General features: G+C 38.4%; 1 protein-coding gene and 1 long non-coding RNA gene across 2 annotated transcripts; both read left to right on the top strand.

Annotated features, from left to right (window-relative positions):
• The first annotated feature begins 732 nt into the window (after positions 1-732).
• On the top strand, positions 733-34,062 carry LOC140236047 (GRIP and coiled-coil domain-containing protein 1-like). The gene is made up of 17 exons (XM_072316022.1): positions 733-845; positions 1,388-1,527; positions 2,474-2,617; positions 7,842-7,931; positions 16,124-16,252; positions 16,675-16,724; positions 17,950-18,091; positions 19,449-19,630; positions 20,621-20,823; positions 21,518-21,660; positions 22,200-22,397; positions 23,253-23,413; positions 24,196-24,219; positions 27,403-27,514; positions 29,105-29,304; positions 31,746-31,875; positions 34,009-34,062. The coding sequence occupies exons 1-17, from the start codon at positions 761-763 to the stop codon at positions 34,054-34,056; spliced, it is 2,181 nt and encodes a 726-aa protein (XP_072172123.1). The 5' UTR covers positions 733-760; the 3' UTR covers positions 34,057-34,062.
• Positions 34,063-54,877: 20,815 nt separating this feature from the next.
• On the top strand, positions 54,878-57,557 carry LOC140236088 (uncharacterized). The gene is made up of 3 exons (XR_011901752.1): positions 54,878-54,930; positions 56,236-56,359; positions 57,427-57,557. It is a non-coding gene; the product is annotated as an uncharacterized lncRNA (long non-coding RNA).
• Positions 57,558-60,948: the final 3,391 nt, after the last annotated feature.

The following is a 60,948-nucleotide window of genomic DNA, read 5'->3' as shown; positions in this document are numbered from 1 at the left end:
CTTTAGTCCCTACCCTAGAGTCTTGACTCTAGATTCTATTATAAGTCTAGAGTCTAACATTAGGCCCCTAAAGATTTTCCACAAATACATATATTCAACCAGAGGTCAAAAGAAAAAAGTTGTTTGTTTGCCCTTATTAGATTGTCAAAACCCAAGAGGGTCAGTAGGTCGTTTTTTATTCTGTTTTGTTTTGTTTTGTTTTTGCACTCGGTCCGCATTTTTTCTTTGGGGTAGTGTCTGCTATTGGGCGGACTGCATTAGCATTTCTAGTCCATTTGCGGCATGATTCGTTTCTGGCAATTCTTTGATTTTGAGTTCAACTTTGAATAGAATATAGCGCAAATAAATTATGTTCAACACTCCAAGCGATTCATTCAAACTATCGTCTTGCCAGGGCCCGGTGGGCGAGGCAGAAACACTAACTGACAAACACCTGTATGTTAAACGGTCTTCTTTGTTGAATTTAGCAAACAGCTCCAAAAAAGTACCTTCCAGTGAGATGCTGGCAACCATGCTGCCATGACAGCTGGTTATGGATAGTCCAAATGATAATGATAATATTGTAAGAGACCCAATATCATGAATGATACAATCCCAGCGTCTGTTGTTACTGTTAGAAAAACAAACAAACAAACATACAAACAAGCAAACGAACAAAACCAAATTTTTATTCTCTTACAGGCGGTACATTTCATTCCTATTAAAAGAAGTAATTTTACTTTTTAGTATGCATTGACCTTGACTGGTCACCAAGGCAACGATGGACAGATCCAGTCGAAAGGAGCTCCTCGAGACAGTGGAGAAACAGAAGGAGGATTTGGATCGTTATAAGGGAAGACTGCGGGGTAAGTTCCTTGGGTACCATTTGTGAGATGTAGACTTTTAGAATCTTCAATTACACATCAGCAATGTATTGATTTAAGATTTGCTCACACAAATCATCATACAATGTAGGCATATGTTTGGGTAAACACATTGTTGAAATTCAAATCCTGTGCACTGTTTATATAGTGTCTTGGTATTTATGTACATGTAAACATACAAATTGTACATGTCTGTTGGCTTTAATATTTTTCATGCATTTCTGTGTGATCTGTACTGACATTGAATAAAAAAAGGAGCCAGCAAATGAAAAGACATTTTAAGAAAAAATATAAAGAAAAACCTCAATGTAGAAAATGTAAATCCAGATGATTTCGCCAAGAATATGTATAATACACTGGCACAAATTTTGTTTTCCGCATCATGACAAATGTATCAAATGCCAAGCATTGAGTCAAATGTGTGAGAAAATTTGAGATGCAAGTGTCAGATAATAAATGGTTGTGTGGTGGAAGCCAGTGATAACAAGTGTCATTGAGTTTCTGTTTCTCTGCAACTGCTGCAGATCTCGCTGTCGCGTATCGGAGTTTGGTGAAGGAGAAGGAGGCGTTAGAGGCAAGCGTGAAGGCACTAAGCACCGTCAGCCATCGGGCGCCGGACGCCGAGAGGACGGAAGAGGCTGGAGAGGGCGATGCAGAGACTAAGGTGAGAGAAAGCATGGATGCCCTTTTAGCAAACAGGATTACTGTAAAAGTGGATATTTTCGCGCGACTAATTTTTTGCGCACGGCGGGGTAAGAAGAGTTTCGCGTGCTTTTAATTCCATGGAGTCAAGACATCAACTACTGGAACATATGGCAAGCAAATATATTCGCACTAGTTTCAGGTTACACAAAATTCACGAAAATTTCAACACCGCGAAAATTTCCACTTTTACAGTACACAAGCATTGGGTTACTTTAGGCAGGGTCAGACATTAGCGGTATCCTGGGGACCTTTTCATGAAAGTTGTCAGCCCTGACAAGTTGTCAGTCTCTGACAATCACCATGGTAACAGTGACCACAGCTTCTCAGCCAATCAAATCCAAAGATTTTGCTGAGATTGTCAGAGACTGACAACTTGTCAGCGCTTACTAAATTGATGAAACACCCCCCAGATGGCTTGGGGCAACTTAAAAATACATGACGGGCCACCAAGTTGTCAAAAAAGCTATCTTATGGTGGCCCAATCGGGCAGCTGAAATTCAAAATAGATATTTCCAAGACCATTTTCGGGCCACTTCATTTCTTTTTCAGGCAACCAAAATTTTACATTCAAAGATTTTAGCGGCCCAAATGGGCCACCCGAGAAAAAAGTGTTGATCCCTGACGTATTCATTAGAAAATGAAACACTTCCTCTGATTGTGATTTGAATTAGTACTTTGGTTTGTTGGAGAAATCTGCTGGTATAGCTATTAAACTTACTTGCAATTAAGCAGAAAGTACAGTATTGATTTATGTGAAGGAGTGAGAGTTGTGGGTAAATAATAATATGAAGAAAAAGAATACCCAGGCTGTGTGAAGCTTACAAGGTTTTGACAAAAGAGTAATTCAGGTACCAGCTATTCACATTGCTTTTTGTTTGTTTATTCGTTTTCAGGGTAACGAAGAGCGGGAGGCGAAAGGAGATGTGACGTCAGGAGAAGCGGCCCAGTTGAGGCAGCAGATAGCCACACTGACATTGTCACTGGCGACCGTCACCGAGCAGAAATCCAAGATGGAGGCAAACTTTCAAGACGACAAGAAGAAGATGCGGGTAAGTTGAAGACCCGCCTCAAAGTTTGCTATAGACGAAATAGGGAGCGTGTAATGCCATGTCAAACGCTCAATGGAACATGTTTGGCATACATGATAGTTTGCTAATGATGATTTTATTTCAAAGTCTTGTTTCAAGACTAAGACCTTATATCTAGTACCCCCAATGTGCATACTATGTGCTGTAATACGTTGACACGCTGTGCCTTTTTTTTGACACAATCCTTCAGTGTATTTGAATAGAATCTCAAATTTACTGATGTGCAGTTACTCATAATGAACAAAATTGAGGATTTCTGTTTTCAGGGGATTTGAGAAACAAATAGAGACTCATCAAGGTTTGTCAGCAATGGAAAAAAAGAAATCAAATAAAAAGATGGCACCACCAACACTACTACCACCAAGAACAACAACAGAACAATGATTCATTTAGGCCCTGGACAAAACTGTTTCAATATGATAGGCTGGTAACCATGAGAGTTACAAATTCTGTACAGGCCCAAACTTGCCGGCCATCCTGCATTAAAGAGTGATACCGCAAATAGATGTATGTCTGAGAACTAGAGGTATAATTAGGTGATCCGAGTATCCTCTCGGATCACCTTCTGTATCTGTACTGATTCTTTCTTCTTCTTTTTCTTCTTTCTCCTCAAAAGTTGTGTATGGATTAGCTCAGAAAGTCCTCTTCTTATCAATGTCAAAATCATACCATATATGTATCATGTCCCAAAGACGGCAATCGAACTAAAATCAAAGTGATCAGTCGACCGTGACGTCACTATGACGTCATTATATGAAAACACATTCTCAATCATATGTCATTAATGGAATGGAATTTTTCAATGAAATTTACGTCACATATATTTCAAATTATGCGCATTCTACTCATATTTTCAGAATCCATATTTTCCCTTAAAAAATGCGCGTACGCGCGCGTTGAAATATTTGTATGCTCAAATCGAGCTCAAATTTTTTTTGCACACGTTTCAGACCATTTGGAGCATTTTTTGAAAAATTGAAAAAATCGGACGGACGCGTACGCGCGCGCACATATACGCACGCACAGCTCATATGCAATAGAAATTTCCCGTTTTTTTACACTGATCGGATGCCTGAATTGTCAAGGAATATTTCTACCAAGTTTCAAGTCAATCCGACTCATTATGACGTCACACGGGAACGTCAAAGTTGAAATTCCGCGCGCGCGGCAATGGCGATATACAGTGCAACTATGCCAAAAAACCGCCAATTTTGAATCCGATTTTACTCGCCAGGATGGACGGTGACCCCCCATTTTCTTTACATATTCTGAAAGCTGATGAGTTGTAAATGTCATTTCATGGGTTGGCGATGCTGGAAAAATGATTAAAAGATATCAAATTTCTTAATAAAGTAAAAAAAGTAAATTTTCAAAATGACGTCATCAAATTTTAAGTTCATTCAAGCGTATCTCACTTATTCTTTTGTTGATTTTCGTCCAAAATTCAATATGTTGTAGCTTATTGCATGGTCTTTCAGTCATATAATAACAACATTTTGATTGGATGACGGCATCACCTCGTAAAAATGGATTGAAAGTAACATTATCAAATTTGACCAGTTTACGTGTTATCTCTATGGGAGTGCAGTTTTTCTGGAAATGAAAACTGACATGACTACTTTATCGACCACTAGCTCACTTATGCTTCGGTGAATTTCTCCCATATTTTAGTATGTTGTAGCTGAGACTTCGGGCTATCGTAAGTGTGCCCTTCGTTTTTTCATAAGGAGTCGGCATCATGCCCAAAAACTTGGTTGAAATTAAAGCTTATCTTCCATGTATTTTCATATTCCTTTCTTTCTGCAACTTTCTTTGCAATAACTCAAGAAAAGTAAGACCTATCACCACAATATTTTGCACATGTTTAGTTCATGTCACGTACATTATTTCATAAAATAACAACTACTTGATCGGGCACCATCTTGGGTATGTAAATTAGGGTCAAAGGTCAAAAATGTTTCATCCTGTATCTTGGTGAATACATGTCCTATCTTTCTCATATTTTGCACACGTAAAGACCATATTACAAGAATCATTTCACAAAATAACCACTTTTTGCTCACACGCCATCTTGTCTGAGCAAAGTAGGGTCAAAGGTCATATGTACTTCTTTCTTTATCTTCATTATGACGTGTTATCTCTATGGGAGGGAATTTTTCTAGATGTGAAAATTGACATGATTGTCTTTATCGACGACTAGCTCACTTACCCTTCAGTGAATTTCTTCCAGATTTTAGTATGTTGTAGCCAATGTAATACTCTTTAAGTTTTGTTCAATCAAAGTTTCAATCGGATGATGTCTTCACCTCGTGAAAAATGGATATAATGTAACCTTGTCAAATTTAACCAGGTTACGTGTTATCTCTATGGGAGGGAATTTTTCTGGAAATGAAAATTGTCGTGACTATCTTTATCGAGCACTAGCTCACTTATGCTTCGGTGAATTTCTCCAAGATTTTAGTATGTTGTAGCTGAGACTTTGGGCTATCGTAATTGTGCCCATAGTTTTTTCATAAGGAGTCGGCATCACGTCCAAAAACTTGGTTGAAATTCAAGCTTATCTTCGATGTATTGAAAATGACGTCATCAAATTTTAAGTTCATTCAAGCGTATCTCACTTATTCTTTTGTTGATTTTCATCCAAAATTCAATATGTTGTAGCTTATTGCATGGTCTTTCAGTCATATAATAACAACATTTTGATTGGATGACGGCATCACCTCGTAAAAATGGATTGAAAGTAACATTATCAAATTTGACCAGTTTACGTGTTATCTCTATGGGAGTGCAGTTTTTCTGGAAATGAAAACTGACATGACTACTTTATCGACCACTAGCTCACTTATGCTTCGGTGAATTTCTCCCATATTTTAGTATGTTGTAGCTGAGACTTCGGGCTATCGTAAGTGTGCCCTTCGTTTTTTCATACGGAGTCGGCATCATGCCCAAAAACTTGGTTGAAATTAAAGCTTATCTTCCATGTATTTTCATATTCCTTTCTTTCTGCAACTTTCTTTGCAATAACTCAAGAAAAGTAAGACCTATCACCACAATATTTTGCACATGTTTAGTTCATGTCACGTACATTATTTCATAAAATAACAACTACTTGATCGGGCACCATCTTGGGTATGTAAATTAGGGTCAAAGGTCAAAAATGTTTCATCCTGTATCTTGGTGAATACATGTCCTATCTTTCTCATATTTTGCACACGTAAAGACCATATTACAAGAATCATTTCACAAAATAACCACTTTTTGCTCACACGCCATCTTGTCTGTGCAAAGTAGGGTCAAAGGTCATATGTACTTCTTTCTTTATCTTCATTATGACGTGTTATCTCTATGGGAGGGAATTTTTCTAGATGTGAAAATTGACATGATTGTCTTTATCGACGACTAGCTCACTTACCCTTCGGTGAATTTCTTCCAGATTTTAGTATGTTGTAGCCAATGTAATACTCTTTAAGTTTTGTTCAATCAAAGTTTTAATCGGATGATGTCTTCACCTCGTGAAAATAGATATAATGTAACCTTGTCAAATTTAACCAGTTTACGTGTTATCTCTATGGGAGGGAATTTTTCTGGAAATGAAAATTGACATGACGGTCTTTATCGGACACTAGCTCACTTACTCTTCTGTGAATTTCTCCCAGATTTTAATATGTTGTAGCTGAGACTTTGCGCTATTGTTAATGTGCCCTTTGTTTCTTCATACGGTTTCGGGATTACGTCAAAAAACTTGGTTGAAATTATCATGCCCAAAAACTTGGTTGAAATTAAAGCTTATCTTCCATGTATTTTCATATTCCTTTCTTTCTGCAACTTTCTTTGCAATAACTCAAGAAAAACAAGCTCTATCAGCCCAATATTTTGCACATGTTTAGTTTATGTCACGTACATTATTTCATAAAATAACAACTACTTGATCGGGCACCTTCTTGGGTATGTAAATTAGGGTCAAAGGTCAAAAATGTTTCATCCTGTATCTTGGTGAATACATGTCTTATCTTTCCCATATTTTGCATACGTAAAGACCATGTTACAAGAATCATTTCACAAAATAACCACTTTTTGCTCAGACGCCATCTTGTCTGTGCAAAGTAGGGTCAAAGGTCATATGCACTTCTTTCTTTATCTTCATTTTGACGTGTTATCTCTATGGGAGGGAATTTTTCTAGATGTAAAAATTGACATGATTGTCTTTATCGACGACTAGCTCAATTACCCTTCGGTGAATTTCTTCCAGATTTTAGTATGTTGTAGCCAATGTAATACTCTTTAAGTTTTGTTGATCAAAGTTTTAATCGGATGATGTCTTCACCTCGTGAAAATGGATATAATGTAACCTTGTCAAATTTAACCAGTTTACGTGTTATCTCTATGGGAGGGAATTTTTCTGGAAATGAAAATTGACATGACGGTCTTTATCGAGCACTAGCTCACTTACTCTTATGTGAATTTCTCCCAGATTTTAGTATGTTGTAGCTCAGACTTTGAGCTGTCGTCAAGGTTCCCTCTATTTTTTCATACGACGCCGAGATCACGTCAAAAAACTTGGTTGAAATCAAACTTATCTTCGATGTATTGAGATATTTCTTTCTTTCTGCAACTTTCTCTGCAATAACTCAAGAAAAACACCCTCTATCATCCCCATATTTTGCACATGTTTAGTTCATGTCACGTACATTATTTCATAAAATAACAACTACTTGATCAGACACCATCTTGGGTATGTAAATTAGGGTCAAAGGTCATAAATGTTTCAACCTGTATCTTGGTGAATACATGTCCTATCTTTCCCATATTTTGCACACGTAAAGAGCATGTTACAAGGATCATTTCACAAAATAACAATTTTTTGCTCAGATGCCATCTTGTCTGTGCAAATTGGGGTCAAAGGTCAAATATACTTCATTCTGTATCTTCGTTAGTGTATACGGAATTGTGTACCATAGATGTCAGGTCTGACTCCCTTTTCTAAATGAGAATCCAAACATCACACGGCCAATGTCCACTAAACACAGATGAAACCGGTATGGTCATGCCTATTGGGATCAGGAGACTCAAATCGTTGATTTACGAACAGATCGGATCACCTAATTTGTCAGTGTTGACAAATTCCAAGTCTAGTTGATGATTTGTTGTTATTTTTCTTTTCATCTTTGTGGTTGCCACGTTGCAGCAAGACCAGCAGGAGGCGCAGCAGAAGTTGAAAGACGAAAGGGACAACCTGCAGCAGAACGCAGAGACACTCACGCAACATCTAGCTGAGGTAAGGGATGCCTACCCGTTATCTATTCACTTCCTTGAGGTCCAAGGAAGACAAGAAGGGGATATCATCCAGACAAGATAATACCCAATATTATAAACAACAATAACAACAACAATAACAACAACAACACCAACAACAATAGCAACAACAACAGCATGTCTTATTGATTCAAGACACTGTCAATCCAAATGTGCAAATAAGTGAATGTGTGTCTGTGTTTTCGAAATGAGTAGAAACAAAATCTAAACCTACTTGGTCATTGTTCAAAAGCAGAAAATAGACAATATGTAATTAGCAAAATTTGGGGTTCAGTTCAGGGGTACATCCAGGAATTCTGTAAAGGGGAGGCGCCTTTGCAAAATTAAAGGGGGAGGGGGAAGCAGAAGCACCCTCCCGTTTTTATGCCTCCGAGACGAAGTGGTGCCGGAGGCATTATGTTTTCGGGTTGTCCGTCCGTCCGTACGTACGTCTGTACGTACATCCGTACGTCTGTACGTACATCCGTACGTCTGTACGTCCGTCCGTCCGCATTCGTTTACGCGATAACTTGAGAAATATTGACTGGAATTTTACCAAACTTGGTCCAAGTATAAAGTATGATGGGGCAATTACTTGATTAGATTTTGGGTGAAATCGGCCAAAGGTCAAAGGTCAAGGTCAAATCATGAAATTGTATCCGTTTACGCGATAACTCAAGACTGGATTGAGCAAATTTCACCAAACTTTGTCTGAGGATGATGTATGATGGGACAATTACATGTTCGTTTTTTTAGTGAAATCGGACAGAGGTCAAAGGTCAAAGATCAAGGTCAAATCCTAAAATTTATCTGTTTACGTGATAACTCAAAACTGGATGAAGTAGCTTTCACCAAACTTGGTCCAAGGATGATGTATGATGGGGCAATTAGTTGAGGAGATTTTAGTGACATTGGCAAGAGGTCAAAGGTCAAAAGGTCAAGGTCAAATGCTAAAAATGTTGCTATTTCCCCCATATCTATGCAATGCCCGAAGGTATTTTATTGAAACTTAGTGTACACATGTACTACTGCGTAAAGATTCTCCAGAGAGAGTTTCATGTCGTAAGGTCAAAGGTCAAAAGGTCAAAGGTTAGGTGAAAATGTTGCAATTTCACTTTTCTCGCAAATGGTTTAATGTATCTTCATAGAACTTGGTACATATGCATGTACTGACTGGCAGGGATTATCTAGGGAATTTAGGGGTCATGGGTCAGTATGTAATCAGGGGTCAAAGGTCAAGGTCAACTCCTCAAAATTTTACTGTTTCCCTCATATACTAGTGTATATTCAATGCTTGCATTATTAGTTTTAAAACTTAATATATACATGTTGTATTACCTAATGGAGATTCTCCGGGAGATTTCCAGAGGTCAAAGGTTAAGGGTCAAAGGTCAGGTTTAAATGAAAAAAAAATATATATTTTGTACTGTAATTACACTCTTTCTTCATACCTTGAAAAGTACTCAATGCATAAACTTATAACAGGGTCGGTCAGAAGTCAAGTAAAAATCCTCAATCCCCCAAATATGTGTACCTGCACTCTATAGCAAACTCAGTTTGACGAAAGTGAACATTCAATACATTTCTGACAAACCTGTCATATCAGTATTTTGCCATTTATGTGAAACTGTCATCACACATTGTGAAGACATTGTACTATACACCTATTGGGAGAATCATGCATTATGGTGGAGGTATCAGTCGCCATAGTGACATTTCTAGTTTAAAATGTGATTTTCAGGGTATCGGTACACTTTAACATAAATGCACAGGAAGGATAGTACACTGTTAGCACAATTCCCGCCATGGTGTCAATCTTATGGTGCTCTGATCCAGCACCTTACAATGCAGCACATCTATATGAAGGTCTTGGTTTCACTTTATTCAGACTTCGGGAATTTGTGATGATGCATGCAAAGGAAACAAGCCAAATAGCTCTAACACACACACACACACACACACAAATCCAACTCAATAAATTGTTGATGGTTTTGCAAGCTCTGTAGCTTGCAAACTGCATGTTTTCCATCTGAAGAGGGCTGCATACCTCTACAGAGTTCATAATAACAAGCAATGAGTCAATGAACTGTACATGTCTTTCAAGTATTGTTCAATGGTGTGATCTTTCTCCATTGGCTGATTCAATCAAGTAGCATACTGTACACATGAATGTATGCCATTTATACATATATGCATAAAATTTGCTATATATGAATGACCGCAGATCTGACACCGTAACAGAATGCCTGATCACATTTATATATTCATATATAATAATATATAATTATATTCACATACATTGTATATATTCATATATTCATCTAATCATATATTCATATATTCATATATTCATATAGTCCTATATGTAGTATGGACCTGTTGATCATTTGTGATTATTTGTAATTATTTGTAATTATGCAGTTACAGACAAGCCTGATTTCACATAGACCATGTACAAAGTACAGCCGGGCCAAAGGCGGGGCCTAAGGCCGGACCCAAGGCCACGGGCCTTAGCCTGGAACCAGGGGCCCAGAGCCCAAGTGGGCCCAGGCCCAGGGGCCCATAGCCCAAGTGGGCCCAGGCCCAGTGGCCCAGGGGCCCAAGGCCGGGCCGAGGCCAGGAGCCTAAGTGCTGGCCCAAGGCAGGGGGCCCAGCCAGGGGCCACCAGACTGAGACCACTAAGAGTACCAGTCATGACTTGCTGTGATAATGATGTGACAGGCCTGTGCATACACATATTATGTAAATACACTGTACAGGGCTGTGCATATTATGTAAATACACTGTACACTAACTATACACAGTCATGACTTGCTGTGATAATGATGTGACAGGCCTGTGCATACACATATTATGTAAATACACTGTACAGGGCTGTGCATATTATGTAAATACACTCTACACTAACTATACACAGCCCAGTCGCTGTATAAATCGCGACAGGGCTGCACCTGAGCAGCCCACAACACAGAGCAAACACAAAGCAAATTTTATGATTGCATTTAGTTTTGATACTTGACATCATTTTTTGTCACCTCAAATGCATCAAAGACAATCTGTATTAATGAGACTTCATACCATACCTGTTTTCCTGGGGTTATTTGTGGGAATTCTCCGATCTGGGTACTATTCGTAAATCTAACAACATGTGAAAATATCAACTCCTGATCATGTAACATGCATGTGTACATTTCTGTGTTCACTGCTATATGCCATGAACATGAATTCAACAACTACTGTATCCTGTAATATGAGCTGCCAGGACAAAACTCACATACGCTCTGATTCTGTATAGCAATCACTTTCAAAGCAATGTATTGATACATTTCTGCCAGCTAAAAATTCTTAAATGTCGGTTCACCCATGTGAACGGGTACAGAAACTGAAGCCTAGGTGGTGGGTTAAGCAGAATTGCTGCTGTCCTTACAGTCCCACTCATATGTTTTCATGTTAGTCTAATGCTAGTTTGTGGCAATAAGAGAGTGTGCCAAGCAGTTTGCCAAGCAGGGGTTCAGCTGGATGTCGAAAGTGATTAGCCATTCTGATACTTGAATTTAACAATACCATTTAACAATTCCATTGTTGGTCCACCTAAAACCCCAACCCTATCAAATTCTTTAGAATTTCTGCTATCAAAACAATGATAGGATAATCTGCAGATAAAGTAGATTTTTTCTGTCACAAATCTGCTGTTACTATTTTAGTGAGAATAGATGATGTGTGTGTGTGAGTTGTATTGTTCGTATTGCAGATGCAATTATACACAGGTCCACAGTCACACTTACTCACTAATTAAAGTTGTAGAGAAATCAGACTCGGGGTACGCAGGAAGTACATGAGGTATTGCAGCTTTTATTTAAAGAGGTAGCACATGGACGAGTCGTGGTGCGAGTAACTGTTTTACAATATTCAGCAATCACTATTTATACACAATCTAAGCCGGGAGATGACTCAAATCTCCGGTAGGCGGTGAAACAATGGGGTTAAAGAAAGTTACAGATCACTTGTCACTTTTGACAGGGGTCTACTGTGTTCGGATATTATCAATCGGCGGCCTTATCTTTACCCATTATACGGCGGCCGCCTCTGAAGTCGTATGCTTATCAAGCGGTGTCTGGGATCGGCCACGAGAGAGAAATATTATGCCGAGTGGCTTTCAATACTAGGAATTGTATCCGTCATCCATAACATTGAGGATAAACACACCAGCCATCGGAGGCTCTCGAGTAATCATGCGAGAGTTTGTCTACATAATTACCTGATAAAGGAAACTTGTCGAGGGGAAACAAAACAGCGGAGAGGGTCACACCCACAGAGAGAGAGAGAGAGAGAGAGAGAGTGTGTGTGCATGTGTGGAAGACGGAGATCAGAAGTCGGAGCGGAGAGAAGGAGATTGTGGAGGAGAAAGAAGCAGAGAAAAGTTGAGCTGCTACACTATGTTATTACCTCCGCCCAGGGGGAAGGTTATGTTTTCGTTGTACCGTTGGTTTGTTTGTTTGTTTGTTTGTTAGTTAGTTAGTTAGTTTGTCTGTGTGCAAAATAACTCAAAAAGTAGGTAACGAATTAGGATGAAACTTGCAGGAAAGGTTTAGATTGATACAAGTAACAGATGATCAAATTTTGGTAGTGATCTGAGAATTTTGGAGGAATTTATGAAGGATTTTTGATATTTTGGCAGGTAGGGTCAATGAACTTGGGAGTTCAGGCTGCGCGTATTTGAGGTTTGCATGCGCGCACTAGTGCGTGCTCTAGTTTCTGCTAGGGCGAGGCGCGCCGTGCAGCTGAGGGTTTATGACGTAACAAAGGCTTCTGTATTCGGAAATTTGGCGACTTTCAGCACACAATGCTATAAGTATGTATGGGTGGAAATCACTTCTATGGAAGAACAAGATCAGTGGTGGAAATGAGCTGCATGCTTGGCGGAGGTCTGCGCTCTCAGAGTGCTTCTGTAGTTTTGAATGTCTTCCTCTGTGAAAAATGTGAAATCAATGAAAGGAAAAAATATGGTACCTTGTAAATATTAATAGCTGTGCACATTATTCACACATGTACTATACAATGTATGACAGTAGCATATATTCACTCACAAAAAAACACTGATACATGTAAAGGAGTTAAAGAATCAGCAGACATAGTTTTAAAAGATGTATTGCAGAGTTCAATTATTATTATTATTATTAGTAGTAGTAGTAGTAGTAGTAGTAGTAGTAGTAATAGTAGTAGAAGTAGCAATGATAATAATAATGATAATATTGGCTACTTGTATAGCGCACAGGTCCGCTTTTTATTGCTCATGGCGCTTCATAAATGAAAAGATAGATGTAACACATGTTCTAGCATGACAACAGAGAAGAAAATGGCAAACAACAACAAACACATACCAGATAAAGAATACAATTGTTCCGAACATTATAGACTGCAGTTATAGTCCTCAGTGTGAGAGGAATAGGTAACGTTTTGAAGTTTGGATTTGAATGTTTCTGTAGATGACAATTATAGCTGTACACACAGAGAAAATATTCCAGTTAAAGAGGAACGTAGTCATACAAAGTGTATGTATTTCACATTTTTCAGTATTTTCAATCTTTCATATCCATATAAAGTATGCAATGGGCATAATGGACTCATTTGCATAGTATGCTATCATGGGGTGTGAAAGTATGCTGAGTGTTGACATATAGGTCATCCACTCATTGTATCCCCTGAACAAAGTTCGGAGGATACTATGGATTTGGCCTCGTTGCGCCGCGTCCGCCGCAGAGATTTTCTTGTGAGCACTCTACTGGCTGCAGTTCTTCTTAGATCATCTTCAAATTTGGCATGAAGGTGTGTTAAATGGTAAAACGAAGACGCCTATTGTTTTTGGTGATGGTGCCCTCGCTTGTTCCGTCTTTATACATGAAAAAGTAAATTTAACAGGGTCTGTTTGTGTGTGCGACGCTGGCCTTGCTTCGTGACCAATTTTTTTTATGCCTCCGCCAACGAAGTGGCCGGAGGCATTATGTTTTCGGGTCGTCCGTACGTACGTCCGTCCCATTTTGTTTTTGTCGATATCTCAAGAACCGTGTGGTGGTTTTACATCAAACTTGGTATGAGGGTATATCCTGGGGGGATAATACTTTGTTTGAATTTTAGTGTCACGGGGGCGAAGGTCAAAGGTGACAGGTTATTTTGTGAAAAAAAAGGTTGAAAATTCATGTTTTTCTCCATATCTCGCAAATGGTTCAAGGTATCTTCATGGAACTTAGTATATATGCTTGTTCCAATGGGCAGTGATTATCTAGGGAAGTTGGGAGTCATGGTTCAAAGGTCAGGGGGTCAAAGGTCAAGGTCAACTCCTCAAAATATCACTACTTTCCTTATGGTTATGCAATGCCTGAAGGTTTTTTTTTTTTTTTTTTAACTTGATGTATGCATGTATTACCCGATATATATTCTGTGGGAAGTTTCTTGCCAAAAGGTCAAAGGTCAAGTGAAAGTGTTGAATTGCACTTTTTCCTCCATATCTCAAAAGTAACTCAAGGTATCATCATGAAACTTACATATTTATGCATGTTCAACCTAACAGTGATTCTCTTTGGAACTGTGAGGTCAAAGGTCAAAGGCCAGGTTTAGATAATGCTATTTTGCCCATTTGATACTGAAATTATACTTTTTCTCAATACCTTGAAAATTACTCAATGCATAAACTTATAAAAGGGTCAAAAGTCAAGTAAAAATCATCAGTTCCCCAAATACCTGCACTCTGACATTTTTAATCATTCATCCAATTGAACCTAGTTCTAGGAAAGTGAACATTCAGCACATTTGTGGCAAACCTGTCATTTTAATATTTTGCCAATTGTGTGAAACTGTCATCACACATTGTCAAGACATTGTACTATAGACCTATTAGGAGAACCATGCATTATGGCGGAGGCATATCAGTCGCTGTAGCGATATATCTAGTTTTCTTTTTATTCTGTTTTAACAAAAATAAAGAGGGGGGGGGGCGCACACAGTGCGTCCCCCTCTGGATCCGCCACTGCAGCTCATATCACATATTTCATAAAGTTTCTCCAGATGACATGTGAAATAGCTATGGTTGAAATGAATTTGAAGAAAAAGAAAATATTTGAATGATACATTGATGGGAAGAAAATAGAGGTAGGGAAAACCTCAAGTGTGTTGCAACGCTCCCTTCCCTTTTGAGCGTAAAGAATCATGGGGGGGGGGGAATGAAATATAATGCAGGACCAAACACCATCGCTGAGAGGGACTGATCTTAATTTTGAAATTCCTCCCTCCCTAGCTGTGTTTTTCCCCCACCTAAGATGTATAAATTTCTAACTTTCTCCTGCCCAACCTTATTTTTTGTCATATGTTTCAAGATGAGGTAAAATAGCACCAGTGAGCATCTGTAACCCAATAGACTTCAGGCTTCTTGCTAGTGATTTGTGCTACATCCACCCAATTTTGTGGGCATGTTTTCAAGATCAGAGTCTCCAGATGCCTGGGTCCTGAGTCTCTGAGATCTTGGGTCATCTGGAGTGAAGTTGTTGGTGTTGTTGTTGTTGTTCGAGTTTTTGGCATATGATTTGAGTGTCAAATATTGATGGCACCTACAGTTGTATGTGTGGGTTTCTGTAACTTTTAACTGTTTTTGTATTTTGGGTTTTACTTTTCATGAGGGATCCTCAGGTCTGTCATCAGTTAACTGTCCTCCCACTTTTTTTCTAGGGTTGCATCTTTTGGACTGTTCGGCTCTGTATATCAAGCAGATTTCTTAGTCTCAAGAGACCTCATCCACTCTGATGTGTGAGAGGGGTTACTGTTAATTGCACCAGAACCTGTTATTAACTCCTCTAATCTGACATATTGATAACTTTAGAAGACAAATAAAAAAAGGAAAAAGATGAGAACAGAAAAAAAAAAACAAGACAAAACAAAGTAAGATAAACTAAATAAAATGTAACGGGTTGACTACAGACATGGGAATAGAGCTGCTGGCAAACAAATAATACCATTTAGGAAATAGAATTTTTAAGATTCATGAAATTCTTCCATTGATGTAGGGCAATTTGTCAATCAGTTGCAATGAATTAGAATTTGTTGTGCAGTTAGTATATTTGAAATTACATCAAGTACTGTTTAAAAATATCTTTTGTCTCTGCTGTTTGTCTGGGCGTGGCACAGGCCAGGGCCAAACTGCGAGCCCAGCAGCAGGAGTTGGAGGCAGAGCAGCTGAACCATGCTGCCATGATGAGGGAGCTCCAAGCCCTCGTCTCCAGGGAAAGGGCGGAGAAGGAACGGCAGGAGAACAAGGTTGGTGTGTTTTTGCCCCCCCCCCTCCTTTTTCCCCTTCCCCCCCCCCCCAAGAAAAAATCCCACAGAGTTAATTTATGACCGCTCTTTTACCCTAATCAGCCTGGTCAGTTTGGGCGATGGATTTTTAATTTTATTTATTTATTTTTTTTTTGCAATTTATGAAAATGCTTTGTAAAAGTATGTGTGGATGTCACAAATTTGGTCTCAAAAGTTGCGCGAGACTTACATAGAAAGTCAAGAAGCCTCATAACGAGGCCTTCTCATGGTGGGGCGAATTCCACCCCCCCGCCATTTAGGGTTAAAAGCCTATTCAAGTCACCTCCAGTCCATAAAACTATCTTGAGGAGGGGAAAACGTTCCTTCATAGGGTTTCCACGCATATTTTCATGGCTGTTGTATTTGATGTTCTTTCCCTACAGGTCTTTGATTTGGAAGACGTAATCATGAGACTGAGGGCCGCCCCAGACAAGTGAGTAGACATACCAAAAGTCTTGCTGGATTCAGGACTTCTAGCAAGCATCAAAAGTGCCATCACATTACTTTCCTTCACAATCATTAATTAATGAAAACTAATTATCAATCACTAATCACTATTTTGTGGTTAACTCATTGTGTCTTCTAGCACAATGTGTTTGTCTGGGAAAGATGAAAGATGTTATTTTTCCAAGTATGTCATCCAGCAAGCTTCAAGTGGCATAGGGTTGGCCTGATATACTGACTTAATTTCCTCAGGGTCTCTCTTGTGCCAGCAAGTTTACAACAACAAATTCAAACCACAAAATATTTTATCGAATAGTGTGTGAAGGTTGAGACTGTGGGGAAACAAAAAAGGTGTTCAAAAAACAACTGAAAATTTCATATCAAATCAGTGCAATATTAACTCTTTGAAATGGAAGACTATATCTTTATGAATTGCATTTTGTACATCCATGTAGTGTATGTTTTGGGGGTGTTTTTGTTTTTGTTTTTTGCTATTTTCGTGTTGATTTCTGCAATTTTTTTTATACATGTGAAATTGACAACCCATGAAAATTTTGCAACCCATAACAGAAATGCAATATATACCTTTGCTAAGGTAGGAAATATTTTTAATTTTCCTCTTGAAAAAGGACAGTACTTCTTTCTTATTCTGTTAGTGTGGTTCTTGATCATGAATGCAATCATGTGACTAGCAAAAGTCAGCAAACTGCATCAACCAGGCATCACTCATGAGTACTATATGAAGAAGACAACAAAGGTAATAGTCTAGTACTTAAACTTGACAAATTCATGGGAGTTGACTCTTCTTCTCCTCAAAGAATTTTTACTACCTACCTAAATCTTGCTGGTGAAAACTACTGTAAAAGTGAAAATGTTAGTGCGAGTACTCTTTCACGCTGGGCTGGGTATTAAAGATAGATTGCACATTTCTGACTCCGCAGTATCAAAACATAGCCCCCCCCCCCAAAAAAAAAAAAAAAAAGAAAAAAAAAATTGTGTGTTTTTAATTTTCATACTAGTTTCATTTCAAGCAAAATTTGCGAAAATATCCATACCGCTTATTTTCCATGTTTACCTCATACTTATTATAAGCCATTTCAGCAACCATTCACAACATAATTATTTTGTTGAGTTTTTCTCTGATTATACATTTTCATCACCAAAGCATGGATAATGTACATAACTTGAACTGATCTCATATCGACACTCCCCAGATCCAGTGAATACGAGGGCCACATAGAGAGACTCTCCAAGGAACTGGGCGTGGTCAGAAACCAGCTGCTGGCAGCTGAGGAGGTGGCTAGGAAGCCTCCGCCCCTCCTCCTCCGGCTCCAAGAGGAGATGGCCGAGATGAAGGTTAGAGTCCATGCTTACCTCTTCTAGGAAGAGCTTTTACTTTCATCTTCAGTGCTGGATCCAGATCTTAATTTTTTATTAAAACAAAAGATATAAAAAGAAGTGCATGCGCCCCCTTTAATTTTTTAAAGAAACCATCTTTGTTAACCGATTGTAGTGGCACCAGAAAATCTGCGCAGAAACCTTTTTTTTTTTTTTTGCTTGTCAGCTGATGAAACCCAGAAGTGGCACCAGAAATATTTTTGCCCCCCCCCCCCCCTTACAGAATTCCTGTATCCGCCCCCAATTTTGGCATGTCATATTTCATTTTTTTTTCCACTCAACTACAATTGAAGATTTTGATAACAAAACGGGTAAATGGCACTTAATAAAAGGTTAGAGTAAATCTGTTGTCCGGCAGAGCAAAATCAATTATTATCCTTTCCAGTGACACCTCATTTGTTTCACAACAAGAATATTCTTGTAGTTATGGTTAAGAATATACCATATCCTATCATCATTATTTTCTCTGTCGTTTAGCAGTTTTGATCACAAATTCTCAAATTAAGAGGAATTTTGCAATAAAACTCTTCATTTACATACCACTTCATCTCATCAAGTGGTAGAAATCACATCAGAATTGTTGCTATTCATTGTCAGGGTGCAACAGGATAAAGGCATGAAAACATCTTTCATCCAAACCCTTTCTTGTTTGTGCATATTTTTGTTGCTTTGCAGAATTTTTACAAAAGCCTGCAAAATGCAAAATTTTTAACTAGTTCATTAATTGGCCATGCATGTCAGGAAACTAAACAAACCTGTTTTTTTTTTCTCATATGTGCAGAATTTTTCTCATAATTTCCACATGATCTGTTGCAGATTTATTGAATTCGACCAGTTTTATATAATCTTTCTTTGAAATATAAGCACGTTAAGATTTGGAGTTGCCAATTTGAGGAGTGACCATTTTCTGTGGCAAAGTTACCTCACACTCGATGGACTGAGATGGATGTCTTTCCTCGGGAGCATTGTGTGCTCTTTACATCACACCATGAAACATTCAACATCACATGTGGCCCATTGGCATTCTTGCACCCTCTAGCCTGAACCCTTAACCTTTGACTTTTAATCTGTAAGTAGTTGAATTTTAACCTCTGACACTTCAACACTGGCATTCACCCGGCAGTTGGTAACATGTAGCGTTGGACGTCTGTAACCTTTAACCTTTTTACATTTGGGCTCCCTAAAAATCTAACATTTGACCTTTAATCTGTAAGTGGTAAACTTTAACCTCTGACATTTCAGCCTATACCATTCACCCTGCAGTTGGTAACATACAACCTGTAACTGTGGAACTCTCATATCATCTTTGCCCCAGGCTCAGCACAGGATGCAGATTGAGCTGGAGCAGCAGAAGGCGCGGGAGACAGAGGAGAGGTTGAAGAAGACACGGGCGGTGGAGGAGCAACGCGTGGCCGACCTGGAGTCCAAGCTGTCTGAGCTGTCAGAGACGGTGGGCAGCTACGACCGTGGCCGCCAACAGGACCAGACCGCCATTCAGTGAGTTGCAAATTCTCTCTCAAAATGTTGAGATTTGTGATACTCTGTATGAAATGAAATTTTTTGTGGTGGTTTGGCGAATCGTCTTTGAAACACAAAAATAACACCACATGAATATAAAAGTGCACAAAAACAACAATACACAAATATATAATTTCGAACATGGAATTAAGCCATACCAGCGCATGATGTATGATATCTGGGGCATAACAACAAGCTTATGCAGCACTTTAAATGCAGAACACACTCCTTGCTTATGGACAAGAGAAACATTTAGTAGTAGTGTAGTGGCTTGTCACTCATTCTTATTTATTTCATGAAAGGTGAAGTAATGAACAGACCCTCGCAACCACAAAATAAAACTGTGTGAAAATTCCAGACATGCAGCAATTTGCAAAAATATATGTACGCCAAAAATTTAAGGTTGTACAATATATGTATTTTCATTCTTGTTAGACCACTCATGTGCTCCTTTAATAGGTGCAGTCATCATCGGAAATACATGACTTTTAACATGATATGTTCTTATTTCAATATAAGAAAGTAAAGCTAAACTAAGTGGGGATGGGGCAGGGGGAGATGGGAGTATCTATCAAACACATGTTGTGTGGACATTTAGGGTTATCCTCCATGAGCCTTCCACCTTGTTTTAATATCTCACACAGAAGTTCTCCTAAGAGTCAAACTTGTTTGGTCCTAATGCTGTATGAAGCTGTTGTTAAAATTGATGGCATGAAAGGTCATTTGATGACATTTGATACATCAGCAATTTTAATTATAATGCAACAGTGTAAGTCTTGAAAATTGAAATAATCAAAGGTACTGTAGTACATTGATGTCAGAAACTTTTGGTTTGTGATGCTTGTTATGGCTCATTATTGTTAACTGAGTCACTGAAGTAACTATGACCCTCAAAGTAAAGATACCTTGGAAAGTGGTTGTATCCTTCAGAATCAACCACCTATGACCATCTCTCTCTCTCTCTCAAAGACGACTCAAGGAGAGAATCATGCAGCTAGACCTGGAGAACACGGCCCTCGCGAGGGCAGCAAACAAGTCATCGGCCATGATAGAGGAGGAGGAGACGACGTACAGCGATCTGTCCGTGGCAGAGATTAAAGAGAGAATCACGAAACTCAAGGGACTCCTCAAGTTGGCCAGTCAGAAGGCAGAAAAACCGGTAGACATTGATGGTGAGTTGGACATGCCCACACACCTTGTCACTCTATTAGGATTTGGCACGTTTCATTGAGTAACTGCAGCTCAACTGTTAATTCCCCCCAGAGGATTATTGCAGCTCCTATTTTGTCGAATGTTCTCTGATGACTGTCACATTTTACTTGTTCTTACATGCTTTCACTTAATCTGATACTGGACCCAGTCAATTGTGTTAATTCATGAGATTCAAATACGGAAACTGACCATGAAAATAAAATGTGAATGAATATCAGCAAAGAAAATGTGCTTCTGTCGACAGAATCCCATTTTCCCTGTTTATTTTCATTCAGCTTTTGAGGTTAATGGTTTGACCTTGCTCTGGACAGAACAGCCAAAGCAAATATTGCTTGTAATATCTTCACAGCAAAAGGAATGGCTTGCATATTTTACAAGAAGTACATCGCAAATATATCAGTACTAGGTTGTGTCTTCTTTTTGTAGCAGCTTGTTGTCCATTTTTCCTCCTCAAACAACCATTTTTTTCTCCTTTTTGCAACTGGATTGCCTGATTATGCAATTAGTAAAAAGGACATTTGCAAGGGCCTTCGTAAACTCCTTTGGGTCCTTTCTGTAGCATCTTATTCAAGAAGTTGACGTGGACGACTTCTTGTGAAGTTAGTGTCCAGCAGAGAGTTCAAATGGTGTCTTCTTTTGTTTGTTTTTTGGTAGATGTCTGCAGCGTGGACGATGAGACGAGCCGTGACGGTGACCCGAACCACAGCCCCTGCCAGCAGGAGCTGAGGCAATTGAAGGAGGAGTTTGAGGCCTACAAGACACGGGCACAGAACGTCCTCAAGAACAGGACAGTCAGGGTAAGGACTCTGTGTGTTAAAAAGAGATTTTTTTTTTTTTTTTTTTTTTTCTCTTTTGGATTCATGTATTTTTTCACAGGACAGAGACATTGGTTGCAACTGCATTTTTTGCTGATTAGAAAAGGTGATTATGCCATTAATTCACAACTCTGCAGTTTGTTTTTATCCGAAGATAGAAAGATTCTGGTCGATGAAAGCTCCTTCCAATTGAGGATTGTCATTCGTAAGCTTTAGATCTGTGTGATGTGGACGCTATGATGATGCTATAGGCAAATGTGGTGTTTGGCATACAGGGGTGGATCCAGGAATTTCAGAAATGGGGGACACACACACCCCCTCGCATTTTTTTTCCTTTTGTTTCAACAAAAATAAAAAAATAACTGAATTAAGATAGATTCACTGTGCCCACCCATGGATCGCTTTGTGCTACCCGGGCTTTAAAAGGTAACAGAATGGTGGAACAAAATTACACTTACAAGACTTTTAGGAGCAGTCAGAGAACAATGTGAATCAAGCTGATTTTTCTCTGTCATCCGTAGGACTCGTCCAACAACAAGGAGATAGAGCAGCTGCAGACCCAGCTTGCCGAGATGCGGGAACGCGTCTCAGTCCTCCGCCAGCAGCTTGATGAGGAGGAGGCGGCCCACCAACGCTCCGTGGAAGACTTCCAGGAGAGAGTGGCCAAGATGAAGGAGAAACACAAGGGCTCCCTCGCCCAGGCCGAGAATGACTATAAGGTACTGTATAAGCTGTTACTTTTGCGAGGGTTTAATTTCGTTTCAACAGGTGTTTGAAAAAAGACATTGGATATGTACAGTAGTCCACTTTGATTGTTAGAATGATACAGAAATGAAAACTTTAGCAGAAGTTTTTTTTTTGTTTTTTTTGCCATTGTGTTTGCGGTTGCTTGAAGGAGACTGTTACTGTATAAGCTGTTATTTTTGCAAGGATTTAATTTTCGTGAATTTCGCGAATCACTGTTTGACTGTGAATATTACCAACATGTGAAAATGTCCCCATGCACTGGCATAATAGTGCGCTTTTGAACACTTACGATAGTTTCGATGTCAGTTCGCGAAAAATAACATCACGTGAAAATGCCTATGACCACCTCATTCGCGAAAGTATCTGCACGCAAAGATAACAGCTCATGATTTTCATAAGATATTTCTATTTGTAAATCAAGGAGTAAGTAGAAATAATTTGTATCATGAAGACAGGGAACCATACTTAACAAGCTGGTGCAATACTGATAGGAAAAAGAAAAATGGTTCTATAGCCCCAAAATGCTTTCTATTTTTTAAGATTTTTATTGCAAAATGGACTAAGTGCCATTTTCAGATATTTTGAAGTAAGTCCGTCATCAGGTAGTGCAAAATATAACCTTGTCAGTGATACCTTACTTCTAGCATAACAATGAATATTCTTGAAGTTATGATTAAAGTACTAGTATGTCATACTTTGTTATTATTTTCTTTGTGTGTCTATTGCAAATATTTCAACATAGCAACAGTGGAGGTAGCTCGTTTTGGGATAAAACTCTTCATTTTTCCTTTCTAATTCACGAACTTGGGAATGTTCCTTCACTTCAGTTGAAAGCTTCCGACCTCGACCAGCAGATCCAGAAGCTGAGGGAGAGGACGGTGGCCTTGCTCGCCGACAAGGACCTGGTGATCGACGACCTCAAGAGACAGCTGGGCGCCAAACAGCCCGGGGCTACCCCAGCACCAACTCACCAGTCTACTAGCCAAAGGTGAGCCCCAGTCAATGAGAGGGAGACAGACAGACAGACAGACAGAGAAGGTGGTGGTGGGGGGGGGGGGGGGGGGGGGGGGAAAGAACCTTTTTTTCACAAATTTTTCCAGACAGCTTTAAAACTTGCCTGAGGCTTGCCATACAAATCAACAAATAATTTATGCAAACCTGGCTCCAGGCATTGATTCGTTTATTTTTTTGTCTGATTCATAGCAATTAGTGGCCATTTATTGTTACCCCTGCCTCTAAGAAATATATTATTTGTATACAGACTTGACTGCACTAGTGAACAGGCATATCGTAAACTGGTCTAATTTGATTACTTGCTTATCAGAGAGGCCGAAGCAAAAAGAAAAAAAGAAAGAAATAGATTTAGACATTTTTAAAATAAAACAAACAAAAAACTGTGATGTGGTTTTCATGACTCCATCGCTTTGTACACATGGCACCCATAGAGTCCTATGTGATTATAAAAGAAAAGGGGCATTCTTTTCAATATTTCTTCAATAATTTCAAGGACTCTGCATAGGGTTAAAAGAGGTAACTGTTTATCACAAGAGCATCGTAAGTGCAAGGAACTTAATAGAAGTAATATGTAGATTTAAAGGTGCAATACCTTTGCTTCACCTTTATGATAAGCTCAGGGAGGAATGTGTTTGTAATTCACTCATCAAACCAAATATTGCATAATGTATCTGACCAAACAAAGAAAATATTTGCTGATATTTTTCATTAATGTTCTGACATTTCTTTGCATGCCTGAATTTGTTCTAACACTAGACACCTCAGAAAATCTAAGAGCCAGTAAGTATACCGAGATCTCAACACTGAGCTGCCTTCCTCTCATAAGTGTTTATCAATAAAGTTCTACTTTAGATTTCTGACTTCATGTTGAATCAGCATACTTAAATGATTCTTGGTGGATTCATTCAGTAACTATGGTATCATTGACAACATATTTCAGGGAAGCTGCTAGTCTTTAAGAATAGTAAATCCTCAACAGAGATAAAATCCGAATATTTTTCTTGTCTCTCATAAAGCAGTCTTGTGCTCTCATGTCTGCAATTTTGCAATGCTAAACTGTAATCTGAATATTTTGCGCTCTTTTTTTAAATTATTTTCCGTAGGGAGGTGATTTTATCCTATACTTTTTCGTTGTGACTGAAATCTCTTCTGTGTGCTAATTTGTGTACTTTGTGGAGTGGCAATACAGTGTTCAGTTTCAATATTGCTCTTTATCCCTTCATTAGGCTATTGCTTTCCATCTTTATATCAATTCAAGCAATCATTCATCCTGCAGCCCTGTTAATCATTCAGACAATAATTTGTCCTTATAATATTCATGTACAGAACATAATTTGTGATGATAGTGTTGGACGAATTTGATCACATTGAACATTACGGCAGTAATTCACAAAATCTTTCCTTGGAGTATTTTTTTTTTAACAGTTCCTGACAAATTTGGTATTTGCAAAACATTTGGGTTTGAATTCGGAAAGGAAGTTTCAATCTGCTCCATGCATTTATGCAAAGTTTGATCGTGGAAATGCGTGTGACAGGTCCTATTAGTATGGCGGCAGACATTCACTAGTGAATGCACAATAACACAGGCATATATGCAAGTTGCTTTATGTTTTAGTCCCGAGATTAAATTCTACCCTATTGTGAATTCTAGCCCGAGGTCTGAACCTTGGCAACACACGCTCATTAATATTGCAGCATTTAAGAAATTCCCCATGCATGCATTTTCTTCTGTTTTATGTCTTTATGGCCCTGATTAATCTGTAATTTTCTTCATTTCATGCTCAAAGAAGTCATTAATGTGTATCATGTACATCTTATGTCCCTGCTAATTGAAGCCTAATTTCTCTTCATGGAATTTGGAGAAATACTACCGGGTACTCCACTACCTTAATAACATACGGAAATATTTACACTGGAAATTCAACATGAAGAAGTTGGCCTTAGTATAAATTCTTATCACCATATTTTTATCCATGGATGAAAGAAAATATTAGTTATTTCTGGTGCAGTTCATCATCATCTTTCATCATCAGCAGCACCATGATTATCACCATCATTAGAATCAATTTCATCATTATCTCATGGCGAGTTCAGGGTGGTATACCTATTTATCAGTTGACATTGGTTATGACTCTGTAATCATTGAGATTCATAGGTCATTACATTTACACAATGCATTATCAGTGAATATTAGATTTATTACCATCAATTGGTATTTAGTAAAAATTGTATTGGTCATTAATTTCTGCAAGCTATCCTGTATATATTGCCATTTGTAACTGGCATCTTTCCTATACATATTTAGAATCAGTCTCAATAATACTGTTACTATAATGTAACTTGTACTCTATGCTATTGATATAATAGAAACAGCTCTACAGTGATAATGTATTACAGGTGTTATTATGTACACAGTACTTGTAGTCTTCAAGTATATTAATAATGCTGATGCATGGTGTTGGGGTACAAGTGGCCAGTCCATGTCATTATTCTTGTGCTTCGTTTGCCTGCGAATCTTGTGGCAATGTTATCAGCCTTTTGACAGTTAAAAATACATGCAAGTGTTCCAGTCATTCCCAGCGATCATTGTGGACCATCCCAGCAAACAGTGATGAATGTTTACACCTTGAATTCCATCTGAAACTTGTTTTCAAGAGAATACCACACTCTTTCTGTGCCATGGTGTAAGCCTCCTGTGTGCCACATCATTTTGAGACAGCAATATGTGAGCACTTTTGCAAAACATGTAATTCAAAGCTGTGTATCTTTTTGTAGAAGCATTAATGCTAGAAATGCAGTAAGCAAGAATGTAGGGAAAATTTCAAGCTTTTCTATGATGTATAAAAAGATTGAATGAAAAAGTTTTGGTTATGATGCTTTCAATGTACTGTGGCATGTAGCGATTAAGTCTATCAATCAGTTGGTGGACGGTTGTGTGTTTGAACAAAATATCGTCGGTTGAGAATGATAAGGGCGTTAAGTTGCCTCTAAACCCATAGTGTTCGGGACAACTTAACGCCCTTCTCATTCTCAACAGACGATATGTGCAGTTGACAGGTCATAATGAGTCATTTAATGTGCAAATGTGGCACAAAAAATTTAATTTTGATGAGGGTAGGCTTCTTCTTGCAATGCAACATGTGTTCTTCTTTCTCCCACCATTCATTGAAACAACCAATTCCGCTTTGATGCTGCCACCGTTGATATACTGTAAAACAAGGAATGTTCGCATGCATTTTAATTTCGCGAATTTCGCAAGCGCCAAGATTTGCAAAATTAAAATGCACGTGAAAGTTCTTGTCTACACTTTATGCATTGAACACCAGTGGCGATACGAAAAAATTTTTTGCCACGAAAAATGCCATCGGCTCCAATTTGCAAAAATTTCATGCCGTTAATATATCATGTTTTACTGTATCTACATCTTTCCTTTTTTATACCTTTGTCATTCATTTTGCAAGAATTCATTCTCATTCCTTGGGCTGTGGTCTCTCTCTCTCTCTCTCTCTCTCTTATGTCTCTCAAAATCAGCAGTCTGTCTACCAGTCAATATTTCTTGTTGGAAAGCTGCATAATATGAGGGGTTTGCTCCTTTTTTGGCGTGATTGCCTTTTTAGGTGTGAACAGGGAGGAATCTATCATCTAATTTCTGTGATCAAGGATTCTTTTTTTTCTTGCCAGCAGTTCCAACTGTGAATGCAGATTTTTTTTGTTGCATGCATATGATCTGTAAGCAGTATGTATAGTATGTGGTCAAGCTTGCCAGTTGGTCAAACCGTGTGAATCGTGCTGAGTATTATGAGATGTCCTTAAATTCTAAAACAGGAAACATACTTTCAGATTTCATTCAGGCAATGTAATATTTCCTCAGTATACAATCATGTAAACTAGTGTTTTTAGCATCACTCACGTGAGGGTTTGTCAGCTTTAACGGGCAACTGATTTTGTGGTGTTTCCTTGCAGTGACCTTGGTGCGACGTCGGCTGATGACGTCCAGTCTGTGACCAGCGAGGATTACTTGTCGTCCGAAGCGGACGAGACTGTCTCACAACTCGTTGCCACTCCTGCAACACCAGTAAGCCAACGTGGTCCATTGTTTACTCTGTGCAAATGACTGACATCGTTTCTTTGAAGATAGGTCTTTCTGATTCTACAGGAGGCTTCTTAGAAATTCGAGTATCTGTTTATTTCTTCACAAAGGAAAGAAAAAAGTCTCCTTGATGTAGATATTACCCTTGCCTGTACAAATGCCCATAACAGATGCTCCTAAGTGAGGGCCATAACAGAGGCCCCTTGCCTGTCCAAATGCCTGTGCTCAGTCATGCATGACATTTGTCAACATAATTAGGTACCAATCGAAAGAGGAAGAGTTCTTCTTTCCTCACAACCAACATTGTGCTCTCCATAGCTGACAATTATGAAATATTAAATGGGTTAGACAAATACCGGTTAGTGATTGGCTAAAACACAGTCACGTGATGGATGCACATTGGTTATGTTCGCCCATGGGCAGAACATTTTTGTAATGTTCTTCCATGGGAAAACATTTTCACGTAACAAATAATAAACGATACCAAACGAATGAACGATCATATTTTTCATGCAATCAAAAGGATGAATTTGCCTATTCCATACAATGTTAAAAAGCAGATGACCGATTATTGTAATGCATACGAAAGTGTGATTTTAGTAACCCATATAATATAACCGATGATGACTTTTGTTGTCGGGAACATGTACCAGACGTTCCACCCTCAGGGTTTGAAATGCTATTTCGGGAGGCTATGAGTCCCTCAATAGCATTTCAAACCCTTCGGATGAGTGATGTGGAACATTCGGTATGTTCCCTCCCCTGCCAGTCATCATCTATACAATGGTAGCCCTCCAAAGTTAGATTACCTTTTTTTTTCCGATACAGACTGTATAAGTGGATTGAGGAAATGCAGTAATGTTAGTAAGAGACATCAGTGAAGTCCGAGGAAAATTGGACAATCCATTCTCAAGATATAACTTCTAAAAAGTTTTGGTTCAGCCATCGATGAATGAGAAGACTACAACAATTTGTGAAGTCATCCATGAACGATGACAAATTATTATATAGAAAATATAAAGAAAATTCAACATATTTTCATTTTTGTAGCACAATAGAAGAGCACTGCCTTACCTCTTCCATAAAGCAGGGAGAATGAAATTACCCTTTACATGTCAGTAACATGTCAAGGAAATGTGTACTATTTATCAGAAAAGATAACATTTTGTGGAATTCACTTCATATTTTCTACATATCATTTTTGTTCATTCATGACTTGAGAAAGTGTTGCTGTCTTCTCATCCAGCAAAACTTCATAACATGCGAACAGGTTGTCAAATTTTCATCAAACTCCACTGATGTATTCTGCTAATAGTGCATGTACTCAATCTACACATATTTGGGTGAACTTGTCCTTTAACCCTCTGAGGATGGACTGATTTTGCTATAACACGCATTTCCCCGAGACGCCTGCCTGAGTATTCTCAGGACTTGTCTTCAATGGGTTAAAATAAGCAAGATCAAGAGAATGTTTCCTTGTCACCTGAAAACCAAACAAGACCAACAGAATGATTGTTCCCCCCCCCCCCACCCTCTCATCCTCAACCCACCCCTTCCCCCTCAAACCCACCCCAGGGTGCCAGTGGTTCCTCCTTCCTCCACTTCGCTGAGGAGCAGGCGCGGAAGGAGGTGGAGCTGGCGACGGTCAAGCGCCAGAAGCAGCAGCTGGAGTCGGCCCTTCGCCAGCTCCAGGACAAGCACGCCACCGCCGTCCAGACCTATGAGGAGCAGGTGGAGGAACTCAGGGAGGAGGTGGACAGGTGGCAGAGAAACAGGTCAGTGATGGCAGCAGAGTGCCCCGATTAAACACCACATCAACAAGCTTATGAGTATATGGGACTATTGATAATAGTTACACCTAGCATCGCACTGAATAGCATTTGTTGGGCTGAACTGGTCTGTAATATGCATTCTATTGTAAGGGGGGAAATTGTTTTTGCCCTTTCCATGGCATGAAACTACCGCAAAGTAAAAGCATGTTAATTTGTTGCATGTTACATGTATACAATGTATCTCATACTATTTCATATTCTAATTCTGCAAAATTAAAGGCATGCAAAATTTATCTTACCCAGCCAAGGGGAAAAAAAAAAATTACTTGCCTGAAAATTTGTGCTTTTACAGCATCAGTCTGAAGCACTGATGTGTAGAGTGATTCAATTGTAAGAGAAACCGATAAAGGAAATGGGAGGTGAGATCTAACTTTTGCCAGCAAAATGGGTCAGTGATGTTCCAGGAGGCTAATATAGATACTACATCAAAGAGCACATGTGGGACTGGGATGTACTGTACATATGAAATCACATGAAAATGTATGCATGGGACTTAGCCAAAGTACGATCGGAATCTATCCTGTTTAAAGCCCCCGTTCCACTATGCCGTTCTCGCTACGATTTGACAATTTTCTCAGGTCGGGAAGGATCGGGTAAAACCTGAGCCGATCTGGACACAGTACTAAGTTAGAACGCTCTAAGTACGCTGCAGTTACGACTACCAAGTGCTTACTACGCTCTTACTACGATGATCGGGAATTAGACATTGCGATCTCTGCCGCTGCCGGTACGCTTTAGAACGATGTAGCTACGCTGTTAGTGCGATGTTGCCGATGTTATCCGATCAATGCACGCTGTATCTACGCTCTGAACGATCTATACGATCTTATCACGCTGTTACCCCGTTCAGAGAGCTGAAAAGTGCCCGATGTGCCCCGATGTACCCCGATTCGACTGTGGGTCAGCAGTCAGTCAACTTATTAGCATGCAGAACCGAAGAAATATACTGTGGACCTCGAAGATTCATTCTTCTTTTTTTTACTTTTGATTTTCAAAGTTGTTGTTGCTTCGTTATTCTCACTACTCTTTCTTCATCAGCGAGCCCGTGCTTCTGTGCCTCCAGTGCCCTGGTTATGACCCACCATTTCCCTCTCCTCTCCCCTCCTCCCCCCCCCCACCCCCCCCCCCCCCTTGTCCACCTCGGACTTACTACCTTCTTCACTACTATATCTTTCTATCCTCTCATCAATTTTTTCCTTACAAGAGAGCCGCCATGTGTTTGTTAATGTGCGTCCGTATGTGTGCATGTATGTGTGTATTACTCTGTCTGTCTTTTTTTTTTTTTTTTGCTACCGCTTAGGGAAATTTGTTGTTGTTGTTTTTTGCAATCATATATTTTTCTCTATGAGGGGACTGCATTCTAATACTACAAGCTCTGCTTTTTAGCAGTCCCCTCCATTTCCAGCAATATTTTGTATGCATTTACCACAGTGACGTAACTGTTATTTGTATCTCTGTTGATAATTTGCCTGTATCTCTTTTACAATGTTATTCTGTTCATCGCATTGTGGTACTGATTTCATGACGTCTGTGTATATGAGCGTTTCTTTGTATTTTTTATTATTTGTTTGTTGGAAGTGAAATAAATCAACTTGAACTTGAACTTGAAGAGCCTCCTCAACTCACGGTTCTTTTGCAGCAATGCATTGTATAAACAAAGACGTGCTGATTTTTCAAAGGATTTTTTCTTGATGTCCTTGCTTTTATAGTCCGTCTTCCTCCAGTTGTAGATGATTTCATATTCTTCAAAATTCTGCTATGTCCTCTTCCTCCTCTTTCAGCATCACGTGCAGTCTCTCTTTCTTCGCCTTTTGGGTAGCTGCTTCGCTGCTTTCTTCTCTTCCTTTTCTTCATCTCTTCTTCTTCTTCGAAAATTACAGCTAAAATTACTTGCCGTTCTTGTGCCAATGTTACTACACTCAGAAAGACCTTGTTACGCTCATCCCGCTGCGTTTACGCCGTCATTACGCTCTCCCCGCTGCGTTTACGCTGTCACTACGCTCTCCCCGCTTGCCGTACGATTGAAAATATGTCAATTTTGATCGGGGAGATCGGGAAGAAATTTTGAACCGGTTCAAAATTTCTTCCCGATCTGAAAAACTGCCCGCTCCAACCCCGACCTCCACACGCTGTTGCTACGATGCTTCCGATCCCCGTACGCTTTTGCCGCTCTCTCCCGATCTGCTAGATCGGGACAGATCGGGGCCAAATCCTGATAGTGGAACGGGGGCTTAAGCAGCATAGTCATGAGTAATGCACTACCAATTTTAGCATGATACTGCATGTGGCTGATTTCTCTAAGTAGATGTACGCAGAGTTGTTGTGTTAGGATGAATACAGAACGATGAAACAAAATAATAATCTGCCGTCATTTCTCCACCTAGGTCAAGGGAGGGTACGAACATGGAATACCTCAAGAACGTGGTGCTGTCGTACCTGAACACCGACAGCTACTCCACGAAGCGCCAGATGTTCAACGCCATCGCCGCCATCTTGCAATTCACCAGGAAGGAGGTACTGAGTGTTGAGTGCGTATCTCGGCAGAACGACGCTTCCCTTTCTGCCATTTTCGTGTACTAACTTTTCAAAGTCTCATATACGGGTGACATTTGTTATTCCAAAGGTTCATTTAATCGGGAAATGAAGTAAGGCTTGCTATTCCAAAGGTTTGTTTTTTCAAAACACAAATTCTATTTACCTAGGTGATCATTAATCTGAAAATGAAAAAGAGTTTATTATTTAGAACCTTTGTGGACTTATTCTGAAGGTTTGTTAGTCCGAAAACAGAAAGATAGTTGGTTGATTGGAACATTTATTGAGTTACATTGTATTTCAAAGGTTTGTTAATCCGATAATGCAAAAAAGGTGCATAGAAGGGGGAGAGCTCCCCAGAGCTGATGGTATTTGAAGGGAGAAACCACTTGCAAGATATTCTAAGTTTCCTGTTTTTATTGCAATCTTCTTGATAAGCATCGAAAAAATATAACTTGACAAACATTTACTTGCAGGCAAATTTTTACAAGTTGTATTAAATTGTCATTAAAATGTTATTTTTCAATGTATGTGTTAGGAGCCCGAAAGTGCATGATGTACAGAAATTGAACATACTTTTCTGTAACTACTGAGTATTTGTAGTCTTCAAAGTTTGATACTACATAAATTGAGACTTATTTTTCACTGACAATTATGTAAAAAAAAAGTCTATCCAGTAACAATATTTTGTTAGTAATAGTAGACCCCTATGATTTGACTGTGGAACCCATGTGTTTTGGCTGATACTTTATTGTGCATGAGAAATCGCATGAATATGTATTGTGAGATATCATTCCTGATTTTGTTCTTGTCAAATCTGATGGGGAGCATGGTCTAATCTCATTCGTTCGGAATATTCTACCTACAGTATGTGACTAACACTTGCATTGTGTTGTTGTTTTAAGTTACGTGGTTCTGCTGTGAAAATGATTGAATACCAGGTCCGGGTTGCATAGAAGTATGCTTGCTTTATAATCAAAAGTAACTCCGCAATCAGTGGTAACCATCGGTTATTTTGGGGTTTTGATTGGCTGTTAAATAGTGTGGCTATGGTAGCTAGTGCAGAGACACCATTGATTGTAAAGTTACCGTAGTTTTATGCAACGGGACCTTTGTATGTTCTTGGAATGAATTTACTGTGCCAAATACACAAGTATATTACTGTGTTGTTGTCACCCTATTGTAGCATTGCCATATTTCGGTAGACTTTGTCCACAGGCCAGGCCCTAGCATAACACCAGAAATAAACCTTCGCTAATGGGTGTTTCACTGAGATACGCTTTGCATGTTGACTGCATAGAAACTCCACCGTTTCAATGGAATGCATAGTCATATTACACTTGTCTTGAAGACTTCATTTCTCAGACGGTTGATGTCTGCTACCCAAGATGTAGATGAAAGTTCGTATGAATAGAAATTTTAATACACCACATATCTGTATGCTCAAGAAAGCATCTGCAGTTAATGGATGGATGATAGCATTTTCACTCAGAATTTCAATCGGCACATAAAATTTTAGATCAAAAATTCAATCGACCATGAGCATACCTTGGCATTCGTCATAATTAACTCTCATCATCACCAGTCTAAATGTCAGTGGACTTAGTGTACATGAACGTGTTGCTGACAGGAGGAAAAAATGTTTTATAAGACGCAGTGAAGCCATGCCATGGATGTCCACATCACCCATCTGCTCTTCTATTTGCCTAAGCTTCTGCTACGTATAAGCTTTATGCATTTTATGCAGCTTTATATCCTTGTGCAGCAGGTCTCAAATCCTGACCCCATCACAAAGATGTAAAAAAGTGTTCCCCCTTTAAAAAAAAAAAAAAAAAAAAAAATCCTGTGGATGTACTGTAGGTGGTGTCATGAAATGAAAAATAAAGAATTCATCTTATCTTGATGATGCCTGTGGCATTAATGTTACTGATTTTTATAAATTTTAACCATCGCCCGGATGACCATAATCTGCATGAATATCATACATCTATACAATTTTTGTACATCAATTGTATTTCATTGTTCCTGACTTGTCGTTATGTCAGTTTCCTCTCCATCTGACCGACATGTTTCAATTTTTTTCTTTCCCCCCTGCTTACATCTTGACGCCAACAGAAAGAAAGCCTGCTGAAGAAGCACAGTGCCAGCTGGTGGGGAACGTGAGGAGAGCTGCCATGCCAGGTCGAAATTCTGTGACGATCTTCGCGTCGGGAAATGCAGAAATTTATCACTTCTAGCGCACTTCAGGGTAAAAGGGGCAGAAACTAGCAAAGTAGTGCGCACTCATCAGTGGCAGACAGTACGTACAGTTAAAGTGTACAGTGTCTTCTCAACTCAAGGAAGATTTGTGGTCACTAGCGTCTGAGTCATTTTCTGATCTTAGAAGGAGATGATTCCGAGAAACTTTGAAGTTCCTGCAGCATGCTCTTGGTGCTATCACAGCTTCCCAATTCTGTGTGAGGATTTCTGTACATATGAATATCTCTTTTATGTGTAAATTGGAGATTATAAGAATCTCTCCAAATCAGGAATGTTTTCCTTGAGGTGCATTTGTAACATTGAGTACCTCCCTAAGTTTGCTGGCTGAATGATGGCAGCCCTGATGCTGGCTTTGTTTGTGTTTTTTTTCCCCTCTGTTCACATACTGCCAATCAAGTAAAGAGGATTGAAGATTTTGTGTGGTCACTCGCATTCCGAATAAAGTCATAATTCTGATCATTCAGGACAATTAAGACAGGCAATCTTGTGAAAGTCGCCACAACCTGGACTGAGAATTCAATTTATAATTTTGCCATGATGGTGTAGGCAGTGGCAGTTGCATCAATTTCTCGCAGTTTGAGCAAATGCTGCCAAAGGCGATGAAGAACCACACATTTGTCTCAGAGAACAAGCATTGCTTCTAGCAGTCTTCTCTTCAGCACGCTGAAACGTTCCAGCTCCACCATATCCTTTGCCACACGTGAGCCGAGTACCCGGCATATTACTGTATAAGTTGTTCTTTTTTGCGTACAGATATTTTCGCGAATGAGGAGGTGAGAGACATTATTGCGAGATGTTGTTTTTGCAAGCTGACACCAAGACTATTGTAAATGTGCTATTACCCTAGTGCATGGCAGCATTTTTTGCATGTGGTAAAATTCATGGTCCAACTGTGATTCGCGAAATTTGTGAAAATTCCCTCGAGAAAATAACAACCTATACATTATCATCTTTGTCCAGTGACATTGCCTTTCGAAAACTGACCAGGGATAGCTTTACTTGGTTCTTTTTGCTGGGAGCTATCATGCGCATTTTTGTTTAATTATGTGATCCAAAATTTCAGATTGACTTCCCCGCCAAATGGTGCTATTGTAAGAGTTTTGATCATGAGGTCACATTAACATGTTGAATTAGACATGCATCTTTTATTTCATTTGGCTTTGTTAAATTTTTTGAAATTTCTCTTGTCATTCCTATAACTATTACTTGTAATTGTATTTTGGTTTTTACTGTGCTCAAAAGTGTTGTTTACAGAGTATTACCAGTCAAACCACAGGTGGCAATCTTTTATTTAGTCACATGATTCTCAGTTCCACAAACTTAATTTTATCGTCAGTAGTACATGTGCTTTGATATGGTGTAAAGAATGTTTATCTCTTTGTTCATTCATTCTCATATTGCTGCAATTGTTTTATTGAAATCATTTTATGTTTAGATTATACGTAGAATCTGCCCTATGATGTGGATTGTAGAGCTCTGCACGTCATATTAGGATAACATGAGGTAAATACTTATTAACTTGTAGTTGAATTCAAAGAGTGCTTGCCTGTACAGATAATATCTCTTAGAGTGCCTAAGTTCCACCGTGGATCAGTCTTTACCATCACATGGTCTTTTACATTACTGTCAAGGAGGGGGTTAGTGGTTTAGATGTGTTGTGAGATTACCAAAGCGTTAACCCCAACCAGGCTGGGCATTTTTGGCTGTTCTGTGGCAGGGGGAGAGTTGAATCAACCCCCCCCCCCCCACCCCTGAGATCTCAGTCGTCAATGAAAATTTGCACATACATTACCTGTAGCCTATCTACCGAACTATAGAAAAAGAAATTGAAATTCTCTTTATGTTAATTGATTATGCTAATGATTAAAGTGGAATAGTCTTGGAAAGGGGGGGGGGGTGGGTTGATTCACACCCCCCCCCCCCCCCCCCCCCCCCGGCCGTTTTAGGGTTAATATTGTCTGATGTATTGCTTACCTGTAATGGCAGGAAATAGCTGTATGACACAGACTTGACTCTCCTGAGATTAGTCACATGATATGTATTTTACAATGACTGACTCGCAATACTGTCAATGCCGCCTCAGTCTACGATGTATCTTGACGGGACTGAGAAAGACACATTGACTTTGGCAATAGTCAACTTCTGGGTGTCCAGAGGAATGACGTATGTATGGCAATGAATGTACAAAATTAATGTAAATTGGGACTTTTCATATTCATTGACTTTGCTGATTATTCCACGTATGTGCCGTTGACTGACGCCGAGTTGACTATTCTTGAAAACTGGTGTTTGGGATTTGTCCTGGTTTCCGCAGACGTATCACAAGTCAAGCTTCCAAAATTTCTAACTAGCTAGACAGTGTGCTGGTCAAGAGTTGCTTTGTTGTGCATGATGGAAATGAAAGATGTCACACCTGTCACATGAGAAAAGGAAGTATTCTGGGTACCTCATGCAGAATTCAGTTGGAATGGGTGTGCGCATGATCATACCAGATACTGGTATGCAGAAATCCCATTTCCAGCTATCATCCTCAGTTCAGTCATTTGGCAGATGGCTCATCTAAATGAGATTGCTTTTCTAAATGAAATTCTTTGTGACATCAAAGCCAATTTTCTTAGAGGGGAATGAAGCTGCCTTGTTTAAAAGATCATTGCAAAAGTGGCTGAAATTTCTATAGACTTATCAGGGTATCGTCTGTTATTATGTTGGTCGCCCTTTAGTGAAAGGTCACACTGCATTTGTGGGAAGTTTTCTGAGTCATGTTTGAATATTACTGGGCCGAGACGAGCTTTGTTGTTACATGTATGGTCAGTAGACCTCTGGACTGGATTGCAATCTGATTGCAGATGACTAGTACAGTATAGGACTTGTACAGTGGACTCCTGTTTTAACGAAGTCCTCGGGACCAGCAGTTTTCTTCTTCTTCTTTTTTTTTCTCGAAAGTTTGTTATAACCCAACAAATAAAAAAAAAAAAAAAAAAAAAAACCAACATAGATCAGATAGTGTTAGGGCCTGGATTTTCACTTCGTTGTAACCGGAATTTCGTTATAACCATGTTCGTTATGAGAGTGCACTGTATATGTGCAAACATCAATATAGGAGTAAAATAGGAGCAGTACCCCGACTGACATGTATTTTAAAGTATTCTTAGTTCCTATGGGTATTAAGAATCATTTTTCCTACTAGGAATATGAGAGGTGTAGAGTATTGCATGTTCCCATTTGTTGAGGAGTTCAGATGGCATACAACGAACTTTTCACTCAGACAGACATTATTGTTTCATTTGATGTGACCTTTGAATCTAGGTGATCTATTGTAGAAATACATGTAGTCAATGTCCTTTAACCATCCATACGGGAACCTGGTGGCTTGCGTATTAAGTCTATGGGCATTTCAGAATTCAGTATGGAATGGGTTAATATGTTCCCTGGAGCAGAGAGAGAGAGAGAGAGAGAGAGAGTGAGTGAGAGAGAGATAGAAACTAGTCCTTTCTCTCTGCAGAGTTGTGTGGATATATATCAAAGCTGTTCCAAATGGCAATGCTTCTGCCAACATAGTGAGTGCTGTCTAGTAGAGAGAGATGACCTTTTGTTTGATGTGACCTTGGTTCAAGATTACCAGACTCTATGTGAATAGGATCCCCCCCCCCCCCCCACAGGGCCATACTCTCACAATAGAGGGGGAGGGTGGGGGAGGGGATCGCCTCTGTATGATCCTCTATGACAATTTGTGTAGTTGAATGGCGGAATGGGTAATTGCCCAATGCGTGTCAGGGACCAGCCTAAACTAGCGTGGTAGTTGTGTTGGTTCACTCAGTACAGCTGAATAAAGCCAGTTTGGAGTTTTAGCTCATGTGCATGTGGGCACAAATGAGCTTTCATTTTTTTCAGTTGGTTAGACACTCCGCTTAATTTCAAAGCGACATAATGCATAAGCCTGCCCCAACATGACAATTCATGGAATTCATCATTCATGTTCAAACAGAGAATAAACTTGCATAGACGGGATGACCAGAATCGTCCGTCAACTAGCACTTGGCAAAAACATCCATTTCATCATTTTTGCGTTAAATGAATTGAAAATCTTTGTCTTTTGATATTGCCGAATACCACTTCAGCTGTCGGGTGGATGTGCTGACAAGCACCATTTATAGGAATGACAATTGCACTTGCATAATCATATTAACATCACAAATGCTTACCTTGGTGAATTTGAAAACCAGCATGTCCTGTTGGTACATATGACCTTTTTCTGCCCATGTGCAAAGTGTAACCCCAAACTGGCTTATTGAGAACAATAGCAAAGCTTAAAAGTCTTAGGTAAACATCATATTTACTGTTTCTATTTCTATTTTTTTCTTCATCCAATTGCCTCTCCTACCAGAACATAAAAAACAACAACTATAAAACTCAAAGGCTGCATTCACAATTTCATAAATTACAAGAGTTCAATGCTTGTGAAAATGCCAAAGAAAGATAAGTAAATTGATTTTTAAACCTGAGAGGCGTAAAGAAAAAAGAAAATGAGAATGCTATATGACAGTGCCAACTACATGTAGTACCAGTATGTGTTTATGGTATTTATTATATTTTTAATCATTATTTTTTTATTAGTGTGTATTGATCTGTATGTTTTATTGATACAAGTTACTCCTGTTATAACAGAGTCCTTGAGACCAGCGGTTTTCTTTCGTTATATATATCAAAAATTTGTTACAGCTGAACAAGAAATTATTTAAAGATATAGAGTTAATGATTTTGGATTTTTATTTTATTGTTACAAGAATTTTGTGATAATTGTGTTTGTTGCCAACGGAAGTACACTGCATGTATGTAGATGATGGCAGCTGTGCTACATAGAGCCCTCACTACTTTGTGTTTACATTTGAAAAAGCAAAATCTGAAAAATAATGTCTCCTTACATTGTTTGTTTGTTGTTGTTTTTTTTGCTCAAAGAACCCGAGAGGAATATGATGTTCATGTATAGATCATGTGATTGGAAGGTTGGGGGATAAAAACGATGAAAAACTAATAAGCGAAGATGCTGTAGTATTTTTGCTTTCAGAGCACAATTCTGTACAGTGTTTTATTCTCTTGTCACAGGCTTTGGTTAAAGAGTGCAACTAAAAGTGTGTCGGGAAGGTGATTTCTATCCCATAATATAAGGCCATGACATGTACCATGTACATCTGCATTTTATGTATGCCTACACATGTTCCTTTGACTGTCATTGATTTTCTCTTTTTACTGTAATTTCTGCATCTGTCTGCCTGTTAGTAATTTTTAGTCAGCAGTCGGTAGCTTATTGAAATCTGTAGACATCTTTTGTATGTTATATTTCCATATGAAAACATGAAATGAAGATGACATGTTTAAAAGAACATAATATCCAGTAAACTTTTTCTTTACCTGAGGCTTATATACCAATCCATTTTTGATGTTCTCTTTTTTTTTTTTTTTTTTCGATATGGACCAAGCAACAAGCTATTGAGTTCAGCTGTATTATCAATCAGCTTGGAATTTCAGCACATAGAATTCAGTTTGCACTTATCAGTTGTTGTTACGTTTAGGGAAGTTTTTGGGTTGTCAGAAACAGCCTCTTTCATGAAATTAGATACAAACTTTGAATATGTCCAGTCCTTAAACCGGTATTGTGGGTTAATTTGACACGTCAATGGTGTCTTGTCGAGAGACGCAAAGTGTAGTGAATCTGTGTCTTATTTGCACTTGGATTCTTTGGTCAAAACTGACCTCCCTGGTGAAAACCTCCTTGTTGCGGAGCATAGTGTGCATGAAATTCACTTTTTATCTTGATCATAGTACTGGTGTAGTTGGTTTGTGATAATTTTGCAAGCTTGATTTCACGCCAATATTGAATAGATCTGCTTCGTAGTTCAAAATATTGTCTCAATTTTTCTCATGGTAATTAAGTATTAAATCATTTTGCGAAGGAGAGCAGTAACTTAAAGACACCGGGCTCCAGCTATTTTGTACTCTGGAACCCAGATGTCACAAATAGCATGTGTTTCGGTATTTCATCTCATTACAAGAAGAAACGGCAAGTGAAGATACGAAAATGTTAACCTAGACGCTTGACTCTATTGTGATTGTTGTAAAGGGAAGTCACGCATTGATGTCTTTAAACTTAAGACACTGTGCCTACTGAGGCGTTTGATGACATAGTATGATATACATGGGCCATAAAATGGAATGAGATTCTACATCTGGTGAATCAGGTAGAAGAGCAGAGGTCCAAATGTTGGTGAATGCAATAGGGGCTGAGTAGTCTTTTCTTCTTTTTTTCCTCCCATTTGATTAACCATTGGGTTTGATTCAAACTACTTTTTGTGTATAAACTTGGGCCAAGATGATTTATTGCCATTATTGAAAATGGAATAAAGATTATTTATTTTTTGATAACACATGCACTTTCATTGTCTTTCATGGCTGTCCTTCCGTAGCAACATTTATTATTACATATTAGAATAGTTTGCTGGGTAAAACTTGCAATATCATAACCAGAAAGCCTTTTTTGTAATTACATTATACTTCCAAACAAGGAACACATTGAATTGTCATAGATAATATCCGAAGAACAAATCTCTTTATGACCACGCATACACACACGCACTCACACGCCCAAGCGTGTTCACACACATACATAGGCCTACATACCACACACGCTATCACAATCACAATGTAATTACACACGGCCCAAATGTAAATCTGTATATGTATTGCAAGAATAACTATAACAAACAAAATTGAAGTTTGTGAGCCACAAATACATATAGCACAACATTCTTTATAAAATACGTAAATCGATCTGATCAGATTAGAAACTAAATTGTTCTCTGAAAGATTTCCAACATAACTTTAACGCTGTCTTCACTTATATCCTGTAACGTTATTTCTTTATGTGTACTTAATTTAGGGAAATTAATGAAAAATACTTTTTCAACTTTCATCCCAAATCTTTCCATTACCTTGTGTTCGAATACTAAAAATAGATTAATTTGAATTAACATTGTATCATTCATTTTTTTTCCATTTTAATTTTAATTTTCATATACATGTATTTCATTTTTGAAAGAGTTAAAAGAGTAATCTATTGGTGATGTTATAAATTTTTATTTTCATTTAATCATCATATTAAAAAAAAAAATATTCACCGTTGATCTGCACTTCGGCTGTTGTGCAATTTCCAATACGATTTGCCAAAGCAATGTGTCCATCAAATGCCTGTATTTGTATAAGCTGTGTAAGAGACCCATGTGATTAGGAGTAATCAGCGTTAAGAAAAAATAATTATGCTAAACAAGAATTAACAAATTAGATCAGCCGAACCAATAGTCGAGACGGTTGTGAATAAACGGCCACCAAAAGCAAGTTGCATGCCATTTTTTTTTCAGAGCAATATTTTTGAAATGGCAACTTGTAATTAATGAATTTAGGATCTTTGATATACAATAACTAACTAAGTAACTAACTAACTAACTATCTAACTAACTAACTAACTAACTAACCAACTAACTAACTAAATAAATAAATAAATAAATACCCGGTAAGTAAATGAAATAAAAAAAAAAAATGAGTAACTCTAAACTGGCTTCAGTTTCAGAGTTTTAATCTAGGAAAAATCATAGGCCTGTCTCATACCAAATAGACTGCGAATATTGGTCACTTCCGGCCTCGGAGCCGGTCGGGCCTGATGGTAAATTTCACACGGATTGTGATACAATTTCACACGGAATTTTGTGTGTTTGTTTGTGACCTTCGCTTTAATTGGCGTTGACCCTGTTATAGTAACACGCACGGGTCAAGATATATTTCCTGTATACTATATGTTCGCTCTACACTAGAGGAGAAATGGGCAATTATTCAAGTAGAGATGGAGATTGACTTACGGACGTGAAAGGACGCGAAGTGAGTGCGTACTATGTTATGTACTTTACCTGCACCCAAACACCAAACCAGGCAAGTACGCATAATCGTGTTTTAACTACTTTTCTCCTTTTTGTTTTTTTGCGGCATATGGTTTGTGCGAGATGTAGTTTCTTTTGATTTGTGTGGAAAGTGACTCGCTATTTGGTGATTGAGCGATGGCTGACATTGGCGATACACACCATCAAGTATGATAATATAGCATTAAAAGATTTCCACAGTTGACGGGGAAGTGGTCGGAAAGGTTTATAAGTTTGATTGATTTGATTTGATTTATGCATTTTTCACAAAGTAAATACATGCAACGTAACAATTTTCCAACATTAATCATACGTATATTGGACAAAAAATAAACGGACAAATAATCATGTATAGGTCTATTTATTATATATATTCCAATACCAATAAAAAATATAGTGTATTATATGTAAATTGTAGTCATACACGAACAATGGGCAAAAACGTTCTTAACCAAATCAAATTATCAGGAACAGAATGCAGGAGATCCACCGCCATCTTACGCGGAAGCTTGACCGTGATGACGGCCTCTGAGAGTACATGCTGTATAGTCCATGGGCCAAGAGCCGAAAAATGGGTTGTTGGTACCACCCGAGGTGGCAAAACCTTTTTGGTGTCATTTTGTTTGTCGGACATAGATACGCTTATAAAGCTATGATAGCATTTCCAAATGAGTAGCTTAGTCATAATAAATGAATTTTTAACCAATTTGGTCTCGTTTTTATATCCCTATACTTCTGAATCGAAACTAACCGCTATACAAATACGAGCACTGCCTTCTGTATGTCCACAGGTGTTCTGTTGTTGTTGTTTTGTTGTTGTTTTTGTATTTGAGGCGCGTCATTCAAATGTGAATATTTACGCCTTTATCTTTATAATATGATTATTTTACATATAATAAATAAATAAAAAAATAATAACTCTTTACTATCATTTTTATGCGCGCTATGTGTCTGCTGTTAATACGGTTGGGGCAAATAAGTTCTGGTGCATGCTGATGGCAAACTCTGATCAGCCCGGCTCGTTACATTGAGCAGGCTTCTCGGTCGCGCACACAGACCTAGTATATCTGTGACCTAGATCCCTCATTTGCCGCACTCAGGACCCTCTGCCCAACGCATATATGGTGCACAAGCAGACTCCCGAATGCGATATATAAATAATATTATTTCATATATACTTTCCATTAAATAAACATATAATTTACAAATAATTCATTTTTTTTTTCATTATGTAATAAGCAAACATCCGGTTGTGCAGTGTGCAAATCTAAATTAATTAAAACTCAAAAGATAATTATCTGTATAACTCTATAAAACTTATATAAGTCCTTTGGAAAACCTTCTTGTTCTTTTCACATATGAGATTAATGCCCTCAAATGATCAACATTTTTTGTGGATAATACTTTTCTGATATCCCGTTGATCTTTGCCTCCAATGTCTGCGATCAACATGGCTCTCTCTATCAAATATTTCGGACAATCATATAAAAAATGACTTAAATTTTCCTTTTCTGGGCAATAGGGGCAGTTGCCTGTTTCATGCAAATTTACTTTCCACTTATCATAATTCAGTCCAATATTACCCATACGGACTTGATGAATAAGGATTTGCTCTTTCCTGTTTTTTAATCTGCATTCATATTTTCCAGTTACATACTTCTGTACTTCTTTTAAAGGGGACTGTGTTTCTTCCCATCTTTTTTGCCACTTCTTATTAAAATGACTACTCAAAACACATTTGACTTCCGTCTTATTGAGTCCATTATTGATCCCGATATGTTTCTCTTGTAGGGCTGTTTTTGCCGCTTTATCTACTGTCTCATTGCCCGTGATGCCACAGTGGCCGGGCACCCATTCAAAGTGTACTATCATACCCCTGAACAGCAGGTGCATCGAAAGAACGTGTATTTCTTTCACAAAAGCATCCTCGAAATTACATGTTTCAAGGGCCCGCAGAGCACTTAAACTGTCAGTAAAAATTACTACTCCTGTATACACATTACTAAGTTGTCTCAACCAGGTTAATGCCATAAAAATTGCAGCAAGTTCCGACCTATATGATGAAGTGAAATCCTGCAGTCTTTTCGATTCACTGTATTTGTAATAGGGTGCGAAAAAAGCAGCTCCCACTATGCCTGTTTGACTTCTGGATCCGTCCGTGTATACATGCAAGTAGTGACTCCACTTCTTTTGTGTAATTTCTAAACTCATTTGATTTTGAAATAATGGATTATCTGACTTCGATATTAATCCACTTAACTCAGTTGAGACATTCACTTTTGGGATATGCCAAAGTGGGATAGTTAAAGGAGTTACCGGCTCAACAGGCATATCGAGGTAGACCTCCTCTTTCATCTGCTTTATCCTGTTTCCAAAGGAGTTACTTGAACAAGTTTTGTTATCATAAAATCTATATTGCCAACAGTCCCCTACATCTTCCAGCAAGGGGTGGTCGGGAGTTGTTTCAATTCTCTTGATATACCTTGCACTCAGCAATTTTCTCCGCATATCTAAGGGCATCTCTCCTGACTCTGTTTGGAGAGTTCTCAGGGAGGTTCCGACTTTGCTACCCAAACATATTGTCAGAGCCTGATATTGAACTGAATTGAGTATATTTTTGACGAAATCAGATGCCGAGTCATATGCTTCACATGCATAATCCAATAAAGAAAGTATAAGGGATTTATATACTGTTATCAAATCCTTTATTCCACCACTCCATTTTGCATATGCCAAACATTTAAGTATATTTATTTTCTTTTTACTTCTACATGCTAAGTCTTGTATATGAGATTTCCACGTTAACCTCTTATCTAAAATAACTCCGAGATATCGGTGTTCTTTTCTCTGAATAAGTGGTTGTTTGTCTAGATAGAGTAAAATGGGCTCTTCTTTGTTGGATCGTGAAAACAGTATTGGCACTGTTTTTGGGGATGAGATGAGCATGCCCCATCTTTTGAACCACTCGTTAAGTATATTCAAGTATCCTTGTAAGCATAACACAACCTCGGTGATGTCGTTACCTGATTGCCATATTACGCAATCGTCGGCGTATAATAGGACTTTGGGGTTAGGCCTAACTGGAATATCCCTGAGCATCAGGTTGAATAAAATGGGGCTCAAAGGGCTTCCTTGGGGTAATCCGTTAACCATCTCCATTTTTTCAGATAGTGCATTGCCCACACGCACCTGAAAGGTGCGCTTTGACAGCATGTTTGCTATAAAATGTAGCAAATTCCCTCGAATGTTTGCCTTCCACAGTTTGACCAGGACGGCTTCGGGCCACAGTCTATCATATGCTTTAACTAGATCAATAAATACTGCGACTGTTTTAATACTCACTTTCAAATTTTTCTGTATTTCATTTTCTAGGTGAATTATATTATCCACACAGCTTCTGCCTTTACGGAATCCACTCTGTATCGGAGATAATAAATCATTCTTTTCCACCAAAAAGTTTATCCTCTCTTTAACCATAATTTCCATAATTTTCATAAAACAGGGTAATAATGTAATTGGTCGGTAAGAACTCAAATCTGTGGGGGGTTTATTTGCTTTCAGGATTGGGATCAAAATTGAGTGTTTGCATGCTTGTGGTATAAGACCAGTTTCCCAAATTCGATTGTAGATTAAGAGTAAAAGTTCTTTAGAGTGTATGGGCATGTTGCAATAAACCTCATATCCTATTCCATCCAATCCAGGCGTAGTGCCTTTTCTTGAACTAAGTGCTCTCTCTAATTCCCGGAACTGAAAAGGTTCATTATAAACTAATTCACGACTGCTGTCAGAATCTGTCCTCACCGATCCCCAAAATTCACATATATCCTTATAATTCTCATCATTTTCCTCTTTCCCGCCTACACTACCGAAATATTTTCCTAAAACATGTGCTTTGCATGGTGTTCTGTTGTAAAAGCGGTGCGCTTAGTCTTTATTCAAGGCAGCGAAGGGAATTGATATCCAAAGGGTTATGATGTCCACAGCTGTCACGCGGTGCGCTTAGTCTTTATCTAGAACAATGTCCCGTTATTATATCTAAAGTTCCTAATAAAAGGGATTATCTATACTGTTTTTATACCACCCTCTCAACAAATACATCAGTTTTAAACAAAAATCACTCTGTTCATTTACAACATTGTTAATTATAATGTATTGTAGTGTACCGGTACATTGTTTTTGCATAATCTTTCATTGTTGGATGGAAATAAAGCGACATTGGCGAGGTATTAGCGTTTTCAACGTAGCGTTTTCACCGGAAAATGATAAATAAATGAAAAACAGCTAAAATTCACCAGAAATTGATTTTTTGTTGTTGTGGTTTTAAGATAAAGGGATACACACTGTATTATAAGCTTTGGATACTCCCTTCGCTGTCTTGAATATTAGACTAAGCGCTGTGGACGTTGTAACGCTTGGATTTTCCTTCGCTGCCTTGAATAAAGACTAAGCGCACCGCGTTTACAACAGAACACCTGTGAACATACAGAAGACAGTGCTCTTCTTTGTATAGCGGTTGGTCTCGATTCAGAAGTACAGGGATATAACACCGAGACCAAATTGGTTTAAAATTCATTTACTATGACTAAGCTACTCATTTGGAAATGCTATCATAGGTTGATAAGCATATCTATGCCCGACAAACAAAATGACACCAAAAAGGTATTGCCACCTCAGATGGTACCAATATCTGGCCTGGCCCATGGACTAATATTTACTGTTACAAATCATTTCGCACATACTCAAATTTTATTGCGGGGCCATAGGCGAGTAGAAAATGCATCAGTCCAAAGGGGAGTATAGATGATGGGTGTATGGAGGTGCAGTTGAGTGTTGTTGTTTTCAGATTGTTGATGTTGCTTAGATGATTTTGTTTAGATTCTGCGTTGAGAGTGTAAGGACACACCCCCACCCCCACACACACGCACACACGCACACACGCACACACACAACAAACCAAACCACAGTTGCGGTATACGCACACACACACACACACACACACACACACACACTATGTGTGTATGTATACGATATGCATAATTATGCTATAATGATTGGTCCCAGATGTAGTATAGACTGATTGTTCACTAAAAATCTTTCATCATTTTAGATGTCACACCTGTAAATTACAAGCGGACCAGCTCGAGCCCCACCTCTTTTCCTTCGTACCAAATCACATTTATACAAAGCTACCAAATTGAATACGAAATATGGCGTACACCTCAAATGGATATCGAACAGTTTTTTTAATGTTTGTTTGTTTGTTTTTCTAATTTAAGGGGACTGTATTAGTTTGCTCCGGCGTATAAGAAGTCCCCCCCCCCCCCCCCACACACACACACGCACTAAAAGAAGTTCCGCCTTTCCTCTAAGAGTCAGAAAGTGCGCAAAAATTAACATTTTGAGTGGTAAAACGGAAACCTGATCATTGAGCAGTGTTGCAGAAAAAAATCCTTGCAAATAACCTGACTGAAGTAATATTGATCTAATTAGATATGGAACACGGCGTACGAAAGACACTGAATCTTTTGTGTATTTTTGTGGCTTGATATTTGTTTTGTTATTTCTTTTTTTACTATTACGTGTCTATAGAAAATTGACCAATGCACGAACTATCTTAAACAATATCGCAAGTGAGTCAAGTCTTTTTTTTTTCCCACTTAATTCATTCATCTTAGACTGGAGCTAGACCGAGTTGTCTACATTTGTCAAGTCCTCGTTAATCCATATGCACCCTGTGTTTGGGCCCATATTGGCTGACATGTTATTTTCAGTAGAACGAATCACTTCCTGCGTGTCATATGGCATTGTATGGAGAAAAGATTAAAAATGGTATCTTTTTAGAAAAGCGGAAACGGGTGGTTCGATTGAAAGCCATAAATCTATAGCAAAGTTGCTGTGTGAACACACACATGAAGAGTCCTTGACCAGTTTAATAACGAATCGGCCAACCCTAAAAACCTTCAAAACGTATATAATATAGTAATAATAGCAAATGATAAAAGCAATGATGATGATGATGATGATGACGGTGATGATAATGATAATAATAATGCTAATAATGCTAATAATAATGATGATGATGATAATAACAATAATAATAATAATAACAATAGTAATGATAATGCTGAAAAAGTAATAATGATAATAATGCCGTAATTATGATTTAGAGACTGTGGTGTTTATTATTCAGAAGGACCTCCTCGAATTTCGGTTATCTTCTCATCTATTTTTTTTTTCTAGTTTATATACTGCCAAAATGTCATATCTCACCAAATAAATGTATCCCTGATGCCAGTACAATGTATCTTCAGTGTATCTTAACACACATTGTGACACATTCTATACATAAGTCTTCCGCAAATGTTCAATCATATATGATGATAACATTAATGATAATGATAATCGTGATAATAATGATTTTTATAATGTGCCAAATCATGTGACTAATGTTCTAGGCTCGAATTAAAAAAGGTTTACAAGAAGTGATAGAAAGTACAAAAACAAAAATATAGTAGATAATCAAAAAGAGACAAAAATCAAGTGGGGTTTTACTAGACCACTTTTGAAGGAATCTGATAAAGGGCAAGTTATTTTAAACTGAAGGTAATTAAGTTATTCCATAAGGTCGGACCGGTATGGGCAGAAGCTCGCACAAGACGTGTGCCACATCGCGGATGTTGCAGATTTTGGAATTATATACAAGAAAGCGAGAAATGGATGAGCGTATTACGAGATCCAACAGGCGTGTAAGTCTGAATTGAGTCGACATCATTATACTGCGAAGCAATGGAAAATAAAAATGAACATTTTCAAAATAATACAATCTCTGACCTGTCACCCCTGTAACGAATGGAGTGATTTCAAAATGGGGGTAATCTGTTTGTCCACGGGTTTCTTGGACAATGAATGTAATGATACGTGGTGCTGCATTTACAACATTTGTACAGTAGGCCCTACAATGGAGAGCCGAGTTCGTTGTAAATTGAGTGAAATAGACAGCCCTAGAAGATTATTACACTGTATTGTGATGTCGCAAAATGTATCCCACACCGATTAAGTACAGATCTATCGAAAATAGGGTGGGCCTGCCCACAGAACCCTGGCATTAATGCCTGGGTGATGTGGTGCACCACAATTAAGAGGCATAGAGGGCATGATATATAGTGATTGACTTGCAACCGTTAAAATTGACACTGACATTGATGACGGAAAGCCTGTGAATCACACGGCCAAGGAAGGTAAGACTTAAACCATTCGTTTTAATTCCAAGAGAACTGCTTGTGTTTGTCAAAATTGTGTGGTTAAAAGTATGAAAGGTGGAGGACAAATAAAATAAAATCATAGCATTCATATTAATTACCTCGGTTCATTTGCTGTGGTTGGGATGAAGTTTGACACGTTGACAAGGAGCTCAAGGTTTCCCGCTTGTTTAGGCCTAGTGTGGGCAAATGCCGATTGAATTTTAATAAGGATCAAATGAATTATTGACCAAAACAAGAAATAGTGAGTCTGGAGAATAAAGCATGCATCTTTGCGAGAGTTATAAACAGAAAGGGGAAGTAACAAACACAGTGGTAATTTTTGAGTAACTCTGGGTCCAATTTATTCTTCACACAGTCATGGTTTTACTATTTGTAGGCCTACAGATTGATTGATTCAGGTTTATTTAGCACTTCCATAGAAATCAACATAATGAGAGAAGCAGACAGCAATATTGACATCATTATAAAAGTATTAGAAATACAACAACATTGACGAGAATGGCCTGTATGCCCATATATGGTTTTCAAACATGAGGGGACATAAGCCTTAGAAATACATATTTCCCATTTCTATCTGTGAAAATATATAGGAGCAAATACTGGCGAAAAATATTTAACAATTAGTAGGAACTGGATTGAGTAGGCCTACATGATGTAGGGGGTAAACTGCGAAGGACAGATTGGACCTCGTCGGGTCGGAGTGATTCAGATTCTTATGAGCGTAATTTGATTGATTAAATTGCTGCAATGGTCATAAAAATATTGTGAACTCTGTGAGTTGCTGATTTCCGTTAATCCCAGGCCTGGTTAATCCCATGCATGCAGTCCAGAATAATTATCCTGGCTCAGAGTCGGATTTATGTCTCGCCTATCTTGATATGAATACATAATAACAAGCTCTGAAACGATGACTCTGAATTGGTATAATAGCGTACTTTGGGAGCCAACACGTTTCCCCTTTGGTAGATAAAAGTGTGCATGCATGGTGTATTACATTATGAAAGCTGCTGCGATTGATAATACATGAATCGCGACATGCAGTATGTATACCTGTAAGAGAAACTCCACTGTAAGATTACAGTAAATACCAGTATGAGCTACATAAATGTATCACAGTAACTGGCTTCATTGTGAGTGACATGTACAACTAAACCACAGTCTCGATCAGTGCATCAATTACAATGAACAGCGACATGCTCGATAAAAGAAGTTCAAGCTTGTTTGAACAAGCCTGGCATCAACAGCTATACATAAAACACAATGGAATTCAAATTCATAAAACATGGCTGTTACTTATGAACAGCGTAGCAAGGCCTTAGGACTATACAACTCGAAATGGATATTCATGTGTGTGTGTGTGTGTGTGTGTTTATATGATTGAAGATTTGTATGAAATGCACAACTATCATTTGTGTGTGTGTGTGTGCGTGTTTGTGTCACTACATAATTCTATTATTTATATGTATACATAATTATAAATAACCATATTATGCATGCAGGGCTCCACACTAACTTCTTCTTTTTTTATGGTGGCTTTGGGCCACTAAAACCTTTAAAAAACTGCAATTTTGGTGGCCCGAAATAAAGGTTAACATAGCATTCCATAAGAAATTCAGTATCCTAACCATTTTGTTCGTAGGCCTGTACACCGCGATGATAACTACAAGTAGTGTACCTCAACAAAATTAATGTGTCCGATGGGCCACCGAAAGATAGCCTTTTTTGGAAATTTGGTGGCCCGACATAAATTTTTAGTTTCCTCGGGCCACCGGGCCACCTCGGGTGTAGAGCCCTGCCATGCATAGATATGTATATAAATGTTAAAATACCGGGTATGCGTAAATCACATACGTTTAGGAAATTTCTTGTTTGCCAGCTGCGTATACGGAAAACAACCAATGATGGACCTACGTGTACTTCTCTCTCTGTTATTTTCACAGTTTTCGTCCATACCGACTTGATGTGAGCGTGTCTTCCTAACTTCCAGGTGGTTTGAGACGAAAGAAGAATCTCAGAGGCGCATTACGTCACAATGTGGAGGACCTGCCTGGCTCTGCTCCTCTTGGCTCTGATTGGCCAGCATGTGTTCACAGTTATGTAAGTTCGCAAATTCTTTCCATTGATTTGCTTTGCCGATTATTCAAATCTATTTTTAGGAGGTCACAGTCGTGTCAATACAGTGAACACTGAGTTAAAGAATGATCAAGCTCAGATTCAGGCGATCAAGTTTTCGCGCAAAACTGCGCTGAAAAAAAAAAAGCAATTTACCAGATGGTTTTCAGTAATTCTCTGAAACATCACACAAACAAATCATGATCAATGACAAGATTATTACAGGGTGAATTCAGGGCTCCATGTATGTAGTGGCTTATCTCCGAAATTCCATATAACCACATTAGTAGGCCTAAATTGTTGACATGGAGTACAGAAATTCTAAATAAACTGAAATTATGTGTTCCGTCAAATATTTTTAATTTTTGAATAAAGTTTGAATTTGAATTTGAATTATGTACTCAGCTCTGATTTCTCCACACGTGAATTAAGGTATTCTTCCTCAGGAAAATTGGAAGAAATTCCACTCAGAAAAACTCCTCATGTATTAAAAAAGTGATATTCGAATTATCAATCACACTGCATGGTTATCTCACCTACATTATACGAATGAATGATTCTGTTTGAATAAAATCTTAAAAGATAACGGATTGTTTGTTCATAAGGTTGGAATATCAATGTACCTGTTACCTGCGAATGAATTAGTAGCAAATTTTCAAAACATGTTCAGGAGAAATCATTTCGTTCATATATATATATCCCACTCGACAGAGTGAATAATAGGTTACAGTTCGTTATTGGTTCGTTATTATACGGTTACTCCCAAGGTTCATTATTCCGAAAATATAATAATTAATTTTATGCGAAGTCGGGACGAGGGACGGACTGGAGGGGGAGGGGGGAATGTGGGGTAGGGAATCACGATGACTATGATGATAACAATGGTAATAAGAGCAACAGTAACAGTAATCATAGTGTCATAGCCCAAAGTGAAAGACTTTTAGATGCCCCCAAATATGCACAGTAGACCTACTCCCCCCCCCCCCCCCCGCTCTCCAGAGAAAGCGGTACAGGTATAAATTCGTCTCAGATATAACTTGCGTGCCTTCAATGGTATTCATCCTATGTCATATGGATTTTTGAGTGATTTTTTATTTCATTTTAGTTATTAAATGTCACGCATATATTTTAACTTTTCTATTTGTTTGAAATTTCAGAAGGACGATGGGCTTCAACCGAATAGTTTACAACCATTTACCGGGTGTCTGCAAGCTCGTTAAAGGCATTGGTATGTTTTGCTATTTTGTCAATATAAACTCTCGACCATTCAAAGAAATAACTCACCATTTTCCTCCGATACAGCGATTCCATAGAGGTAGTAACATTCAGTCATTCCACTAATACACAGTGTCTGTACAGTGTCGACTATATACTACCGTACTATGTGAACACACCATGGAACACTGTATTCACGATGTTTAAACGCTCTAATTAACACCGTGAAACACGGCTTTCCAGCAGGGAAGTCTGTAAACATTTTGGGATTATAGGACACAGGCTATAATTATGAGAAACTAGATTAGAAACTGAATTGTTCTCTGAAAGATTTCCAACATAACTTTAACTCTGTCTTCATTTATATCCTGTATTTCTTTATGTGTACTTAATTTAGGGAGATTAATGAAAGATGCTTTTTCAACTTTCTTCCCAAATCTTTCCATTACCTTGTGTTCGAATAGAATGATTTGAAATAACATTCATCATAATTCAATGTTTTTTTTTTTCATTTTAATATTCATTTTTATATACACGTATTTCATTTTTGAAAGAGTTAAGAGAGTAATCTATCGATGATGCTATTCATAAATTTTTATTTTCATTCAATTATCATATCAAAAAAAAAATATTCACCATTGATCTGCACATCGGCTGTTGTGCAGTTTCCAAAACGATTTGCCAAAGCAATAAGTGTCCATCAAATGCCTATATTTGAATAAGCTGTGTAAGAGACCCAAGTGATTAGGAGTAATCAACGTCAAGAAAAAATGCTAAACAAGGATTAACAAATAAGATCAGCCGAACCAATAGTCGAGACGGCTGTGATTAAACGGCCACCAAAAGCAAGTTGTATGCCAAACTTTTTTAGAGCAATATTTTTGAAATGGCAACTTGTACTTGTAATTAATGAATTTAGGATCTTTGGTATACAATAATTAACTAACGAACTAAATAAATGAATAAATGAATAAATGAATAAATGAATGAATAAATAAATAAATAAATAATACGGCTTTCCAGCAGGGAAGTTTGTAAACATTTTGGGATTATAGGACACAGGCTATAATTAGTATTTGTTTTCTACACACAGAGCCGTTTTGAATGGATAAAATTATTGCACCTGAGTAAAATGTTCCCCTATATACTCAGTTTTACACGCCATGACGAGTTACTGTATATTGAAATTAGATCCAGTCAGATGAATAATACAACGTGAGTTTGCTTGTATCACAGAAATATCATCACAATAATTGCTTTTGCTTGCCAGAGGCTGGATCTGAAGACATCGAGCTGGTATCTGACGGGACAATTTTAGTTTCATCGGTAAGAAATCTATCGAGACACATATCTAGCTTTAATTCAGGAAACTTTGCAATAATGTAACAAAACCCACCCCCATATTCGATTTCTTAAGTAGAATATGACAGAAGTATATATGTGTTACACACATACACATACATATATACATATATATATATATATACATATATACTATGAACATACATAATTATATATATGTATATATATACTATATAATATATATATTAAATAAAAAAAAACTGGAACAAAAATAAAATAACAAAAATTAAATTTTTGTTATTTTATTTTTGTAAAATTGTAATTGGATATTGTAAATTGTCACCGTTGGTGAATACAGCATGAACTTTGTTCCACTTTTTTTTTTTTTTTATCTTATTATCTCGCCAACATGTGGACAACCTCCTCAATATATATATATATATACCTCAATATATATATATATATATATATATATATATATATATATATATATGTGTGTGTGTGTGTGTGTGTGTGTGTTTGTGTGTTTGTGAATGTGCATTTTATATGGAAATTGTAAATAGGAAGTTAAAGTCTTTTCCTAACAATACAATCTGCGTTATTCCATTCATTCAACCTTAGATGCAATACAAGGGTGATGTTTACACTACCAACTGAAAGCAATCATTATTCATCTTTTTAGAATTAAATAATACCAGTAAGCCAATAATATGGTGTCAAGCCACTATTTCTGTATTTTCTGTAACATGTATAGGGCTATATTCCCAACTCACTCCGCGTGGACGGGATGCCAAGGGGTCATATCTACTCGCTGACCATTGACCGTCTCGAGGAAGAGGCGGCGGAGGTCCTCATCAAGGGGAACTTTGACGCTGGAGACCTGCACCCCCACGGCTTCAGTCTGTACGAGGACGACGACACGGGTATGATTATGCGCCATGGACAAGAATAGGAAACGAGGAAAAAGTGACATTCGTTTCATGCAAGCATGGGTGCAGTTCCTTGTGAATAAAGTTATAGTGAATCGTATCCTATATCGAAGGTGAAGATGGGTATCTTTTTGTATTCAAATCTATGCCATCGCAGAACAGCAACGTTTACAAAGAGGCTTTCCCGAACTTGTTCTACACGACTTTGACTGAATCTAATTCGGCTTCGGTTTCAAAGAAAAAAAAATCGATATCAAAAAGGCAAACAAAAAAGCAGGTGAGTGGAATACTAAGAGCATCCGAAAGAAGTATTCTAGTGTCAGAATACACCATTGATTTCGTCTACAGAATTGTTTTTCGTAAAGCGAAATACCTTCAATGTTAAATCCTATATCGCTGATTGTGGAAGAAATATCGAATATTGATAAGTAATTCTACATTTACGGTTAATGTTGCCATGTTGCTATCTGAGATGCAAGTCTTTCGAAGTGTTGCCGGATGCTACCGCAGCTAGAAATTTAGTTCCGAATATCGTGAGATTTGTCGATGGCACTGCGTTTTTGGATGTCGAATCAGCGATCCCTCCGTATCTAAATCCTCGGGCCCGTAACTAGGAGGGTGATAAATCCTCGGGCCCGTAACTAGGAGGGTGTTCAGGGGTTCCCCGGCACCCCTCCCCTCCGTTTGCCCGCAGCCCCCAGAAATTAAAGAAATTAAAAAAAAAAATGAGTCGCGGAACCCCGGCCCGTTAAAAAGAAATGAAAGGAGCTTGTAGTGGCACCAGAAAATCGCGCTGAAGCCTTTTTTTTTTTTTTTTTTTTTTTGCTTGTCAGCCGATGAAACCCGGAAAAAAATTCTAATACGGGCCTGATACACGAGACCACACGACCGTATACACTAGCGGAAATAGTTGCATCCTATTCGCTTAGCATCTCTCTCCGTTAGGGCACAAATGGACACAGAGCTAACATCTTTATCATTTTGTACTCCAGTGGCGGATTCGGGGGGGGGGGGGGGGAGCGCACCGGGCGCGCGCCCCCTTTATTTTTTTTTTTGTCGAAATAAAAGAAATAAAAAGAAAAAATGGGGGAGCGGTGCGTGCGCCTCCCCCCCCCCCCACCTTTAATTTTGTAAAGGCGCTCCTTCTTTGCGGAATTCCTGGATCCGACTCTGATATTTCATTATCATTACTATACAATTGATAAGACGTTGTTATCATACCATCTCTTACCATCGGAAACAGTCATTTTCCGTCATTATCACTGCCTCTTCGTTCTTATTCTTGTCACGTGACTCCAGGGGAGGCGTACCTGTTCGTGGTCAACCATCTCGTGGGCCACGAGACAATTGAAGTGTTCCAGTACGAACGAGAGACGAGGACCATGACTCACCTACGGACAGACAGAAATCCACTCTTTACCAGGTAGGATAAAAAGGGTCGCATGGTGTATAATACTCGTCTTATCTGACTGAGTACTGATGAGGATGCAATTTCATGCTTGTTGTTATGGTTACAACCCATATTTTTTTTTTCTTTTTCAGAAAATGCTTTGACTTACTTTAAGTATCTAAGATAAAGACAATGGTTATCCTTATTGTTGCCGAGGTTAGCGTCCGTAACCCCCCCCCCACACCAATACGGTTGATATTTATGTCTCGCTGAGATTTTGAAAGTGTGTGTGTGTGGGGGGGGGGGGGGGGAGGGGGGCACTGTGGTATTATAGTGGATAAGGATCCTGACTCCTAGTCGGAGGGTAGGAGTTGGTACGCAAGGGTAATAATATTAAATGACAGGCCCCTCTGGTAGAGCAGTGGTAACATTGAAGAGGCTATAAAGAAGATGAAGAAGCAGGGGCGGATCCAGGAATTTTGTAAAGGGGGGCGCAACTAATATTTCTGGTGCCACTTCCGGGTTTTATTTCATCTTTTCTTATTTCTTTTGTTTCAACGAAAAATAGGGGGGGGGCGTGCGCCGGTTGCACCCCCCCCCCCCCCCTCTGCATCCGCCACTGAGAAGAGCATAGTAAAATATAGATACGATCGATTTGTAAGGAGGATGAGATCACCGACAATTCTCAACATATTTTCAAGGTATCGTGCCGGCTATAGATGTTGATATGAGACAAATGAAGAGTGTAAAATAAAATGCTTTTAAATCGTCGAAAACGGTCGTAACGAACGAATTACATAACATTAACTGCATGCTAAAGTATATACGAAATACAGTGACAAATCCAAAGTCATTATACATAAAAACATTATAATTATATGCATATAATGTCAATGGTTGAATGTTTTTCCTCTACAAATTGTATCTTTAATGAACAATTTGTTTATTCATCCTGATGATATATCTGAATAACTGTCACTATTTTCTTTGTCAAGAGACGATAGCTATGAAATTTCTCGCAGGGGTTATTACAAACTTACAAATTCACTGACATCTATCGTCGCTGCACAAATCTACACTTTCTTTCATCCTGTATCTAGCGTGAACGACATCGTTGCACTCGCTCCGAATCAGTATTACGTCACCAACGACGGGTACAACCTCGCAGACAACCTCCAATACGTTGAGCATATGCTGCGCCTGCCGTGGGGCAATGTCGTGTACTGTGAGGCCGATGAGTGTCGGCGCGTATCGGGGCCTCTCTTAGTGCCGAACGGGATCGCACTCTCACGTGATGGGAGGTAAACAAGAGGAGGTATATATATATATATATATATATATATATATATATATATATATATATATATATTATATATATTTACATCATTTATATGTGTGTGTGTGTGTGTTGTATACCCTCATACTGTGTCCTCATACTGTATCTTTTATAACCAATAACACGTGAATGTTTAGTCTGATGTTAACATATACCCTGATGAAATGGTCATATTAGAACTCATGGTAGTTAGACTTATACTGCTAACGAGAGCAGCCATGTTGTTATATGTATACCAGTGAGTCATTTTATGTATTACTGCTGTACAGCCCTGATGAAGGTCTTAAGAAGTTAAAGACCGAAAGCTTGGACATAAACTGTACGTTTACGTCCGTAAATGTCCCATCTTCTCGCACTATATTATATATATATATATATATATATATATATATATATATATATATATATATATATATAATGTGAGAAATAGTTCCCTGGGTCCCGAACGTACGCGGTGCCGCATTGTTGGATGCATATAGTTGAAAGAAATTGGACTGAGGCGGGACGTTGCTCTCGATCTTAGTCTCCCTTTTATTTGTCAAGCTTTCGGCCCGTCATTGGGCCTTCGTCAGGACCTGCGTGGGACTCGTGTGGTTATCGTGCATCCCAGCACCGTGTGCTCATATTCTGTATGTTGGGCTGTATTTTGTCCTGTCTGGTCATGGCCAAGTTTTCTGCTACGGGTGTTTTACTGTAAGTAAGTTACTCTAACTTCAGACTTACAGTAAAACACCCGTAGCAGAAAACTTGGCCATGACCAGACAGGACAAAATACAGCCCAACATACAGAATATGAGCACACGGTGCTGGGATGCACGATAACCACACGAGTCCCACGCAGGTCCTGACGAAGGCCCAATGACGGGCCGAAAGCTTGACAAATAAAAGGGAGACTAAGATCGAGAGCAACGTCCCGCCTCAGTCCAATTTCTTTCAACTATATATATATATATATATATATAAGTAACGAAGCTGCAACAATGTTCATGCTGTATTCACCAACGGTTTATTTCTTCACACACGTGGACTACCTTATCAACATATATATATATATATATATATATATAATATATATATATATATATATATTTTTTTTTTTTTTTCAGATTGAGGGGGTGGGGATGGGGGGGGGGACGGAAGTGGAATCTAAGTTCAAGTGAAATGCAACTCTGTAATCAGTTAATCGGGTAGACGGTCATGAATAGACAAGTGGTATACCGAAAAGAAAAAAAAAAACAAACAAACCTGCAGATGCCAATGCGTTCAAATGTCACTCCTATTTTTTCCAGTTTCACTTTAAAGGGAAATTTATTCAATTTTAGTCACTGAAGAAAACATTGTTGACGTTTGATGAAATTTTGCTCAAGCGGTTGAAAAACTAAGAGTTTTGCTTAAATCAATGTGCCCACATCGCTTGATGGGAAGGCTTCAACACTATTTCTGCCACGACAGCACAACACTACCGAGAAAATTAACGGATCCGTGAAAAGAATTCAAGAACGATTTTTTCCCTATGAAAAGCACACGTTGAGTCTGTTCAGAGAAAGAGACAACAGAGAGAGAAAAGCGAGAGATAAAGCAAAAACAAAAACAAAAACAAGTGATCCTATATAGATAAAAATTGCTCAGTTACACTTATCGTATCAGAAGTAATGTACATGACAAAAGTTTAAGAGCGTGTCGCGCTGTCATTACGACGGAAAAAATGTATCTAGCTATATATATATATATACATATATATATATATATATATATATATATATATATATATATATATATATATATATATATAATAAATACTTGAATCTAGACCAGGCAGGCTCAGAACTTGCACTGACTTCCTTTTTACGTGTCCAATGCCCTTTCCAATGATTATCGGTGTCCCGACCCTGTAGTCACGTTCCATCCTCTTCCCTCTTCTTGAAGTTTGACTTAATGACAAGCAAGCTAACTAATTAAAAGTTCTCACGCAGCTGAATCGGTTAACCAGATCAAAACCTAAAGCTAAACCGTACAATAGGCCAAGAATTTGCTGTCGCTTTAAAAATGGAGAAAAAATGCAGCAAAGTATCATTATTATACGTACTTCAGCTAGAAATTCTTCTTTCTTTCCTCTTTTTTTTTGTTGTCTAAACCGGCAATCACTTCACGAGAGATTAAACTCTTTATAAAGAAGTCGCGTTTGGACCAGTCCTTAAGATGAGATGGAATATAATAACAATCAAGTATACAATTACGTGTTCAGAAGAGCTAAAGCAATCACTGGCAATTAGGTGATTAAAATGACCAAGGTCGTTCTTTCCGCAGCCCCAAGTACCTTACTCTTACCTTTGCTTTTATAAGCAAATGAAGAGTTTGTTTGCAAAAACTGATAAGTCCATATTTGCCAAATGGAGATATTTGCGATTAAAGGTCAAGAAAAATAAAGAGAATAATAAGAAAATTTTTGCTTCTTTTGACCATAACTCCAAAAATGTACCCTTATATGTAGTGACCAATATGTCATTTAATAGGTATTATTTTGTACTTTATGACAGAGACTGCACTTAAAAATCTTTAAAAATGGACTTATCGTTTTTGCGAACAAACTCTTCAAATTATCTTATTCGCTTCCAATTTGTCACCAAACTTGAACTTTTTATGGGTACCATGAGCGGAAAAAGTGATTGGTTCTACGATAACCATAGCTGTATAGCGATCATATTCTCGGCAAAAACATTTTCGGATCATAGTTCTGAAGTTCATCACTGAACAATCATGAAAGATGTTTATACAATGAATCCTCTTTCAGATACGTCTACGTGACCCTGATATTTGATGGCATCCTCCAGATCTACGAACGAGACAGAAATGACAACAGTTTCGTCGGCAAAAAGGTATATAAGGATGAGGTTAAACATACCTAAATGTATCATTTAAGTAGGTCCCCTACCGACATCAACATTTGGGCATTCGGTCAACGTGCTGTAAAGAGGGCCCTTTATGGTTGTTGGTATCCTCGACTCTATCTGTTCCCAACCTGTCAACCCAATAATAGTCCCCAAACTAGGCTCAGCGCACGTTTGTTTCGAGACCCTGTCGACGTTATGAAAATGAAGACAAGAAATGGGCTGGCTTACAAACGGATCCAACTTTTATGAATATATAACTCCGAAGATCTTGTCCAGAACAAACGTATTTTTATTGAACGCGTTTCCGTACTCTGAATCCATTTTGTTTGAATCATGATGATATGGCTATGTGAGGCAGTCCTCTTAGAAGGATTCTGGTTGCACTTTTAAACTTC

This window comes from Diadema setosum, chromosome 12 (genome assembly GCF_964275005.1).
Source record: "Diadema setosum chromosome 12, eeDiaSeto1, whole genome shotgun sequence".
NCBI classification, from domain to species: domain Eukaryota; kingdom Metazoa; phylum Echinodermata; class Echinoidea; order Diadematoida; family Diadematidae; genus Diadema; species Diadema setosum.
Note: the sequence above shows the minus strand (reverse complement) of the source record. Positions and strands in the feature narration are given on the sequence as shown.

What these genes read in the sequence shown, in the direction of transcription:
- LOC140236047 (XM_072316022.1), top strand. Translation starts at nt 761, where the DNA reads ATGGACAGATCCAGTCGAAAGGAGCTCCTCGAGACAGTGGAGAAACAG. An exon ending in TCACGCAACATCTAGCTGAG is followed by an intron (nt 7,932 to 16,123) that starts GTAAGGGATGCC and finishes GGCGTGGCACAG; the next exon opens with GCCAGGGCCAAACTGCGAGC. An exon ending in AGGCCGAGAATGACTATAAG is followed by an intron (nt 22,398 to 23,252) that starts GTACTGTATAAG and finishes CCTTCACTTCAG; the next exon opens with TTGAAAGCTTCCGACCTCGA.